This window comes from Chinchilla lanigera, unplaced genomic scaffold (genome assembly GCF_000276665.1).
Source record: "Chinchilla lanigera isolate Chin_1 unplaced genomic scaffold, ChiLan1.0 scaffold00003, whole genome shotgun sequence".
Classification (NCBI taxonomy): domain Eukaryota; kingdom Metazoa; phylum Chordata; class Mammalia; order Rodentia; family Chinchillidae; genus Chinchilla; species Chinchilla lanigera.
Genome location: NW_004955404.1, coordinates 41,197,082 through 41,269,170, shown reverse-complemented (window position 1 = coordinate 41,269,170; position 72,089 = coordinate 41,197,082).

The window sequence follows — 72,089 nt, the reverse complement described above, 5'->3', positions numbered from 1 at the left end:
TTTCATCAAAGTTTTGTAGAATTACTCAGTTTATGTATGTTTCAGCAGCATCATAATTTAAGTATTTTATTTAGCGATGTATTGATGTAAATTATATTGTATATTAATTTAAAATTCCAATTTTGCACTACTGGCATATAGGAAACTGGTTCACTTTTGCATGTTGATCATATATTCTCAACTTTGTTATAATATTTGTTGTAAGTGATTTTTGATGATTTGTACAGTTTGTCCAAATAATCATTTTGTGTTCTACCTTCTTATTCTTAATAGTTGTTTGTCCTTTGGTTGTACTGCATTACTTTGAATTCCCATTATAATGATGAAAGTGAGTGTTAAGAAGGGACGTACTTGTCCAGTATCTGACCTCAGTGAAAACCATTGATATATTTAATAAAAATTAATTATGATAAAATCTAAAGGGATTTTAGAGATATTCTTCAGAAAACTGAGAAAATTCTCCTCTACTCCTAATTTACTAGGAGTATTTAATTTGTCAAATGCTTTTTCTGCAAGTACAGTATTTATATGGGTGTGTGATTTTTCTTAGTCTGTTGATGTGTTGGATTACATTAGTTATTTTTTCATTGTAGAACCATGCTTGTATACATAGGACAGAATTCACTTCAGTGTGATATAAAATTCTTTTTATGCATTGCTGATTTTGACTTACTATTTTGAATCATACTAAGGGAGATATTCATATAATATTGGACTTTTCTTTTAATGTCTGAATTTGTTACTCGGAAATGCTAGCTTTATAAGAGTTAGTACTCCCTCAGATTCCAACTATTGAAAGAGATTGTAGAAAATTAGTACAATTTCTGCCCCAAAATGTTAAAAAAATTCATCAGTGATCGTATAGTGGTCACATGCTTTCTGTTTTGGTGATAATTCGTTATTGATTCAAGTTCTTTAATAGATAAATGACTACTGAGTTTGTTGATTTATCCATCTTTGTGTTTCAGCAGAAAATATCTGTCAGATTGGTCTATTCAATTTAAACTATCAAATTTATGGTTATGGGTGTTTCTGCAGTATTAGCCTATTATGCTTTTTAATGTCCAGGATATTTGCAGTGCTCCTCCCTCTATCTTTATTAATATTGTATAAATTTGTGCTGGCTTTCTTGTTTTCTTATTTAACCTGGTTAGGAACTATCAATATTACTGAACTGTTAAAGAACTAGCTAATGATTTTGTTAGTTTTCCTCACTTATTTTGTTTTTTTTTTTTGTTTTGTTTTGTTTTTCTCTGGTACCAGTAACCGAACTCACGACCTTGCACTTGCCAGGCAGGCGCTTTGCCGCTGAGCTAAATCCCCAGCCCCTCCTCACTTATATAATTCTTTTAATTCCATTGTTTTCTGACCTAAAATATATTATTTACTTTCTTTCACTTATCATATTATTGTTTATAAATGAATAATTTTTAGCTTCTTTTTATTGTAATATGGACTTAGACAGTATATAGCAACAATATTAGTAAATGTGTATATGAGAAATAATAAATATTTAACTACCATAAATTATATAAACAAATATTGTGCATTCATTCAATGACAATTTTTACTGCAAAGAAAAGAAACAAACTATAGTAAATAAACCAATCTTAATTAAAGTTAAAAGTTTAACGTTGAGTGAAAGCGGCAAGACAAAAGGATTATAGACAATGTAGTACCACTTATTTGAAAATAGATAGAAAACCAAGTTAGTCCTTGGTGAGAGCGGTCAGAGTAGGAGTTTTGCCTGGGAGTAGGGAGCATTTTCCCTGTAGAGGAGAATTCTAAGGCTAGCAGACAGAGTGGCAGGGACTGACCATTGGCCATCCTTTGCTCTGTTTGATTTATATAAATTGTAGCTTATTTATAAATTAAAGCATATAATAATTTAAATTATAAATACCACTCTATTTTTAATATAAAACAAAATAATTAATTCATACATATGAAAGGAAGTTGTAGCTAATCTATTTTTTTCAGACTCGAGGAGATAGCACATAGTACACATGGTCTACAAGAATGGAAATAAATCATATTAGAAAATTAAATCTTTCTAAATCAGTTTCAATGGTAGAAATTTGAATATTATCTAAAAAATAAGGTTTTGATTGTTAATGGAAAGAAGCTAGAAAATGTTATATTTTCTGTGTACAATTAAATAATGCTTGGGTGGAAGACAAATAAATATTGGTTGGTACAAAATAATTTTCTCACTAAACAGAATTATAAAACACAAATAGCAAACAAGTGACAATTTTTGTTCTATTTTCATCCTCTCACACATGTTACAATCTAATTTTTATCCTTAATTACTAAGTCTTTCTGATATTACACATCTTTAAAAAAATTAGCAAAACCATGTGCCCGTAGAGGATGCTATGTAGCTACAAGTTGTGGGCTTTTTTCTCAATATGTGGTTATGGTGTGAAATGTAACTGTGAAAATGACATTGCGGGCTGCTATATTTATCCTCTCAATGATTCGAGCAGCACATCAAGTTTACTTAGTTTATAATTACTTTTATCATTTGCTGCTGCTGCACATAAAGAAAAAAATTGTCTGTTGTTTCCTGAGCTTGTCATCATTATCACTGCCCCCAGTAAGGACTCAGCACCTGAACTGAACTGACAAATTTATTGACTGCTCAGAAAGACTATAGCCTATCACACTGGCATCTTTCATTAATACATTAGAACGAAACAGTCTCACTTACTTTTTTGTTTTTACTAGGGAGTTAGTTTAACATAACAATGATGTGGAGTAGAATAAAACATCTCGTTCAGTGTTCCTGGAGAAACTTATAGATAATCAAAAATTTTTGAATAATTATAAGAAAAAGTTATTTTGTACTGTATTTAGAAGAAAGTAATAGAATTTAAGAAAGCTTTTAAAAAAGCTTTTATCTGGCAGAATAATCAGCAATATGTGCAAAAGAAATTAGTACTTAAGTTGAAAAGATGAGTTTTCTAACTGCGGTTTCAAAAGTCCCTTTGACACAATGATGTCACCTCATTTAGCTGCAATGTCCACATATATAAAATCAGACTTATATCTAATTTGCTGAGCTATCAATGTGGAACATTAAGATGATGCACATAAAATCATTTTGTAAACTATAGAGTGTTGTGGAAATTTTAAATAATATTTGTGTATCCTTAAAGAATGTAAATATGTATAACAATAAGAAAGCCTAGATTTTTATAAGGCAACAAAAATGTGAAAAATATTAAGGACTTATAATAATAAACACTTTTTTGGTGTGTTTTTTAAGACAATTCACCAGCCTTGCCTCAACCTCACAGAAATTTTCTTCACTATGTTCTCCAGCCTTGCCTGAGCCTCACAGAAATTCTCCTGTCCCAGTCCTCCAAGTGCTAGGATTATAGGCATATCCCAATGTGTCTAATCTAAACACTTATTTTTCAGTCATACTTTTTGTAATAAAGGTCTGTTTATTATGGTTATACAGAATACCAAGCTGGTATAACAGATACCATATTAAATATTTCTGGTTGCTATACAAGATAAAAAAATTGAAAATTTTACTTTGTCAATTAAATAATCCAAATGAGAATTTAAACACATTTGCTTAAGCTATTAGCATTTATTAGCTAGTGCAAGAAAAACTTGTAACTCAAAGGAAGGCAGAAAATGCAGAATTATCATATGACTAGAAGGAAAAAAATGGAAAATATTAATCGATACTAAAAATGATTAAAAAGTAAAAATTGAAAATCTGAGTAAAATAAGTCCTGTAAACCCATATAATATCCATGATATTAACAGAATTTAAAACTTTGACACTTCTAAACATGCACATGAATGTGTCATAATAAATTCCATTCTTGTATGTCCGAGGTGAGGTACAAGTTAATGTATGTTATTTAGAAAAACCTTTGGAAAAGCTCAAGAAAGTTAAACATGTGTAGTTCTACTAATTCTACTTCTAAAGAAAATACAAAAAGAAGATTTTTCAAGAACATAACTACTTACTAAGACTTGATTTTAAGAATGTATTTTGGGAATAACTTACATATCTACCAGTTCAATGAACAGAGTGGAAAAATGGAAATTATGAAATACATACAAATGTATACATAAAAGAGATTAGAACTGCGTATATCCACATGAATAAATCCCTCAAGTGATAAAATGAATTTTACAAAGGAAATTACAGAATAATTAGCATAGTAAGATGTGATATTAAACTTTTAAAAAATAAATGATAATAACATGTCATTGATGATAAAAAATACCTAATATGTAACTAAATAATATGTTATATTCACATGTAATTTCTTGTTATTTATATTTATTAGTAATTATATTTATTTTAGAGGAACTTAGATGTATTATATTTATTTAAAATTTTACACTTATTCATATTTAAAATTAATGTGAAAGAGAGAGAATTGTATTTTTGGTAAAGATGATTCAAGTACAGTCAGAAACTAAAAGTAGACAAATGGTAGCCTTAACTGGATCACCATTAAGTTTAAAATATTTGAATCTGTGTCTCATATCTGGACACTAAAAACAAAACCTTTAACTTATTAAAGGTGTTTTCTATTTTCACCAAGATTTGAAGGAATTATCATAAGAAATTAGAGAAGTCTTATTCAGGATGAAAAATAACCAGTGAACTTCTGCCTGTATCATCCAAAATCAAGGTAATGAATGTCAGAGAAAAGGATACAAGTCTTTGATATTTTTGTGTTAAAATTTTAGTGTCTTTTTAAAAGATAACTATCAGAGATAATCCTAAAAATTCCTGCTTAGTCTTGAGTCACTGATGTACTTATTCTATTGGTTTCTAAAAAATAGATAAATAACCAGAAATTTTGTGAGCCAGTGGTTAAAGTACAGTTTTATTCGGTGATATAGGGAATTTTACATAAAGGAAGTACTACAAATCAGTGATTTTTATTTTAATTGTTGATTTTTACATACTTTACATTCTAAGAACCACAGTTTAATCTGTGCAGCATAAATTGTAAACTTTGTAAAATTTCTTACATAGTGTTTTAATTATAAATGAATAACTAACTTTCCAGATTTAAATGTACTTCATTTGCCTACAAGAAGCACTACAAATAAATTCTGATAAGTAAAACTAAAATTAAGGGCATGCAATAGAGCCCTGTGATAATTAAACTTAACTGAGTTTTCTGTATCATTCAGCTTTCCTTTTGATGGTACAAAATATCTGACTTCCACAAACTACAGAAGTGATTTATTTAGCTCACAAATTGAGAATCTATACTTCAGCTCTGTGGTCTCCAAAGTAGGATCATCCCGGAGGGCAATTACGCCCAGGCTCAAAAATATGGACTTTTACTCACCAAAAATGACCCCGCTGCAGTCAGAACCACAGATCAACCCAGGCCACTTCATTGTACAGCATCCTCCTGGGGTAGCCAACCTCTGACCTGGTGGCAAGTTGATTATACCAAATTATACTTATTAAGAAAGGTGCAGCAATTTCTTTGTATCAGAATTGACACTTCATTGTGAAATAGAATTGATTTCCATTCACATAATGCTTCTGCCCAAATCGTAATTTGTGTACTTACAGAATACCTCTCCACTGTCATGGTAGTTCATTCAGAATTGATTCTGAATTGTGGAGAATGTGCTAGTACATTTTTTAGCTGGATGCAGAATAGCTGCATCACATTTGGCAAATTTATGTATTTTCTACATTAAGAATGTTAGCTCTGTCAAGACAACAATGAGTGGAATGTGCTGGTTAAGCTTAATTGTCCATTTGGCTGGATTCAGAGACTCCTGCAGAGGGTATTTAACCATGAAAGCACTACCTTTACTGGCTAAGACATCCACCAATGCTCATAGCTGTATGTGTGGTTAGGAAGGGGGACTCACTTAGAGGTGAGTCCCTGGAAGCACACCTTTGCAGGGTAGAACTCTCTGCATTCTTCTTGTGCTCAACCTCATCCAAAATTATGGTAATGAACATCAGTAGCTTTGCTACACTGCGCACTTCTGCCATGATATTTCTGTATGTGTCAGCTAAACATGGTAGTCTTGAGACCTAATGGTGATTCACGCTCTCCATATTCACTTTCAATCTGCCTTTCAATTTGAGATGCAGTTGCATTAATTTCACACTTTTCCACATGACTACTACCTTGGAAAGTCTGAGCCATGTCAACCCTCTCCACAGGGGAGTTTTGGCTGTTGAATTGAAAAAAGAGATCCATCTAAGAGAAAATTACTCAGCTTTTTTTTTTTGAGGGGGGGGCATCTTTCCTAAGGAGTATACTATATCCACTTCTGTAATGGTGCTGGTTCTGGCCTATCCTCAGGGCCAAACCTCTATCTTTGACTCTTTTAGTTTGAGATAACTGTATTTTACTTCTAGAAATCACTAGCCATTGCATATATTTTGATGACTCAAGATGAATTCCACTTTTAATAAATTAAGAGATAGATACAAGTTTGAGTTTTGATAAAATAAATTTAGGAAAGGAAAAGAGAAATTTTTAAAGCAAGGATTTATCAATTAAAGCCAAGATAGAATGATTCCTAGCAAACTCTTTAGTCAGAAATTAAAGGCACGAGGATAAATGTGAAATTAATGCAACAGTATCTCAAATTGAAGGGCAGATTGAAAGTCAATATGGAAAGCAGGACTGACTGGTACGTCTCAAAACTGTCATTTCTGTAGAAACTGGAAGCAAATTTTTCAATGAAGATACACAGACAAGACACAGGGATCCCATGCAGAGCAAAACATCTAGAACAGGGACAGAGGAAATCGCAGAGTGTAAATAATCTAAGACAGGATTTTTGCACTAATAGTAGTATAAAGGCCCAAATGTGCAAAGCTTATAGAACTGAAAGTGACACTCTACAAAGTTAAAATTGCTACTAAAATCTCATATAAAAAGAACAATAGCATTAGAGTAAAGGTAGGTATCATAGACGCCAGCTAGAATAGCTAGAATAACAGAAAGAAGTTCTTTCTGTAAAGATCTTTTCAGGATGCTTTTTCAATCTCAGAGAAAGGAGCAAAAGCATGTGCATACACCTCAGAACAGAAATAGAATTTGGGTCAGAATTTGGCAGCTGTACTCTTAACTTGCAACTAGACCTGGTAGCATAGTTCCTTTCCAATAGCAGCAAGGCTAGTTGCAAATCATAATTGCTGCTATATCAACAAAATGTGTTAAGAAGCTGCTGTGAACTATCTAAAAAGATGCTATGGACCCATGATTTAAAAGAAACACTATTAATCAGTAATCAGTATGGTACATGCCTTGGCCAGAGTCACCCAAGTATATTTGTAGTTACAGTAACACATCGCAGGCCAGTTCCAAATCTGTCATATTTAATGCCCACAGCATGGCTTCCAACATTTTGTAACCTTTATCACACCCCAAAACTTCTGACAAACAGTTAATATATCCTTAACAAGAAACTCGGGACTCTACTAAAGTTACTGAACTTCCTGCCTGGATTTACACTTTATATACTCAAATAAAAAGATATTCACAAGCCAGCAGGTTAAATGCAGTGAAGTTCACAATGCCCACAGATACACTAACCAAAATATTAGTTCTTCACTTATAAATAAGCATGATAGTAATATCAATAAGTAAAGACTATAGAATACAGATAAACTCAGAATCTTAACAAGGTAGGGAAAGTTCATTGTACCTATGATACAGAATAAAAACAGAAATAGAAGCCAGAGCACCTAAAACTCAGATATTAAACATTATACATATAATTAATAGATGTAGACAACATGCAAGATAAAGTTATGGAAATTTCCCAAATATCAAAATATAAAGACAATGAGAAATATATAAGGGAATAACAGAATGAAGTTCTAAATCCTACTTACTCAAGTTCTTAGTGGCAAGTTTGGGGTAGCAAGTGAGTAGGAAGTAGCAATAAATTCTCAAGGAGACAGTAAAAGAAAATGTATTCATTAATGAAGGAAATGAGCATCTAGAGAGAAAGGACACTCCTATTTACCAATTCAGCTAATGAAATAGACTCATATCAGAGAATTTTAGTGTAAAATTTCAAACTGTCAAGAGAAGAGATGTGAAATTATTTTATAAGAAGGAATAAATCAAAATCAGGTCATATTGAGCAGAATGTCAAAAAAAATTATCCTGTCTCTAAACTCCAGTATTGTAAGATACATACACTTTAATAATTCAATTCCTCAGTGTTATGAAGCAAAGTAATATTTAATGTAGGGATATCATATCTTTCCTGGACAGCCCACTCTGTTTCCCAGATACAGCTTACTTTTATCTTTGCTCTTACCCACTTTTTCTCTTCACTCTGCCCAAGATCATTCTGTGAAGCCAGTTTCCTCTGACTCTTTACTTTTGCATTCTTGATTTTCTTTTGTACCAGGAATTGAACTTAGGACCTTGCATTTGCCAGGCAGGTGCTTAAGTAAATGAGCTATATCCCGGTCCAACTTTTGCATTCTTGAATAAACTTTGCCACTGCTTTAAAAAGATTATAATGTGGAATTTTCCAGCCAAATCATTCAAGTGTTAAGATTCATTCTCAGAAGAAGAATCTCAACCAAGTTATCCGACCTAGGTCACTTCTCAGCATATTATACAAGACACAGGAAAGACAATGGAACAAACACAAAAATTATGAATATATATATATAAATACTTATATAAATTATATACATATCTGTATATACATGGCATGGAGTGCGAAAACAGAAGAGATACTCATGAAATAATAAAAGAAAAATATCTCCAAAGTGGAGCAGTTTAACCAAGCTGGTACTCATTGCTGCTGCTGAGCCTCGTGACCAAGAGGTAGCCCAGGAAAAGACTGACATTCAACATGTAAGTATGGTTTCTACTGAATGGATGCCAAATTTTACTACTGTACTGTTAAAAATATAAGTGAAGCCACTGCAAATCAGGGACCATCTCTGTGTGTGCATCACATTTTGTTCAAGCACTTACGTGTCAATAAGCACTTGACTTGTTTTCATATCTCAGCTATTATAAACAATTCTGATATCTATATGGGAATGCAGATCTTTTTAAAATCTTGGTTTCATTTCCTTTGCAGAAGTGGAATTTCTATACAATAGAGTTATTGTAATATGTATAGCTAAGGAATGTTAATAACAGAAGAAGTAATTGAAAGATCTAGTATTTATTTTTAAATTGGAGTTTGAAGAAAATAAACTACTGTACTTAATTTTTTTTTACTTATAACCCTTATTTTTATTTTAAGAAGTATTCAGTAATTAATGAAATATATTTTAGGGATATATTGTTTCAAGAATACTGAAAGAATGTTTGTCTTTACAAAGTAAAGAGCAGACACTTGATTTTGTGGGATATTTTAAGTGATGACTTTTAACCAAATAAAACTTATAAAATTCTCTAAATTTATTTTATAACTGTTAGTATAATACTATATAATGTAATATAATACAATTAATACACTATGTATAAGTGTGTTAAACTAGTTTTCTAAGTACCTTTTAGAAGTCACAAAAGCATAACATTTTAATATTAGGTGGACGCATAGGGTCAATTTCTGTAAAAAATAAAACTAATAAAAAATGATAGGATTTGTTAAAATAATAACAGTATTATAATAGTATCGGAGTTCAACACCAGGGTAAAGGATAAATTAAGAATAACTGAAGAAGAGAATGGACATCCTTTACCACAAATGCTCACTCCAATTAGGAGAATAATGAGCAGGAAATAAATATCTACTTGAATATAAATGGATTTTAAATTGATAAACAAATCATTTTAAATGACTACAACTAGAAAAATGAAAATTAAAATATAAGTTGAACACATTTTCTTCTTCCTCTAGCAGATTGAAGAACTTTCTTATTTTTGGATCTCTGTCTTTTAAGTTATGCAACTAGTCACACACTGCTTGAAGTTTAACTGTCATCCAGTCTAATTTAGAAGCTCTTCTCAAATTACCATGGCCACATTTACATATTTGAGAATATATTATTCATGACCTTACCGAGAGACAAAAGAAAAGCTCTTGAATATATATATGTACTATACACAGCATATGTATAAATAAATACAAATATATTTTATGTTTATATTCAAATATGTTTTATTTTCACATATACACAGAGATACAGCTGTATATATCATGCTAGCTTTGGAGTGATTAGCAGTTTCTTCTAATCTCTGGACTATACAAAATTTCTTCTTTGGTTTGTTTTCTTTCATCAAATTTTTTATTTTATGAAAGTCCTATATTAAATATTCAGTATGTAAATGCTCAAAGAAATTTTTGGTTTTTCAACTTAAAAATCAAAATAAAACAAGTCATGAATAATATTTGAAATGCTGTCTTTTCCTCTGTGTTCTGGTTTGGAATTCATATCTGGTTTGGGGTACTTTATTTTTCTGAAACTTCTATAAAATTACAAGTGCATTGTTTAGGGTTTTCTGAAGGAACAAAATCAATAGAGCATGTATGGTGTATATGAGATATGCTCAAAGTTGTGATGCATGTTTATATTAAAAATTATCCCAGTATGAAGGACATTGCCATTATTCCCGGTCAAGAAACCCCTCTCTTTGGACACATTTATCCCATATTGGGCCACTTCCTGAAGCAGAGGTGGAACTCCTCTTTAGCAACTGTCCTTAGTTACACTGTTATGGCTGCCTCAGTGTCCTGATCGATTAAAAACATATACCTTTCATGATGATCTTCACTTTGGGGAAGAGCGAGGAATTATGCACTGCCTTAGTCAAAAAATAAGGCAGGTGGGGGTGCACCACAGTCTGTTTATGAGTCTGTCTTTCCACTGAATGACACTCAGCAGAGCACTCACTACATTTTGGAAATGCAATCACAAAAGAGCCCTTCCAGAACAGCACGAAAAAGGGGCAAGAATGATGAAATGAGGTTGCTGGAAAGGAAGGATAGGGTTTTCAAGGTGATTAATGGTAATACCTAGTCTACCACAAATTTTTTTAAAAATTGGAAAATTCACATTATATTTCAGTTAAACGCACTCGTGTGTGTGTGTGTTTGTGTGTGTGAGATTAGGAAGTGCTATATGCTATTTTGACTTATAAGCTCACAAGTGGGACTGTCCACAGTGGTCATCTGAGTACTGAGAGCCAATGGTTGAAATCGGTGCTCAGCCCACAAAGTCAGAAGGCTCAGAACTAGAGGAACCAAAGATTAAATGCCAGTGTGAGATAGAGACCTGGAAGCTCCCTGGACAATCACTGGTGGGAGTCTCCACTATAAGGCTGATGAAACTATGACCTGGTGTGCACAGGCAGTGGAGAGAGAAAGTCACACCCATTTAAGCAGAATGAAGCTTTCCAGGTACAGGCAGCACTTCTCCCTTTTCTCCCCTTTTGTTTCATGTATGTCACAAGCCTACTGGATGGTGCCACTGACTTCTAGGGCAAGCCTCCCCTTTCAGTTTGCTGGCCTGTGTGACACTCATCTCTGGATGCACTGCCACAGACACACCCAGAATTGTGGTATGCTAGCTTCCGAGGTCTCTCTTAATCTAGGTGACCTGACAGAAATAACTATTCCAGTAATCAAATAAATTTAACAGTATACCTTAATTTTTGACAGTGTTATGATTGTTTATTACTTTGCACTTTTGCTTCAGGGCTTGAAAACTTTCAGTGAAGAGCAAAATAAACTTATATTTTAAAAAACGCTATGGAGAACAAGCTTAAGTATAGACCTTCAAGTTAATGATAATTATTTGTCATTCTGTTCTGTTCTATTGACATGAAAAGGTATAGAAGCCCTATCCAGAATGGTCATTAAAGCAACTAATGAATGGTTGCAAACAGGAATGGCCTCACAGAATGGGAGAATGACAAACAACTACTGAATTCCACTAAAGGTGGCTTTTCCTTTTCCTTTTTTCCCTTATAATTTTATTTTTGCATCACATGATTTATTTGTCACATAAAATCAACAAATTTATTAAGTAAATGTTATAGAAGAAAATGGAAAACAATGTACACAAAAAGAGAGAGGAATAGAGCATTATGAAAGGAAGATTACACTCGTGTAGAACCACATTAAGAATAAAGGCCTTGATACACATATGTGCGGCTTCAGAGACACAGTGAGAAGGGGAAAGCCATTAATTCAAAGACTCCATGAAATCAACTTCTCTCTCTCTCTCTCTCTCTCTCTCTTTCTTCTTCCTCTTCTCTCTCTCTCTCTCTCTCTCTCTCTCTCTCTGGTGCTGAGATCAAACTAACATCTTTGTTCATGTAATTTAAGCGTTCTCTCACTGACCTACCCAGCAGGACTTTCAAGTACCTGCTCATGCTTTTAAAATGTATATGAAAACATGCAATTTAAAGTGGGTCAGTTTCTAAAACGAAGTCCATATCCATAACAGCTGAGTAATAGTTGCTTTGGAAACAAAGATGATAGAACGATTCACCTGCTTAAAGTAGAAACTGCAATAGCCTTCATACATTTGATGCTTAGTAGGTTCCAAACACTATTTTACCTAATTATAAATTCAGTTTTCACCAAAATTTTCTTACCTCTTTCTTATTGTCTGCATTAAAGCTGAGAAAAATGTTTCATGTTGAAATTAATCAAATTGATTAAGGCCAATTAGATAGAAAAACAAAACCTTAGCTTAAAACTAAGTTTTGCTCCAAAGTTTATGCTCTATTGTCTTGTTATATAAGACAAGAGGCCAAAAAGTCCACCCACATTTATAAAACTAACCTCTTTTCTGGGCTTAAAACAACTGCATGTCCACTATGTGTTGAAATTTCCAGACAGTAAGTCCAGATTGTTTACAGAATTCTACATAGGGCAGAGTAGTAAGGTGTCTTTCTAGGGAGACACAGAGTGATATTTTCAAATATAAGTTCTAGTGCAGGTGTCTGGGCTTAACCTCTGATGATTCTCATGTTAATTGTACAATCTTGAGCTATGTTCTTGTGCTCTTTATTAATTAGTATCAAATTTGACCAATTGTCCCTGGAAAATAATAATTAAGAGGATAGCCAGTCTTCAGTAACTGTTTGTATACACTATATCCTATTAACACAAATTGTAAGTTTTATATAACCCTTATGTCTTAGCTACTTTTCTCATTACTGAGCCAAAATACCCAACACTAACAAGTTAAGGGAGGAAAGTTTATTCAGCTCACGGTTTTTAGAGGGTTTAGTCCATAATCTTCTGGCTCCAGGGCAGGGAGTCATATGGCAGAGGGGCAACATTTCATGGCAGTGGAAGGAACCAATAGCAAAAAGAGAGAGAAAGAAGGGACAAGCCTCTTTCTGTCCCTTATATTGTATGTAGGCTACTGCCCTAGAGTGAGTATATCACTTACACTCTTAATCCCAGAATTGGACCATGAATCAGTCACAAACTATATCCAGCTGCCTCTGAAAAGCCTGCCCCCTATGACTACATGAGGCTTTAGAGGACATCTAGACACAAATCATAACACCTAACAATAATGCATGGATAACAAACTAATCATTTTTGTAAGTCACCTATAGAAAGGAATTAAAAATGACATAAAGACCAATAAAGTATGTCCTAATCTCAAATAATAGCAGAGGTCAATTAAGTTCTTCTAGTCTAGTAAATTACAAATGTTTATCTTTCAATTAGAGGATCCTTAAAATACATTACTAAGGAAAAGAGATAAACATTAATATCTGTGATTACTGTATTAGAGATGTCTGGTAAAAAATATAATTGTAGGTTATGTGTAAGAAATCCTATAGAATGTTCACTTATCTGAATTGTTACAGTGGGAAAGAATGAAGGGCCTCAATATCCAAATGTTTACTCTTTTAAACACTTGGAACACTAGTAGGTAAATCATTTATATTTAATCACAGATTTATATGAAAACAATAAAGTATAAAGTGTAATGAAAATGTTATATTAATGTTATTTGAAGGATAAGCTAAATTTTAATGAAATAGTTAATATTTTGAGCAAATGCTTAGTCTGTAAATCTCTAACACTTTATTAATTCAGTGAGGAACCAGTAAGAATGTTTATTTTTAATATTACTTCACCCAGCATGTTATCTTTAGTTTCCAAATAAATGAAGCATCTTATGTTTATTTTAAGAGGTGTTATAAATCAAATATCACATATCAACCCTGAATATTTCTTTCCATAAATATATTAAGGCATGTATTTTCACCACCTGCTATAAGAGTATAAAGAAATCATAATGTTCACACAATTGAGGCAGTCTAGATTGGAATTCTCAGGGTTTTGAAATGAAGACATGACCATACATTTATTCATCCATCAATTTAAGTATTCTTTAGTATGCAACTACAATGTACTGGTCCCTATTCTCGGCATTAGGAATGTAGCAATGAAAATAATTTGTTTCCTTGTGGAAATTATATTTTGAGGTAGGTAGTAGAAAGAAGAAGGGCAATAAATTTAGAACCAAAATTAATGAGATAATTTTAAAGACTAAAAGATAGTATGGACACAATCGAATCAATAAAGGGACAAAAGTAAGGATGAGATATTATTTTAAGCAATAGTTTAGAGTGACACTCCTGAAGAGGTAGTATTTGAGCCGAGATTTTATGAAAATCATGAACAATTAATAAATAACTTCAGAAAGAATACTCCAAACAATGAGTATCAGCTCAAAGAAGCTTTTTGTACTTTGAGGGAACAGAACAGTGCAGATGTAGATGGATCATAGCTAACGAGAATCAGTGTGGTGAGTGGTGACAGTGTAGAGGTGGTAGCAACATGTAAATGCTGTAAGCCATTTTATGATTTTTGCATGTTTTTTTAATTTCCATGGAGACATCAAAATGAACTAAATGTTTGCTCGCAAGACCTGAGAGAGACTTCAACTAAAATCATATCAAAAACTGTTTTAGGAATATCTCAGTAGGTAAGTACATATCAGTCTGCATCCAAACAAGAGAGAGAATTAATATTCAATTCATTCCATGTAAGTTTAACATAACAAATTATTAACAAAAGGTTACAATGATGAAAGCTAGGTAAGACAGTAGAACAGCCGTGTTAACTATCCTGCATATACATACATACAAACTTTCTCCTTCTTTCCCTTCTCTTTTCCCATATCCCAGTCTTGTATTTCCTTGCTGAAAGAAACTGTCAATGAGTCCTTGGTTGATCAGCTTTGTATGTCTATATCTGTTTTCATGAGAAACCACTTTGAAGATATCAATATGTAATACCACAAGCACTGTTAATTCCCTACCACTCTGTAACTCTGAACTGTCTGTACTGATCCTTTGCTATTTTGTAAAATGCTGTCTGTCTGTTAGTATTTTCCTTCTTTTATTTCTAAAATTAAAAAAAAAAGAATAAAGGTAAAATAAAAAAAAAGAAAGCTAGGTAAAAAACAGAGCAAATTCTAAATGTAGATGAATGATAAATATACATGAAGAAATGTCACTACCTTTTGACCAGAGCTGAAGGGAAATGTCCTCATCCCTGTCTCCAGGGCTGACTGAGTTCTAGACCTGGTTGCAAAGGCACCTGAATTCCTGACTATCAAGAAGTCACTGGGTTTCTTTACCAAGAGAAATTTCTAGAATTGTAGCCATTAGAACTTGCCAGAAATATCTCCAGAGTTTTTAGTGAAAGTTGTTTGTTGCAGAGGTGTCGTAGTGAGGACACTCCACTAGAGTAACAGTCTAACCTGTATCCAGCCACAAGTCCATCCAGATGGAGACATGCCAGAAGAAACTACAGACAATGAATGCTGCTGTCCCCTTTCATGGCAAGGTTCAGGTGCTGGAGAAACATGCTGAGCAAGCATAGGAAAAGAAAGCCAAAATAACACTGCCAATCCCACGTCTTTTCTTGCACTTTTTCCTTACAAATCTGATCTCTTTTTAAGCTAGAAAAGGAAACAAGATTGAAAGTCTTTTTTTTTTTTTCTCACAGAGCAGGACAAACGGCAAATTTGGAGCTGATTAATGATGGATTGATAAATTCACAAAGTATTCCCATAAAAATGTCTCCAACTTCCATAAAATAGCATTGTGCTGCTAATTAGTAGATACCTAACAGGATAATTTGTGTCAGAGTTCGGTAATTAGTACATACTTACACAGAATAATTTGTGTCAGAGCTCACTTTACAATTTAGACTGAGCACAATGTTATGGCTTGTGTATAAAACACTGGGCTATTGTGTGCAATTTCTCTAGAGAAAATGGAGGAAATACAAAGGAGAGAGATAAGAAAAGAAGGAAGGGAGGAAAGGCGGAAGGAATATGATGATGAATTGGCTCACACATTTCACAGAGTTAAGACTGTCAAGTCCAAACAGACAGCAACCTGAATATGCAGGGGAGGCTGAAGGAATAGAATATAAAGGAATAAATTACGAAGGAATAGAATATAAAGGAATGAAGGAATATAATATAAAGGATTGAATTAATAATAAATTGGTCATTGAAAAGGAAATTTTTGTGAAGTCTTATATCAGTAAAAACTATATAAAGTGAAACATTGTAATAAAATAAAAAAATCAATAAAATAATAAATTAACAAATAGACACAGAAACAGTGAATTAAGAGAACTCAAAATGGCTTAATGAGCTTTAATAAGAATTCATCAAAGATGCGAGCAAATACTAAAAAAAAATGGCCAAAAAATTGTAAATGTGGTGCAAATTATAAAAACACAAATCAGTGTAATTCAACAAACCAGTGCATGCATGATTAAACTTCACAAAATCAGAACCAAAGAGAAAATCTGAAAAACAGCTGAAAGCTAAACACACGCATGTTTAAAGAAATAAAACTAGGCACAATAAGCCAGGTGTGGTAGTACACATCTGTAATCCCAGCACTCAGAAGGCTGAAGCAGTAGGAATGACTTGCGTTCAAGGCCAGCCTGGACTACATAGTGAGCTCAAGGCCAGCCTAAACTACATAGAAAGACCTTGTCTCAAAAAATAAAACAAAGCAAAAAACACAACACCTAGGCATAACAGCAGAATAGCACAATAAAAGCAAATGTGAAGAGACGGTAGAGTGATATCTTAGGTATTAAAAGAAAACTTTGGAGGGTTGTGGATATAGCTTAGTGGCATAAGTGCCTGCCTGGCAAGCATAAGGTCCCAAGTTTGATTCCTGGTACTAAAAGAAAACTTTTGTTATGTCAGAATTTTATAAAATGTAAAATATATTTTAAAACTAAACACAAACCAGTCATTGTCAATCATGCAATGGACAAAACTTTAAACTGCATCAGGACTGCATTTCACTAACTGTTTATGTAAGTTTTACAGAATGAAAAACTTTATTCTAATTTGTACTATGTATTGTCAACCAAGAATGAATATGTTCTATGATCTGCAAAGGATAGTTTGAAATGGCTGCACATATTTTTGTTTGTCTAACAAGGGTGACAGCGCCACTGGCATTAGCAGAGGAGAGGGAGCTGATAAAGAACACCCTGTGAGGCACTAGGTAGCTCCACCTGACTAGGAATGGTACAGTCTGAAAGGTGAAAAGTACAAAAGTTGAGTAATTATCATTTACGTAGACATGGTCCAAGAAAAAGCATGGGAAATTTTTGCATGCTTAAATTTCTTTGAAAATAATTAACTATTAATAAAAAATGGCAGCAATAAAACTATATTTTTAACATATTCATTAATAAAAAGCCAAACAAAAGCACACATTGCAAGAGGGAAGAAATAGAAGTACACATTTTAAGGTTTCTATACTCTGCATGAAACAATGTAATATCATTTATACTATGCTACAATAAGCATTATATACACATATATATGTATGGAAATATATATATGGAATATATATATATGGAAAATTCTTGTTTCAGTTTTTCTCCCCCAGGTATTTTGCAGTTACTTCTTTCTTACACTCACACAGTTCACCTCTGCTCTCTATTTTACCTTTTCTTCTCTCCCTCCCTTTCAGGAGCAGAGTTATGACCTTATACTATCACGTATTAGTTACTTTGGTTAAGGCACACAACCAATTAGTCAAAAGGGATATATAGACTTTAGTTAATCATCAACCACCAACTTGTTCTAGAAATGCAGATACATATAAGTCAAGAAAAACAAGGCTTTTGAAGAGGACCCTAACCTCATGTTTTTGTCCTTTCTTTCCAAATATTGAAACTTTTGATTTAGGTCACCTAAATACATAAGTAGGTTGACGCTTGATGGCTTAGAGCAGAACACAGGGAACAAGGGCTAGTAACAGATACCCACCAAAGTTATGGCTCCAGTTATTATAGGTAACTTGCTAAGCAGAAACTAATAAGTAGTCAGGCAGGGACAGGCCCTGCAGGAAGTCAGCACATAAGATAAGAACAAATCAAAACTGGCTGAAGGCACATGTGAAGAAGGCAAAGTCACAATGCCCAGGCTTGCATACTTCCTTAAAGGATAAATGGAAACTTGAGATTATACTGTAAATGGTACCATCCAATCCAAGAAGTCCAGCTAAGCATCAGACCTTCAGGTGGGTGACCAGGTCCATCCTTCTCAAAAGCATTCCTGTTTTAGGGGACATAGATAAGTACATGTTCATAATGCTACTCATAAGCCCTTGCTACATGCCCTACTTCCTCATTGGATCAATATTAGTTAAGTGGCTATACTTGTACTCTTATTGGCTAATTATAGTTTGACTCATGTTGTACCTACATTTGTGAGTTTGTTGTGTAAATTACTCTGGCACAGGGCTTCAGTGGCAACTTACTCAGAATCCCTCCTGTCTCTCTGGAGCTATTCCTCTATACAATAAATACTTCTACCCTTGATTTCCTTTGTCATTTGTAATTCATTCTTGGATTTCAGGAAACACATATTAGCACCTTTGACATCTAGCAGATTGGGAGTTATAGTTCTCCTGTATCATTTTGGAGGCCTCAATGAGACCTTTGGGAGGAGGTCTGAGTTTGTTTTTGTTTCATGCAACCCTTAAACATTTTGACTGGGTTCTGGATTGTGATTCATTGAGGTAATCAAAAATTGTCATCCACTGTTTGCTGGCTGCTTACCCCCATTTTTGGTTTCTTGGGCTGTGGTATAAGTTGAAAGCAGGGAAGGTTGTGATGTCTTCATATTTAGGTTCCTTTGACTGAATATTTTTACTTTTGCAGGCAAGGCTTTATATTCTTGTTTTGTATATGTTGCATGTAGATTTAATCCTACCATGGTTATTAAATTTACTAGTATTCCTTTCTTGACTTGTTTGGCAGTTCTGAGATGACTTGTGTCTTATTTTAGACAGCTGTTTGGAATGTCTTTTTTGAATTTTAAGTCACTTTACAGTTCATGTTCTTGGGTATGTCTGAGGCTAGGGGATAGCCTTTGGCAGTTCACCCATGTAATGGATGGTTGTTCGCATTATCAGTCAGTGGCAATGTGCTGCTCTTTACAATTCTTAAAACTGCTTTTCTTTTCAGTTGGAACCTCCTGAGTTCTTAGAAAATGAGTGCTCATCTGTAGACTACATAACCCCCATCCCAGGGTTAGAAGGGATCAGAATTCATTGTAATCCAGAATGGTACACATAATGACTTTGGCTGACCCAGTTCCCAGGCTGCCCTTTCTCCTGTTTCCCACAGGACTGGCAGGAGAAAACACAGTCATTCAAGTCTCTTGATTGTTGGTTTAGTTCTTGGGGTGAAATGCTTCCCTTCTTAAACATGGCTATTAAAGCAGTAATCAATTGTAGCTTGTGTTTTGGAAACATTCTGGATTGGAAGTGTGGGATATTAGAGAAAGGAGGTAAGTATTTTGGCAAGGGGAGCTAGTCCAGCCCTATCCATCTACTGGTCACTCTCCAGATAATAGCCTCCTTGCCTGGGGCAGAGTAAGCTCAGGGGACACCTTAAGGGCACATAAAACCCAAGAAAGACTAAAAGGGATGCCTTCTTTTCCTGTATTGTTTTGCAGATAAGGAACTCAGTGTTGAATTTCCTTACTCCTTTGAAGTGTATTCTTAATCACTTGAAATAGTCTGACTATCACACTCTGAGGAAGAGCTGTTTTATATGTTTCTGCAACCACACATGGCCTGTCTATATCCTAGAGGTAAGGTAGAATGCAAAAATATTGATTATAATACTATTTTACAACTGGACTTGTACTATGAGAGAGAGAGAAAAAATAGCTGGAGGTGTCTTCTGTTCAGACTTCCTTTGCAATTCTCACTTGTGTTCAGTGAATAGATATAAGTTACTGGAAAACCAGATGTGTCTGGTCCTCAAGGTGTCATCTGGCAAAGCTACATTACTAAGCCTGAGGCTCCCCTCGCTTGTTCTCCATACCCTAAAGAGGAGAACCTAATCCCCTCAATTACTTTAAAATGTCAAGGATTAATGAGGCAAAAGATGAACATGACCCCCTGAAAATAAAAATAGTGAAAATTATTACTTAAAAAGCAGTTTTGGCTACCAGGTGTGGCTATCAAACAACTATAGCTATCAAAACAATGAGATGACTGAATACCTGGCTATTCCAATCAGGTAAACCATCTGAGGCCCACTTCTGAAATTACAGGGTTCTATTGAAAAAACACAAAATATTCAAAGAGAGATTATACCATAGAAAAGGTAGGTATTAGAAATAAGAGCATGGAAAAATATTCAAGCTAAGTATTTGTTTGGGAAAAAAATGAATGCAAACCACAAAAAGACATCATTCCAATATGATAAAATGAAATAGACTGCAAAAAAACAATTTGGTGATATGAAGATTAGATGAAAATCTTAGATATTCCTGTGAGCAGATTGAATGCAAAGCCATTTAGAAAATATGTTTTTTATGAAGTGAAACATACATCTATTATTGCATCTAGCCATTCTATTCTTAAAAGAATTTTTAAAAGGTGAGAAGTTGTATCTTGACCTAAAACAAATAAGTGTTCATAGAATGCTCCACAGCTTATAGTTCTTATTATATAAAACTCTCAATAATGAAAACAAATCTGTACCACTAGAATGTAAAATGATAGCTGTAAGGGACAGGGTCACATCAAGAAGTAGTTTGAAAGAAAGATAGTGATTTTAAAGAAGTACAAATAAATAAACTTTTGGGGCAATGAATAAAATTATCTTGATCCACTGAGGCAATGAATAAAACTGTCTTGATCTGCTGAGTATTTCAGGTGTGTGAGCATGTGGAATTTAAAAAGTATAGAGTTAATTTCATATCAATTTCACATCAGTAAAACTGTTCTTACAATCCTATACTGTAAACATTTAGGATAGGGAACTTTATTTTATGGTGCAGCATGTACAGTCCAGTATAGATTGATTATATTGCAAGACAGATAACAGGGATTGTATTTGATGAGGAAAATGAAAAGAAAATTGTTCTGAATTCTATATAATTTAAGAATTAAATAGGACTTCAACAATTCTTTTTTGATGGGAGAATCTTTTAAAGAATATTAAATTATTGAACTTTATTTGTTACAATTCCTAATTACCACTATTCCTATAACTTTCATATCAGAAGGATGCCTGAGGGACACTTGGATTCTTTGTAAAGTATGTAAAGCCTAGTGGGTTCTTGAGGAATTAAAATATAATGATGATTTAATCACTTTCTTAAGGAAAAAGAGTTAGAAGTTTACTCCTATTTTTCTAGAATTATGGAATGAAGATAAAATTTTAACATCATATGTACTTGCTGTTACTTAAGAGCATGGGGAAGAACATGGTAGAAATATCAAAATAATTATGTGAAAACCAATAAATAATCTTTGTTCTCATAACATTTGTGTTTGACACAAATTAGAGACATGACAGTCTTAAGAAAACTTTGGTCATTAATTTAGTTAGTTAGTTACTTATGTTTGGCACCAAGAATGGAACTCACAGCCTTGCACTTGACAGGCAGACTCTGTGTTGCTGATATATCCCTGGCCCAGTCATAAATTTAAACATGATACATATTTTAAGTATTGCTTTCACAGAAGGCAAATAGAAGTAAGAAAGTCTTTGTTACTGTTCAGAGATAGCTGACATGTTGGGGAGACATCTGAGATTCTGGAGGATGTTTAAAAAGGCTGTGAGGTGGTTGTATTACTTATTATTACCTTCAAAGTAGTTTTTCAGATTACCAGAACCATTGTTAATTTCCTATTATCTTGTTTTGAAAATTGTGTATCATTTTTATAGCTTTTGTGTTTTTTGTTTTTGTTCTTTTCTCTTTAAAATAAAAAATAAATAATGTTTTTTGTAAAAGGCTGTAAGAAGCCAATGTAATGCCATGATAGGCCCAACTTCAAATGGAGCCAGCTATTCTTCAGGAACTGAGACCAGTTTCAAACAAGAGTCTTTGTAGGTACAAACATTCAGAAGTCACTATGAAGTCCTTTTTTTCTCTTAGAGATGCAAGTTATTCTACTTCTGTGCTCAGAAACTATTTTGGTTAGGAATCTGAAAGCTGGAGAATTTACTCAAAGCACATTGTATCATCCGAAGAGAAAAGATAAATAGGTGATATTATAACACTATCAATTTTAAAAGCATATAATCATAAGAAGATACTTGGCAAGAGGTTTTCACAGTAATAGTATTCATTAAAATAAAAGAATATACTTTACATATATGAAGGTAGCATGTACAAATTTTAACTTTAATGCATTCTTTGAACAACTGGATTTGATCAAATGTATGACTTCAGCTGTAATGAAAAGAGCTGGAATTAAGCCAACCACTGAAAGCATACATCAAAACATCAAGATAGTAAAGTACTAAGACCATATTATTTTAAATATATACTGGATCTGCTTTATAATATAAAAAAATCACATAAAAACTAAGTTTTTAAAGACTGGTTTCCATTTCTTTCCAACAACGCTTATCTTTAATAACAATTGTAAGGCTACTATATGATATGAAAATTTAATACACTGGTTTTTGTCACTGCACAAAACCCTTTCATAAGTACTCCCTAAAAATCTTGCAATATTTAAGGTGATTTGCTTTAAGCATCAGAGCAAATGTCTGAAACCTGTTTCTTAAAATCAGCTTAGATTTTAGCAGGTTTGAGAAGAGAACAGATTTGTACTTGAATAGTTTCCAAGCAATCTGTTTAGTTCTGCCTGTCCTTTCAATTCTAATTCATAAACAACTTGTATTTCCATCCATTCAGATATCAAACTAATAGCTATCATTTTTTTTCTTTAAGTCATATAGCATGGATTTATAACACAAATGATGAGAGAACATTCTTAAACAATCTGTAGTTTGAGTAGTTCCTCAATCCTCCTTCAATTTTTCCATTCTGCTAGAATAACGATTTCAGGTTTCGGTTTTTTAGTGTGAAGTATTGCTATCTTTTAACATTTTTAATAATTGTAATTCATCCTGAATGTATTAGTTTAGCTGAATTAGTGTTAGAAAAGATGGGTAACGTGCTTGAACTATAAATCATCAAAAGTAATTATTATAAGCAGTGATTACATGAGATGAAATGAAAAAGAAAACAGAAATCTCTGCCTTCTTAGAGATTTTAGACATCTTTAAAAAAAAATCTTGTTTTATAAGGTGAGAAAAAATTTATTTTCTCATCTTATCCTTACTCTGTTCCAGCATAAAATTAAATAAAATTGGATTTAGTTTTACAAATGTTTTTATTTGACTGTGACAAATATTTTCAATATAACATATTAATGAAAATAGAATTCCACTAAGACTAAGGAATCAAACAGTTTTATTATTTAGTACATAACATAATGTTATCAAAATTATATACAATAAAACATGAGAAATAATGTTTTTGAATGATAGATTCCAAACTGAGGTGAAAGCAGCTTGTTATATCAAAAATAATTTATAAGCTTAAATGGCAATCTACTTATCTCATATTTTTCAAATTTATCAATTGTATATTTCACATTTTTCAGGAAAACAGCACATATTTTCCAAACTGATTACATTTGGATAATAACAATTATAATCAGATTATTCTAGTACCAAATATACAAATTAATACAAAAATCTATGCTACTTGTATAAAAAATAAATGTTAACAAAGTCTTAAGATTTTTATATTTATTTTTAAAATTATGAGTTCCTTTTTTAATTAAAATACAATTTGTAGAAAAATTATTTTATACTTCCTATGATTCAAAGTAAGGTGTAAAAATAATTAAACTTGATATGATAAAGGTAAACAACTTTATAAACCCAAATCTTTTGGAACAAGCTGGATCAGACTTTCTAGACTGTTATCATCTTGAGCATTTTAAGTTGTTTAACTACTTCCTTCTAACATGGTAAGAATACTATTTATGGATTCAGTAAAATGGAGAGGCCTTGTACACTCATAGTCCTCAGGGCTTTTAAAGTCACTTTAAGGTCATTTATAGAATAACCAAAGGAACAACTCAATCATGATACTGGTACACAGTTTACACTGACAAAACCTGACACCTAACATTTAAATACTAGTATGAAGTACATAATATTGGTACCAGACATGATTACCTTGGTAGCCTGCAGCATGTAGTAGTAAATACTCCAAAGTAGTTTTACTCTTGCATTTATAATTTTTATTTCCTCTCCTCAAAAGCAGCAGGTTTGCCATTTGTCATTAGAACATCTTACAGGTCTGCTCTAATCGTCTACAAATTATGCTAAAGAATTTTTTGGTTCTAATGCAGGATCTTTGTCAAAAATAGTGATGTAAATGGGTAATTGGGTACACAAATCAAATTTTGTAACAGAAGATAGGTGCCCTACCTTTGCTCATATTTGAAAACATGATTACACACCAACACAACCTAACCAAATATTCTTAAGTACTGCTTGAAAAAAATGACAAGTTCTTTCAGAGGAATACAGTGGTATACATTGAGTAATAATTCTGAGCATCACTTCTCTACCAAAAAAAAGTTTGGCCTCACAGATCCTTCTTACTTTGGTAGTTCTCAGAGACAGTTAAAGATTTTCTTTTACGTGGTACAGTTTTCCTCAGTGTTCTAATTAGTAAGCTGAACCTAATGAGTACTACTTACTGAAAAGCAATACTTTATTTTAATCATTGCAGTACAGTAAGAGATTTTACCTTAGGTAGTCATGTATATACAGTACATCACCTTCTTTGAGGAATCACACCATAGCAATAGCAATGACTTTGATATTCACTAGGAAACATGGATATCCAAGAGCTAGCACACAGTAGACTCAAGGTAATTTCCATTACCCTATGATAGTATTGAAAGTGGACTTGCCTGATCTTTGCAATCCTAGGAAAGCCAGACCGAAAAAAGCCTGCATAAATATGTTAATGACGCTTCATTTTTCACTTAAGACTGGTAAACTTAAGGTCATTTTACTATACACAAAGCATAATATGTAACAAAAATAAATTGCAGTCATTGTTATCAATGAAATGTACTTGCTGTATAATTTTAAGCTGAGATAAACTTTCACAAAACAAAAGAAAAAGTGATTACCATGCTTCCAATTTTACCTAGTAGAATGTTTTTAGCCCTGTAGCTGATTAATTCTGTCCGAGGTGCTGCCACTGAGGGTTCTCTTAGAAAACTGAGAAATTCTATAGAACCACAGAGATTTCTGGAAAGATGATATATGATAGAGCTCCTATGTATGGAATATTATTGTAAATAAATATTGTTGCCAATAAAGAGTCCTAAAGTAAGAATAAAATGGTTTTCAAAAATCTTTATTATGTAAATAGTTGACTACTCACTGTAATAAAAATTATTCAGTGAAAAATGAAAAAAATTAATTTTGTAACTTTTTGAGTTCTCATGAAAATCAACAATGATAAGGTAGTATCTTGGATAAAGTTGAAAATATGCCAATATTTCTCTTGTAATATGTTGAAAAATATGAGATCACTTTCTCTTCGAATATATCTATAAATGATACATAAACTCTCTTTGAAACAAACGAAACTTCAAAACAAAACGAAACTATTATATGATTACAAAGTATATTTCATTTAGATAAACATCTGTGGAATGTGCTTGATACAGTTTAGTCATCCTATTTTGAAAATGTGTGACAATAATTTCTGCTAAATAAGAAACTGACAATTACAAGAGAGTTTTAAATAAATAATCATAACACTGTATATAATAAAAAATATGTAAGGCACTTTTACCTGGCTCTTGTACAGAAACTCAGTTTAGATTTAGCTAATTTCTGTGATGTTTTTCCACTGCGCAAGATAGCTAGAATTAGAGTAGCTTGCAAAAATTTTCTAAGGAATTCTTTATTTTCTTTTTCAACCCTGGGGACTCAGCGCAGACTTCACTCAAGCTAGGCAAGCACTTTACCACTGAGGTACATGTCAAGCACTTATATTTTTATTTTAATCTGTTTGACATTATTCTTTCTATTCTTCTAAAATTGGTTGAATATTATGCTAACCATATCAATGGAATTCCTATAAAACTTTTATGGACAAATGTATGACTATAATTTATAATAATTTATTACCTCTCAGAAAAATAGCAAAATATCTTTGAAAAATGTTGAAATAAGAGAAACTATAGATAGTGTGAGAGAATCTAAAACAGTCAAAATTGATTCATGTTGACTGAAAGTTGACATTGATTTCTTTGTGCTTTTAACAAAATAAAAGTTATATTTACTATTGTTTTACATTGGCAAAGACTAAAATGTTAAAGTTAAGTCACTTGATTTGTGTACCTTCTGCCTGTTCTCATTTATTCTTGTCTAATAAAAAATATGTTCTCAGATAGAAGCATACATACCAAGTTCTCACAAGTATATTTTTGAAACATTCACATTGGTACTTAAGGCCCTAAAAATATTCTTTGTTTATTTTATTTGCTGCCAAGAGAGAATATCTTTTAAGTGAGAAATAATGCTGTTGCTACGGCATTAATATGTGTATAAATGCATATCTAGATATATACCATAAATGATACATAATTTTATGTATAGATGTGTGAAATGTTCTCATACTTTATTTAAAATAAAATATATTGCTGCGTTATTTCTCTAAGTAAAAATATCAATTATTGCTTATTTACCTTCTAAAAAAGTACACGATGTCATTGTATTGGAAAAGGCTGTCCATTGTTTCATGAATTTCATTTCCCCCCACCACCTCACATATTTTGTAGTGGTTCATTACTAGGATTACAAACACTGGCCATCTTTCTGTCCCTTAAAAATACTCTAACATAAGAATGTTAGAAATATTTTAGTTTGTCTTTAATGTTTCTTTACTTTCTGACTTTGATATCAATTTTCTTTTCACTGAAGAATATTCCTTAATTAGACACTTACTAATGTTAGGTCAAATTGCTCCACTATTTCAACGATGTACTTATTTTCTTAACTAGATGTTAAAATCATAGTTGTTGAAATTCTTCAATTACTTGTTTACAGTGTGTCTGAGTCACTAGCTTCATTAGAACAGAGACCATGACTGTGTTATACATTTCTATACTCCCATAGAGAGTAACAGTGGAACTCTCAGTGCCATGTATGAACTTAATAAGTCAATAAATATCCAATGAATTTCTGAATTTCTGCATTCTTTAGCATCTATTGAGTTTGCAGAGTTTTAAATATTTATTTTAATAGTTATTGGATAAATGGGAAATGCATTTTATTATAAAAGCTCAAATTAAAATTATGACTGAAATATTAAACCATGAAAACATGACCACTACAAATACTACAATGTAAAATCTTTAAAAAATAATGAAGTTGTGGATCTAATTTCCATAAAGATGTATCACAAAAATTCTCCTCTGTGACTGACCCAGGATTCTTCTACCAATAAAGTATAAATAAAGGAAGACGTCCCTACGGATTTTCACATGAGAAGTTAAATTGAAAACAAAACAAAAAAAAAAAGAATCAAATAAAAAATAGAATCTATATATACTAAATCAGCAGAAATAAACAGCAGCAATATTATAGGCTTGATAACTTCAGATGCTGGAATTATCACTTTGAGAGGCAAAATATAAGATAAACAATTGAAAATGAATAAATTGTGAAGCACTGTAAATAAAAATGAGGAACAAATGATTCTCAGAAAGAATCAAGCGTATTTGGATAGGGAAATACAATTTACAGCAATAAATCAGTAATGATTGAAACAACACTGAGTATGTAAGTAAAATAAAGTAGATGGCAAATGCACAAAGTAAATTACCTGAAAGTGTGAGGAAATTTTGCTCTTATTGACAGACAGTGCTTAAAAGAAATATAAAAGGAAATTTAACACTCCAGAAAGGTAATATGAAAAATATATATTATAAATTACATATTTCAAAAAAATGAAACTAGAAACACAAGATGAAAGGTAATATTTGACAATATAATGGCTTAATATTTCCTTTAATTTATGGAAACAGTTGAATATGAATGTTTAAAAACAAATTTTTAATCACAAACTCAAAAGTGTGATCAGTGAACTACAAAAATCAAAAATAAATGAATTATGTAATGTATCAGTCAACTTTCTCATTGCTGGACACACTACCAGCAACCACAACTTAAAGAAGAGAAGTTAATTTCTTTCACTGTTTCTGGTGGTTCAGTACATGGTCAGCTGCTTCTAAAACAGGAAACTCATGGCAGAAAGGCATTGCAAAGCAAAGATGCTTCTTTCATGGTGGCCTGGAAGCAGAGCAGTGGAACAGCCTCAGAGAGAAAGGCCTGAGGAATCAGATTTTCACTTCAAATTTGCACACAGGTAACTTACACACATGCAGATGTGTGCTGCTCAAGCTAATCAGGTTGACAATCAAAGTTCACTATCACCCTTGCATATAATTTAGTGAGATTATAGTGTATATGTAAACAGAAAATATCTCAATCAGTTAGAATTTATCTACGTTAATGTGTGTATGACACTTACTAAAGGCAAACTAAATCATAAAAACAATGAGATTCAATTATGAAATAATTTAACCTCTTAATTTTGTAAATTTAAATGCACAGAATACTTAAAACCTAATCTTGGGCCGGTTTAGAAGAATACAGAGCTCCATCACCATTTACCATAGAAGATATTCAGATAGTTAAAGTGCCACTTTAAAAATAGAAACATAATCAGTAATTTTACAATGTGAATTCTATCAAGACTTTAAGAAAGTAATGTAGTCAACATTTACAAAGGAAAAGATTTAATATAGGACACATAATTTATGGGATTATTTTATAATATTCACCCAAAGATTCAAGTGCAAAAGAATGCAGTAGATCTGTCCATACACTAGAGACCCAAAGAATCAGCTGAGGGTCTGGATGCCGAGGCAATGAGTCCAGTTGAAGATATGGAGCCCAAGGAAACCCCCCTACATGGCCCTCTAGAGGCCTACAGCCCATGACAATGTCTCAAGCAAGTCTGCATCAAGGATCTGCACCAGGAAGGCCCAAAGGTCAGTAGTGGAATCTAGAAAGTCTGCACCAGCAGGAGGAAGGATCTCTGCCAGGAGGCTGAGGGATCTGCACTGGAGCCAGGAATCGATGCTCAAGGTAAGGACCTGAGGTCCTCTGACTGTGAGAACAACAGAGTTCATATCAGGAGAGCAAGCCTAACAGGCTTCCCCAGGAGAATCAACAGCATACTATCATTTCCTGTAGTTTTCTTTCTATGCTGCTGGCAACAATCTTAAGGTGAGCCTTCCAGACCCAGCACCATGTTGACTCAGTTCAGCTGAGTGTTATAAGTCGACCATTTTTCAATTCACCACAAGTGATAATTTCAATTTTATGCAATGTATTCTGGATGCAAAGAAACAATAGAAAGATAAGCTATTTGTACGGTGTCTACTATAAATCTGTTAGCAAAAGAAGAGCCAAAAGAACATGAAATATTACATAGAATCAAATTAAACAATTAGTCTATCAAAATAAATTACAATGTTTTTAGGCATTCAAGTAAGGTATAACTTTCAAAAACTTACCAATAATTTTTTACTATACTATGAGACTGAAGGAGAAAATCTATGTCATATTAGTAGTAGACAAAGATTTTTGTTACAATTTAGTAAATACTAATGACTTCAGAACAAAAAATAATGAACCATAGAAATTTTCAAGCAATGAGAAACACCTGGGAACATTTTTTTAACTAGATAAAAGTATTAAACATAAACATAGTATATTATTTTTAGAATGAAAATAATGTTAAACTATGTCATTGATTCAGAAAAGCTCATATTTTTGAATGAGCATGAAATAATGTCAACAGAAATCCAAGACTCATCAAAACCTCAGAAATTTATCTCCAGTAGCTATTCACTGTAACAGTGTAAACATAATGTTGACTTGCAAAATAGTAAATTGATAGTGTTATTGTTGAAATTTTTAGTGAACATCATTGTAAAATATTGAGACTCTGCTTGTGGCTTTTTAAAAGTCAAATATAGGTTTATGAGAGTTTTCTATGATGGAATAAGCAATTATAGCTCACTAGGGTATGTTGTTTACTATACCATTTCATAAATATATCCTACTGTACCAGTCCAATGGAGGCAAAATACTTCACATCAAAAATTAAAGGAGGAAAGTTTTATTTAACTCACAGTTTGTAGAGTGTGGTTGAAAGATAAGAACTGCAGAGGAGAAACAGTTCATGGTGAGCAAAAGTAACAAAACAACTAACGTTTGAATACAGAGGTTTCTATCCCTTATATTTTAATCCAGGCTGCTTAGAACGGGGAGCACTCACAACCTAATCTTAGTGCCCTTGATGCTAGCTTTTATGCCATGAATTAATTACAGCATCACACACTCTAGATCCAATCACCTCTCAAAAAGCTCCATGTATGACTGTATGAAACTTTAGGGGACATTTGTCTTGGTTACTTTTCTCTTGTTGCTGAAACAAAATACCTGATACCCAATATTAAGAAAGGAAAGGTTTATTTAGCTCACAGTTTGTGGAGGTTTCAGTCCATGCTAGGCTGGCTCCCAGGCAGAGTGGCACATGGCAGAAGGCAACAGTTCATGGCGCCGAAGATAGCAAAAGCAACCAGAGAAAGGGGAGGAGTGGTAGCAGGCAGCCTCTTTTTCTCCTTACATATGCAAACTATCCACCCCAGGATGGGTGTAACACTCACATCCATAATTCCAGCATTGGATCATGAATCAATCAAACTTTAGAAGCCCACCCAATGACTGCATGAGACTTTGGTGGGACATCCAGACACAAAGCATAACAACATCTTAACACAAGCCATATGTTTACTTTCACTAATTATGCTATATAAATATATGCATATTTTTGGGCTATATTCCTAGAACTAGAAATCCTGGTTCACTGGGTATATGTATTTTCAACTTTAGTGCAAATTGCCAAGCAATTTCCAACAGATAGTGGTACAATCATAAATGTGAAAAATGTCTTTAATATCCTTATCAGTTCTTGACACTTTCTGTCTGTTTCATTTAGTCATTCTCCTGGCATGTATGGTAGTACACAGCAGTTAAAATTTGCTAAAGCATTCATTTGTTATCATATTAGTGTCCCCCTTGAATTATGCCACTTGATTTTTAACATAATACCATTTAGTACAATTTTATTTTAGGGGCTGGGGATTTAGCTCAGCGGCAAAATTGCCTGCCTGGCAAGCGCAAGGTCGTGAGTTCGGTTCCTGGTACCGGAGAAAAACCAAAAAAAAAAAAAAATTTATTTTAGTACACTTATCTGATTACAAGGTTAAAGTATGCTGACACAATTTCTCTGGTTGAATTATTTTTATCATGCTTTTTCCAGTTTTTTAAATACAGCTGAATACCCTTAGTACATTATTACTCTCGATTTAAAGAGTCAATATTCAAGCTGTGCTCATAATTTTATACATAGTTTTGGCTTTTCACTGCTTTGGCTTTCCTCCCACAACCTTGTTTTATTCTGAGAATATTCTTTTTAAGTGTTTACAGGAGGCTTTTTAGTGAGAAATTATTTCTTGCTCATCTGGATAAAATTATTTACTTCTTTTTTATTTTATTTTATTTTAGTAGTATTTGTTTGCAATATGTAATAGTTATGTTTATCTTGGGAAGTTGGTAAATGTCTGTACCATATTATTTCTTTTTATTCATCCCTTTCCCTTCACTACTGCCCATTTTTCTCCTACTTATTCCCCCACCCTTTTGTAACAGATCTATCTCCCAGCTTCCTATTCTCTTTTATTTTTTCTATTATTTATTTTTATTTTGGGTTTCTCATATAAACAGAAAGCATATGATATTTAAACATTATGTCTGCTTTATTTCACTTACCTCTACGGTCTCTACATACATCCATTTATGTGCAAATGACTATCCACTTGCAGAAGATTGAATCTAGACCTATATCTCCACGTACTTCATTTTTGAGGAATCATTTCTCCCAGATAGAGCTCTTAGTGGGCTTCTGTTTCAAAATTTAAACTATCCACCCCATTATCTTCCAAATTTGCTGAAAATTTGGATGTTACTCGTACTATTTCTCCTTTTGTGAATTATTAACTTTACTTGACTACTTTGAAGATTTTCTTTTTAATTTTATTTTTCACCCCTCTAACCATATTCTAATGAATTCCACAAGGCTTTTTGAATCTGAATGGATATATTTAATAGGTTTTATTAAAAATCATTTTTACCATGCACTAAATTAAAGTCAAAATAGATCAAAGATCTAAACATTAAAACGGAAACACTAAATTTATTGGAAGAGAAAGTAGGTGAAAATCTTGACGACTTTGGGTAGGCAGAGAGTTCATGAACCAAAACCAAACTGCACGGGAAATACTTCAAAGAATCAACAACTGGGATCTCCTGTTATTGAAAAGTTTTTGCACATCTAAAGAAATCACCAATAAAGTATAAAGAATATGCACGAATTGGGAAAACATTTTAGCCAATTGCCCCTCAAAGGACTTCCAATTAGGACATACAAAGAATTAAAAAAGTCACACCTCCAAAACTCAAAGACCCAATCCAAAAATGGGCATTTGAGATGAATACACACTTCTCTAATGGAGAAATACTAATGGTGAATAAATAAATGAAAAAATGTTCAACGTCATTAGTCATTCGAGAAATTCAAATTAAAACAACACTGAGATTCCATCTCACCCAAGAAAGAATGGCTATCATCAAGAAATCAAACAATAACAAATGCTGGAGAGGCTCTGGGGAGAACGGAACCCTACTCCAAGCTGGCGGGAGTATAGATTGGTGAAACCACTGTGGAAATCAGTTTGGAGATGCCTCACAAAACTAGATTTAGAAGTCCCATTTAACCCAACTATTCCTCTTCTGAGTATTTTCCCAGAAGAATTAAAGACATCATACCACAGCGATATATGTGCACCCATTTTACAGCAACACAGTTTGTTATACCTAAATCTTGGAAACAACCCAAATGTCCATCCACCGAGGAATGGATAAAAAGTTGTGGTATTTTTATGCAATGGCATATTACTCAGCTAATTAAAAAAGATAATCTTGAGGCTTTTGTGGGCAAATGGATGCAACTAGGTTCCATAGTCATAAGTGAAAAAATCGGACCTACATGTGTAAACATCATATTGTCTCCTTGGTGTAGGAACCAGAAAGACTAGATAAAACTCAAAATGTACAATAGATGATAGAAAAGGGAAAGAAACTGCTCAAAGAAAGGAATGACTGGGATGAGGGAAAGAAGAAAAAAGAAAGAAGGAAGGCAAAACATAAATATATATATGAATAGTTGCGATGACTGTATCGCTGTTGTCTGATCGTGTATTGAAATGAACAGTTAATGCTCACAATTTTTTATGTTCTGATCAACTTTGCATGCTTGTGTCTGGTGGTCTGAGCAACCGATTTGAAGGTAATAATATGCAGTGGAATTACAATGGTGAACTCTTACCATCTTGTCTAGTGAAACTCTGTATTATCTCTACTGCTTTATCGAAAAATTATTTTCTTATTCTCTTTAATGATTTAAGCAATCTTTCAGTTTTACTTCTGATAATCTGAGCAATGTAGTTGAGGGTAGCAATATGCAATGTAACATCCACTGTTGATTTGTATTAATTTGTCTTGAGACCCTGTACCACTTTGAATGTTCTTGCTTTGATTTGTTTATGATTGTGATACTGGCATGCTGCTACTGTTCTAATTTTGTTTGATTATTTCTTATGTTCTACTCTCTATCAAATAAAAAAATCTAAAGAATCATTTTTTTTCCAAAAAATGTATTATTTCCTCCCCTGTCTCTATGAAATAATATTACATGACTGTTAAACTTGCTAACACCTTTGTGTCTCTATTTCTCTTACAATATTACTCATTTTTTGTGCCCTGTACTGTACTACTTTTGAGTACATTGTAGCACATTGAAAATCTTTAGTCGATCACTTTCCACTTCTATGATTCTACTCTTATCTCCTTTTTATTTCATCTAATAAATTAATGACTTTAGATGTTATATTTGTATTCTATAGTCACAGTTGATTTATGGATTATAATTCCATTATTCAACAGTTCATTTATCATTTATTTTTGAAACACATTAACCATAGTTATTTTAAAGGTATTATCAGATGACATTAGTAGTGTAATTATTTCGAATCTTTTTCTATTATCCTTCTTGATCATTTTTTTGCTTAGGTAGTCCTTTTTTTGCATGTCTAGTATACTTTAATTGAGTAACAACATTATGTACTAAACTTTTAAGCATATAATAAAATTATATTGCCAGAAAGAAATTTAAAGTAACATAAATGCATTAACACATATTAAAATATTTAACTGATATATGAGAAAGAAACAAAGCACTTTGATTTGTTGTATAATCAAAGTTAACATTAGTTACATCTGAAACATTAATATTCTGTAAGTGAATATATTTTTTTTATAAGCATATTTATGGAACAATTTGTAAGCTTCAATGTACCCTTTTTAAACATAGGATGGCAAAAGAAAGGTTTTTTTGAAAATGCTAAAAATTTATACTGTTTTTCTCAAGAATATAATAAACTAATTTAATATTCTTTTACAATTTGTATGCAAAGATTATAAGATCTAACAAGAATTTCTGAGGACATAAAATTAAATATATGAACTGAATCATGGACTGATTTCTTAACTAATTTTTAAAATGAAAACACCTTTCTATTAACCTGTCTTGGTTACTTTTCTCTCGTTGCTGAGACAAAATACCCAAGGCCCAAAACGAAGGAAGGCAACGTTTATTTAGCTTACAGTTTGTGGAGGTTTCAGTCCATACTTGGCTGGCTCCGAGGCAGAAGATAGCAAAGCAACAAGAGTAAAGGGGGACATGGCAGCCGAACAGCAAACAGCCAGAGCAAAAAGGAGGAATGGCGGCAAGCAGCTTCTTTTTCCCTGCCTTACCTTGTAAACAGGCTTCCCCCACCTAAGGGGCCTGTAGCTCTCACATAATCTCCATGCCCTCCTCTTCCACAGGCTCAGGATGTATACAAAGTAAGCACCCTGGCTTCCTGCTGAGTCACTTAGCCAAACCTCTAGACTCCCCAAGTTGACACAATGTATCAACCATAACATAAACATAGATTTATTTTGTAAACTAATTTTAATTTCTCATTCATTATTGAGCAAACGGAAAAACACATCCTTTAAAAACATTCTTGTATTTAATAGGGAATGACATTCTTTTTTATTTCTCATGCATCTATTTTATTTTTCACAATAGCAGAGTTCAAAATTTTAGTTATCTATCTAATACATTTTTATGCCTCAGAAAATTACAAGTAAGTAAAAACACAGATACAAGAAACTACTTTTATAATTTGTTTAATATCTCAAATTCTATGGTTGATAGTGGGCTATGTTGGCACTTCTGCATAAAAAGAGTCTTTCACTCTGTAAGATAGACTAATTCCAAAGTTAAATAATTAGTTTTACTCTTATTTCTCAAGCAAAGTTCTCAAAATTTAGTGCATTTATTTTTTGGTCCTTTACAAAATGTGTACTTATATCGTAGATAGATAGAAAGAGAGATGATAGATAGAAATAGATAAAAATGGATATATAGATGATAGATAGATAGATAGATAGATAGATAGATAGATAGAATGAACATATGCTATCTTAATCACTGTCAGTTTGCATATTGTACCATGGCCTTCGAATAAATATTTTTACCAATCTATCACTTTTTTCCTCAAAACTTATATTGGAAGAATGAAGCAGTATTAAGATATTGTAGCTATAATGTGAATTTCTTGCCATGACACATTTATGTGTGCATTGTAGACAACATCCCAAATGGTTCACTTTTCATTGCTATTATTTCATTTGCCAACAAACTCTGCACAGACAACCAAATATTGAAATAATAAACACCACTTACAGATCCCAGCAATTTCTCCTACGCAATTGCCATTGCCACTCAGAGGAAGTCAGGAGTTCAAGACTTAATGCTCTAATAACATCGTACATCCCAAAGTGAGACATTTATTGTGATACCGCATCATCAGTAAAGTGAATCGGCATATCCTATACATGATGGTGGATGGTTTCCCGTCTCATCTCCCTACAGCACTCCCAGTGAAATGAAGCTGAATAAAACAAATCCTGATTTTTCACATTTACTGTTATTAAAGGAAGGAGAAAAGTACTGCCGAGGGGAATGAAAGAATAAAGCTCTGGCTATTCAGTTGTGAAGAAAGTAAATTAATAAAGCTAACCTCATTTCTTTTCTACATGTTTTCAGTAGATGCCCCTGGAGAACAATTCCCTTTATAGAATAGAATAAGGTTGGGGGACACACTATGAAGATTTGTAACTTGGTAAGTATTAGTAATATTTGAACCTGATGCATCATAAGAATCTAATATACTACTTTGTTTGCCATCAGATGTTTGATTTTTCCCTATGGGCTATTCCTTTTTCATAATATTTAGTAGAAACTTTGGTATGTTTTGTACTCTCACAAATCATGGTATATGAAAATATTTGTTCTGGAAAAGGACACAAATAATCTTGTGAGTATATTCAAGAGAATTCTTTAAATCCTTAAATATGTGTGATGCTCTGGGCTTATGTAAAATATTAAATCCATCTTTTGCCATTGCTGTGCAAAAATTAATAAAATATGCTAGTAAAGCCTTTTGCACAGTGACAAAGTGAACAACCTCCAGGCTGTTTATCTGCCAAAAGGAGGATTTTTCATTTCAGTGGCTAGTAAGTGATGTACAAGCAGATATTTTCCAACCTGCCTGGCTTTCTATCTCTTTTCTTTAGTAGATTTCATTTAAGAATTAAGCCAGAATCATTGATAAGCACACAATGTAGGAATACACATGCTAAAGACATAGATATGAATAAAGACATATTTCATCTTGAAAAGCAAGAAAATAAAGTCAAATATCTCAACAAATAGTATATTATGATGGAATTTTAATATGTCAATAATTTTAGGCTTTGTTTTGGATGACAGCTTTTTCAAAGAGTTTATGTTCCACATAAATCACCTTTCCTAGACTATAGGATTCAAAGTTATGAAAATTAAAAATATTATGTCTAGTATAAGTCACCTATAGAGAAATGCTAGATTACAGTATATTGCATCTTTATACTTTTTGTATATTTAGTTTGCTATGAAGATCCTGGGTATATGGTCTTGATAAATAAATCAATGTGCTATATTGTCAGTATATATCAAACGAGTTTATGATGTATTTAAATGTTCATTTTTATTCAAGAAAGGTGTAAAGATTAAGAATGTAAAATATTCCATTTTAAAAGGAACTTTAGAAAATTCGATGGCATAATCAAGTAAAGTACAGAGCTTCTACATTGAACAAAAGAATTTGATTATTTAGGTAGCAGGCTGTCATGGAAATTTTTCTGAAATTATTACAAAATATTTTATTTTATTTTTATTTAAGGACAAGTAACACTTGATTACATAATGAATGACAACCTTCAGTTGTCATCATTTGTATTATAGGGTGATTCTCAGCAAAGAAGTTAGAAAATATTCCCTGGCTTGGAACACTGCTGTGGTGTAGATCTGAAAGGTCCTCCAAAGTCGCAAGTATTTGTAATGTGGTTGGGACGTAGAAGCATTATACTCACTAGTGTGTTTATCCACTGATAAGTTTGGCATCTCCTTGCTGTAAATCCAAGGGGGCCTGCTTAATGGTGAGTCACTGAGAGCTGTAAATAGAAAAGGTGTATTGATGTCCCGGGCTGCTGGCTTTCTCTTTCTTTGCCTCCAGGCTGATGTAGGTGAGCATATTTCCTCCACCATGTTATTTTTCCAACCCATTTTACCTTCGAGCTTTCCAATAATGGACTAGATCCTCTAACAATCATGAGCCAAAACAAACTTCTCTTTTTGTAAATTGTGAGTATTGGAAATTTTGTCTCAGAAATGAGAGAGTGAATAAGACAGATGGTTAGAGGAGTGGGTTTACTGGCATGAATGTTTTTGACATGTGGTTCACCATTCTTCATAACTTTTTGTGGGAAAAGTTTAGAATGATTAAGAGGAACAGCCTAGAGAAAGCCTAGATTGCTGTAAGCAGAGCTTGGGGTTATTCTGGTTGGAACAAAGAAGAGAATGCTAGCAGGAATATAAGGAGTAAAGTCCAGGCTCAAGGAGTTTAAATTGAGACAAAGAAATCCATGGGCAATTGTAATACAATCTTGTTGTAACTTGAGGTTTTGCAAGGGGAACAGGACACATGTTCTGAGACATTATTTATAATAGTCATCCAAAGAATCATATACAGAGAGTGCAGAAAATCTGTCCATACACTAAAGACCAAACAATCCAGCTAAGTGCCTGGATCCCATGACAATGTCCTGCGTGAGTTCAGCTAGAAAACCTAGAGCGCATAACAATGCTTCCCACGAGTCTAACTGGAAGACTAGAGTCCATGACAATGTCTCATGCAAGCCTATTTCATGGATCTATGCTAGGAAGCCCCAAAGGTCAGTGGTGCAAGCTAGAAAGTCTGTGCCAGTGGGATGAAGGATCTGTGGTAGCAAAAACAAGTAAGCCTATTTATATATTAACCCCCTGCCAAAATTTTGTTACAGAACAAAGGACAGACTAACACAATGCAATTTATGATTATTTTTTCTTTTACTGTGTTTACTATCTAATTTTTCTCCTCACTTTCTTTTCATTTGATGTTTTTATAGCTCATCCTATGTGCCCAGTGTGGTGGTACATACCCATAATCGCAGCATTCGGGAGGCTGAAGTCAGAGGGTCATCATGAGTTCGAGGTCAGCCTGATGTACATAGTGAGATCCTGTCTCAAAAAAATGTTACTCTTGGGGCTGGGGATTTAGCTCAGAGGCAAAAGTGCCTGCCTGGCAAGCGCAAGGTCTTGAGTTTGGTTCCCGGTACTGGAGGGAAAAAAAAAAAAAAAGTTACTCTTAATGTGTTAAAATGAACCTATTTAAAACCTAATATTAGTAATTTCTAAATTCTCTCAAATTTAAAATATTTCATTGATAAACATTAATTGTAATTACCCTTTCGAATATATATACATATATATGTATATATAGTGGATTATTTGATTATCTGCATATATCACTTTTGATGATTTTGTAACCATAGCACTGTAAAGTGTCTGAAATGTAGTTAACTCTCAATAAATGCCAACTAAATGAGTGCCTTAATGTGTGCAATGCAACTTAAAAATGAATAACATTTAATGCCACAAATCTGAATCAGAATAAAGAAAATAGTTTACTATATAGTTACCTTGTGTAAGATTAATTATATAATAATTAATTTATGTCAGGAGTGAGTTTAGGACACTGGCCAAATAACTGAGATGTTGATCCTTCTTAAATTAGTAAGCAATATAATAGAAGCTAAGCATTTCAACATTAAAAGAAATTCATTCTTCTTGCAATCTCTTCGATAATTTATACTCCAACCTTAAGTACACCTCACTTCCCTTTACAAAGCTCATTCCTTCCCTGAGAAATAGATACTAATATTCACCAGCAAAACACATGGACTGAAAAATATGTTGCCATTTTATTAACTGTAGTAATAAAATGCTAATCTATGCTGTTTGGATAAAAGCCACTGCTGTTAATATATACAGGTTTTGTGCTAGTCCTTGTAATTATACTCTGAAGTCTTTCATTAGCTATAGATAAAGGTGAGTGACTATGTTCCAATTCTAAGGTTGTAATAATGAGTTGAAATTATTGTAATCAATCCATAATCATCAGGTGAAACAGTAGCAAAGTGATTACACAAAAAGTTCTAATCATATCTTGACAACCTTTTCTTCTTACCATAATAAATTCCTTAATATTATTTTTACATGTCATCTTTGTAACCATAGTTCATTTTACAAGAAATAATTATCTGTTAATTTTTAACAAGTGTTTAGATTACATACTTTAATAATGAATACTAATTCATTTCATCACAAAATGTGAATTTAACAACAAATTAAATACACAATGATTACAGAACTCTGATCCTAATTCTATAAATATGACAGATATTTTGATAATTTTGCATTAATATTACAAAGACAATATTAATGTAAATAGGTTTCATATTAATCTAAGTTTGTCAAATGCTCAGTAAATGAAGAAATTAAACTTGAAATCTTTTAATGAGAAATCACCAACATTGTCTAATGTTTTGCATGCATTGTGTTAGATATAATTTTAAAATATGCTTATTATTATTTAGTTATGCATACATTATAAGCAGAGGGATTTTAATCACATAATATTTTGGTGAAATTTTATATTAGGATTCTCAGTAAAAGAAGACCAGTTTTTATACTCATCATAGGTTACAAACTCATCATAGGGTTTTTACTCATCATAGATGGTATATACTCATTTCCAATTAATAGGTCATATGTCAATAGCAATGACTTAGCAACAGAGAGATTGAACACAAAATATATAACTCACATAGTAAGGTTCCTTGACAAAAGTAGAGCAGTCCCTAAGGTAATCCAGAATTCACTTACATGACATAAGAAAATAAATAGGCAAGTGTCTATGGCATTCATTGTGATTGGGGCCAGAGAGAATGCCTTGTGTTAGGCAAGAACAGTTGCTTGAACATTCTACAAGACCAAGAGGTGAAAAGTAAGCTTTCTTACTTACCACTGTACCCAGATCAAAATAGGAGGGGAAGAGATAGAAGTTGAAAGCTATCAAAACACAAACACACACACACACACACACACACACACCCCACACGCACATGTAGAGTCAGACATTTATATCAGTTTTAAAGGGACTGACATCTATTAGATGCATTTCTTTTGCATTATGTAATAATTGTTCATTCCTTTATGGGTTTCTTACATTCTTCCTTTTTTTTTTTTTGGTAAATTAGACTACATTTTTCTTTAAGAAATAAAAGAAGGAAAACATATTAACAAACAAACATCCATTTACAAAATAGCATAAGAACAATACAAACAAAACAGAGTTACAGACAAAGTTGTAGGAAATTAACAATGGCTGTTGTATTAGTTATTGATATCTTCAAAGTGGTTTCTCAAGAAAATAAATAGAGACATACAAGATTGATCAAACAATTAATCATTAACTATTCCTTTCTATAGAGCAATAGAAGACAGTAGTACAACTATGTTAGTTCTCCTGTATATACATACATGCACACTTTCCCCCTCTTTCACCACATTCCAGATCCCCTTTACTTTTGGGCATTTTCTTTTTGTTTTACAATGTCTATGATACCTCCTAGTTTTTATTCACTCTTTCAGATCTTACACTAATGAGACAATATGATGCTTACACATGCAGGTCTGATTTATTTTGCTTATGAGTATGGTCTCTAGTTGTGGCCATTTACTTTTAAAATCCTGAAGTTTATCTTTCTTTATAGCTGAGTAATACTCCATTATATAAAAGTACCACAATTTTTTTTTATCCATTACTCAGTGGATGGACACTTGGGTTGCTTGCACAGTTTAACGATTACAAATTATGCTGCTATGATCATGAGTGCATATATATCCCTGTGATATGACATTTTCAGATCTTCCACAGTGGCTTCACAAGTCTGCATTCCCATCAGCAGTGCAGTAGAGTTCCTATTTCTCCACAGCCTCACTAGCATTTGTTGTTAGTTGATTTCTTGATAGCCATTCTTACTGGGGTGAGGTGAAATCTCAATGTTGTTTTAATTTGCATTTCTCGAATGACTAATGATGTTGAACATTTTCTCATGCATTTATTTGCCATTTGTAGTTCTTTATCTGAGAAGTGTGTACTCATCTCAGCTGCCCATTTTTGGATTGGGTCTTTGAATTTGAGGGGGAGGGCTGATGTTTTTAAATTCTGTACCTGTTCTAGATAGAAGACCTTTGTCTGAGGGACAGTTGGCTAAACTTTTTCCCCAATTTGTGGGTTTTCTTTTTACTCTGGTGGTGATTTCATTAGACGTGCAGAAACTTTTCAGTAGGAAGAGATTACAGTTGTTGAATCTTTGAATTATTTCATGGGCAGTTTGGTTTTTGTTCATGAACTCTCTGCCTACCCCTATGTCTTCAAGGTTTTTACCTACTTTCTCTTCCAATAGATTTAGTGTTTCTGTTTTAATATTGAGATCTGTGAACCATTTTGATTTGAGGTTGGTGCATGGTAATAGACTTGTGTCCATTTTCAGCCTTTGGCAGGTGGCAAGCCAATTTTTCCAACACCATTTATTAAAGAGGCTATCGTTCTTCCAGTGAGGTTGTTTGGCCCCTTTATCAAAGATTAGGTGGCTGAGTGTGTTTGTGGTTGTTTCTGTTTCTTCCAGTCTGTTCCATTGATCCTCAGGTCTGTTTTTTAGCCAGTACCAGGTTGATTTTATGACAGTAGCTTTATAGTATAATTTCAGGGCAGGGATTGTGATTCCACCTGACCTGCCCTTGTTGCCCAGGATTGCTTTTCTATTCTGGGTCTCTTCTGGCTCCAGATGAATTTAAGGAATGTTTTCTCAAGATCTGTGAGGTATGCTAATGGTAGTTTAATGTGAATTGCATTGAATCTGTACAACAATTTTGGGAGTATGGCCATTTTCACAATGTTGATTCTTCCTATCCATGAGCAAGGAATATTTTTCCATTTGTTCTAATCTTCTTCTATCTCTTTTTTCAGAGTACTGTAGTTTTCATTAAATAGATATTTTACTTCTTTTGTTAGATTGATTCCTAAATATTTCAATTTCTTTGATGCTATTGTGAATGGTATAGTTTCCTTATTTTCTCTCTTTTAGTCTGTTTGTTGTTTGTGTATAGGAATGCTATTGATTTCTGGGTGTTGACTTTGTATCCAGCTACACTGCTGAATTTGTTGATTAATTCAAGGAGTCTTCTTGTGGATTATTTGGGGTCTTCCATGTAAAGTATCATGTCATCTGCAAACAGTGATAGTTTTACTTCTTCCTTTCCTATCCTTATTCCTTTCATTTCTCTCTCTTGTCTAATTGCTCTGGCTAATGATTCCAGAACTATGTTGAACAGGAGTGGTGAGAGTGGACATCCTTGTGTTCTGGATTTTAAAGTAAAAGCTTTCAGTTTTTGTCCATTTACTATGATGTTGGTTGTTGGTTTGTCACAGATGGCTTTGATCAGGTTGAGTTAAAGACCATCTATTCCTATTTTCTGTAGAGCTTTTATCATGAATGCATGTTGGACTTTGTCAAAAGCTTTTTCTCCATCTATTGAGATAGTCATGTGTTTTTTGTCTTTTTCTCTATTGATATGGTGTATAACATTTATTGATTTGTGAATATTGAACCATCCCTGCATTCCTACAATGAATCTGACTTGATTGTGGTGTATGATATTCTTGATGATTCGCTGCATTCTATTTGCTAGTATTTTATTGAGTATCTTTGCATCTGTATTCATTAGGGAGATTGGTCTGTAGTTCTCTTTCTTGGTTGGGTCTTTCTGTGGTTTTGGTATCAGTACGATGCTTGCCTCAAGAAATGAGTTAGGGAGAATTGCTTCCTTTTCAATTTCATTGAAGAGTTTTAGGAGTGTTGGTATTAAGTCTTCTCTGAATTTCTTGTAAAATTCTGCTGTGAATCCATCAGGGCCTGGGCTTTTCTTTTTCAGTCAGTTTTAAATCACATTTTCAATCTCATTAATTGATATTGGGTTGTTCAGGATTTTTGTATCTTCTTGACTTAATCTTGGTAATTCATATGTATCTTCAACATTTAAAATAAAATATATTATCTCTGTGGAGATCATATAGAGTGGACTGTTGGACAATAAAAAGACAAGTAGATGTAGAATTATCTCATAGATGCATGTTACAGACAAAATAAATTTGGGGATTCTGATAGAGTGTCTTGGAGCTATAACATACCACTCATGTTAAGAGAAGGTTTCTCAAGAATTATTTCTTGCCTGTGGTGCTAAAGCACATTTGTAATTCCAAAATTCTGGGAGAATAAAGCAGAAGAATCTCATGTTTTAGGTCAACATGGGCAACTTAGAAAGTTAGCAAAGTTCTCTCACAAAATATAGTCTTATAAAATAAAATAAAAATCAAATAAAATAAAATAATTCAAAGAGGTAAGGATATAGCTTAGTACAAAGGGCCAGGCTCAGGTCCCAGTAAGGCAAGGAGAAAGAAGAGGACTTCTCAGTGCCACAAACAAAGCTCACTTTCATAATCCAAGTTACTCAAAGGGCTGAGATAAGAGGAAGGATGAAAAGGTCAAAGCCAACCTGAGCAAGTTAGAGAGCTCCTGTCTAAAAATAAATAATGAAAAATGTTGAAGTGTAGCTCTGAGGGAAAGAATCCCTGAATTCAATCTCCCATATCCAAAGAAAAAAAAATCTTCAGTTAAATCCGAGATTTCAAGAATTTGCCAAACTTACATTTACGTCTACAGGGAAAGAGCAATCTACTAAAAGACAAAACTGGGGAAACTTGTGAAAAGATTCTGAAGTGGAAAGGTAGTGCATATTTAAATAATGAAAAGAAAACCACATCTTTATTCATTCATGTGGGATTTTTAAATGGAGTACTACTCAGCTATAAAGAAGGAGACACTTTCTCCTTCTTGAGACAATTCTAGGTAAATGGGTGCACCTTGAGACCATTCTTTTTATTTAGTTTTGTGTAACTGGCCATGTAGTTCACACAGGCCTTGAACTTACTGCGTAGCCCAGCCTGGTCTTGAACTCATGGCAATCTTCCTACTTCATGCTCCTGAATGCTGAGATTACACGTATGCACCACCATGAGCTGCCCTGAGACCACACTTTTAAGTGAAATAAATTGAACACACAGTTCAAATATCAGGTGGTTTCTCTGGTAGAAGAAACTGAAAGTTTTATTCAAAAACCAAAATGAACAATCGATATTGTGAAATAGGAAGAAAATGTTCAAATGGCAACAGGAACTAGGTAGCAGAAGGGGAAAGGGAGAATGGGAAAATGAGAAAAGAGAATAGAAAAAAATGGAAACAAAGTTTTTCTAAGTAAGGAGGGGAAGCGGGGTTGAAGGGATGGGAAGGAAAGGAGAAAAATGAAGAATCAAGCTGTACCATGCACAGGTTCAAGTTCTATATGATGAATGTGATCATTATGCATATCTAAAGTGCACCAAAAATTAATTAATTAAAAATAAACAATGAAAGGAATGTCCATGTGGCTGGAGGATAGACAGATATAAAAACAGCCACAGGAATGGAAGTTGGTCAGAGAAACAGCAGAAGCACCATTTAGGAAATGGTAAACTGAGGTCAGAGGAAGTTTTACTCTAGAACTCAGAGGAAGCTCCAGATTTTTTTTAACTGTCTTGTTTTATTCAGTGTTCAGTCATTGTTAGACTGTGTGATGTGGTCTACAGAATACAGCAGATAAGATTCCAACTGAGAGGTCAGTTGTGGAGTCTATGCAAAGGTTTCAGGGCAAAGTTCTTGGATTTTTCAAGAGTTGGATGATAGAAAGAGAGCTGAAGGAAGGTTTTGGAACATATTTTAGACAAAACAAAAAATTGAGTGAGAGAAATACAATAAAGCAAACATTAAACTCTAATGAAAAGACTGTGAGTGAAGGATTATATTGCTTTATTTTTAAATGTGAGTTTAGGAATTAGAAAATGATTGTGCCAATTATTTAAGTGGTGCTGAACCACCGAGAGTGGGGCAATCAGGAATTATTCTTTGGGATGTTAATTAAAAGATGACTATTAGATATCAAAATAGAAAAGTCAATTTTGAATCTGTCTGTGGAAGTTAGGGTGGAGTGTCAACTTGTTTTGCTTGGAAACTGCTCAGGGCATTGAGGAGCACCCTTCTTAGTGTGTATAGGTGCATCACGGAAGCGTGGCCCTGCATTCTCTATCCGGCCCCTCAGTTTTTCCTCTTCGGTGCTATTCCCCTGCTCAGTGTTGATGTGAATTAAGCAGTTCTGCTCCACTGTACGGTTCTCTGATATTTCTGCCTGGAAGCTGGCTGAACATGTTTAAATACCCTGGAACAGTGAGTTACGTTAAACTTTTCCTTCAAGTTGTGTCTCCTATTGCTTCTCCAGCAATGAGAAAGCTGGCTTGTAAAACTGACCTAATTTCATCATTTACCCAATAAACATTGATTGTCTACTCCCTGATAATATAAGTAACATACACCAATATTTATTTCAGGTTACTCATTGCTTTCCCTGATGAGCTTTGAGTTTCATTAATGATAACTGAAAACACATGAGCATAATAAAAATACAAACTATAATTACTAGGCTAATTTTTTTCAAGTGTGTTGTGAAGAATATAATCCATAATATCCAAGAGTCTGACTCTTTTAGAATGCTTATTCAAATCATATTAGGATACACTTTTCCCCAAAGTCATTTCAAAGTGTTTTACTGTAGCCCGGTTTTATTTTAAGACACACACTAATAATGCTATCTTTTAGTAACTGTTTCGGATCACAATGGATCCTCCAAGATTTATGTTGCACCTTCAGCTATAAAATTCATACAACATCTATTTTTCTGGAAAGTTTTTATATTATCATTTTTAGCCTGAATCCAGAGTTATTTCTTTTAATGTGAAAAAAGTTATAAACAGGCAATTTCCACTCACCCAGCTCTTATGGAGCATAGCAATATACTACATTGCTAGAAGATGTTTTTACTTTGTTTATTCACCTTCTTTATTTTTACTGTAAAAGTCTTTAACCATTGCCCACCTCACCCCACCCCAAGAAAAGAAAGACAGAGAAGGCAGGCATGGGAAGGCCTTACATCATCATTATAACTTTTTCTTGCTATCAGAACTGTTTTACCGTGAATTATATTAAAGGATGCATTTCCTCCAACACATATACTTGTCATCTTTTTACTTTCTGCTTCGATCAAATTTCCAAGTGGGTAATTCAGAATGAGTAGGCAAACATAAATGTTGTCCTATACTTATTTCAAATACATAAGATGATATAGTCAGAAAATTATCAACAGGACAGATTTTGTGAAATAAATGTTATTTTGAATATTTGTGGAGGAACCAATAAGTACTATTTCAAAGTAATAGAACATTTTAGAGGAGGAATATTTTCTACATGTCGGTGGTAGACAAAAGTGATGTGCATGAATAAAATAATATACTGAAAATTTCCATACATTTAGGTTTATAGAGCCTTATTCTCATAAGTACAAAGGAAAAGAAAAAATGTATATAATTCCAAGTGAAATTTTAACTCTGATTCTAAATTATATACCATAACATATTATCTGGGTAGGACTAATAAAATTAATAACAGTGCTTTATTCAGTAGGGTCACTAAGAGTTTTGAGTGGTTCTTTAAAAACCATACAAAATTTTCATAAATCTGATTTTTCTTTTCAATGAAAATGTTTCACATAATGGTTTTAAAAATCTTTTAACATTTGTTCTTAAATATTACAGTTAAGGCATTGATATGGTATGAAAGTGCATAGAGTGTATATGAGTGTACAGAAATTTGTATGGGGAGGGTTTGCCTATCTGATGCTTCTGCATATCCTATGTTCTGTAAACATGTCAAGAATATTTAATATGCAAAACAGAGCACAATCCTGTGACTTGACACTTAGAAATGACTATGGAAATTATAGAAAGCATAAGAATAATAGGAATAATTACAACATATTATTGTTCTTGAGAAAAGGGAAAGATTGTTTCTAATTGGTTGTTGCTTCAAGTTTTTATTGTATGTAGTTATAATAAACAAATATTATATTAGGTCTATGATTCTAATATCGCTATAAATTCTAATACATATAGATAACCAGGAGCATATGCAGTTAATAGTAGGATAGCTACTATTCCCATGCTCTAAAATACCCTTGGGTTCTCTATGGAATCTCAAGATTATCCCATTTCTAAGAATTAAATTCTACCATTTGTAAAAAGCATTCTGGGAACTAATTTTGTATTTTTACAATCATTAAAAATATTGTAGAGTGTCACAAATAGAATAGCAAATTAAAACACAGCATTGTTTACAATGGTTACATATGGCATGAAAGAACAAAGTGCAAAAATTGTGAATTCAACACAAGGAACAATTTGTATTCTTTATGAAAAATTTTTTAGCTCAATAATCTTCAGCGATTAACAGAATAACATAAACAGACCACAATAGTATTAAATGCATGCTTGGAAACATATTAGGTAATTATATAAATACTGTATATATGTTTGATAGTGAAGATTCACTCTTACTACATGAGGACAAGGTGACATAAAAAAAAAGTTATGCCAAGAATTTTTGTAAATTCAATGATTTTAAAACACAGAACATGGTGAAGTTCAGATACGAATTCAAGCAAACTAATTCCAGGTATGTCATATTTCCTCCATTTTGTAACTTTCCTAAAAAAGTTTAGAAATTGTGTAGAGATTCATGTTGGCTATCAAAAAACTCAGAATCTGGATAATTTTCATTTCATTTGGAGATAATTTTAAGGTACTTTTTAAGGCACTTGAACACTAGAAATGAAAACCTTTATTTTGACTATTAAAGGGAAAGAAACCAGTTGGGAAAATGATATATCACAGTGAGTTGGAGAATGTTTTGTGAGAGTGATCACTGTCAACAATGCAAAAGAATGTGTTCTTCATTAAATTGAACCTGAAAGGAAAAGTAAGGTCACCTACAAAGATGACAGGAATAAGATAAACAAGATTTGTTGCATCTAACTCAGAAATGTAAGGGTGAACCTGAAAATAAATGTAGGGATTTCAACAACTATGAATAAAGTGTGCTCCTGGGGAGAATAAGTAATGGCAATGTCAGAGATCAGTGAAGTTAACCTTTAAGTGAAGGATAAAAATCAAAGATATAAAAAAGGACATAGATTATTTTAAGTCTATGGATCAATCTTAAATACAAGAAGTCTAGGTTTCCTGAAAAAGATATATAAATAAATTAAATAAAGTCAATATTTAAAAATAATTAAAGAAACACAATGTTTGAAGGCATATTTCCTTACAAGATATATTTATAATGTAAAACACCCATCAAATGTTTGAGAATACAAGTACATTATGGATATAAAGAATAAGAAATATTTTTTAAAGTTTTTAGAGTTGACAGTCAAGAATAAAAATAAATTTAAAGAGAAAGGACATGGGGTAAAGGAAAGAAAGAGCAGGAAAGAAAAATGGAAATGAGGGAATAACATAGAAATGGATATTGGTAAATAAAACTTAATTTCCAAAATATAACAATAATAAAGTAGTCCTAATTTTAATAGATGAAAATACCTGAAAGGAAAAATGTACAAATGCTATGATGCTATTTTTAAAAGTGTAACGCAAGTAGGAACTAAAATATAAAACATACAGTGCAAATAAGTATACTTTCTGGTGTTATCTGTAAACAAAATAATGGAAAATGTGTGAGATAGTCATTAAAGAATCATAAAATAAATTTTTATGCCAAAAATAGCAGGCATAGTGTCTAAAGTGCATCACATTCTTGGGTTTTATATTTAGGAAATATTTGATAGAAAAAGGTTAATATTCTCAGTGTTTATATAATTATTTTTAGTGACAGGTGCATCTCATAAAAAACAATTAAGGAAAAAATTAGGCATCCCAAGTAATGAAATAAAAATTTTTAGAGATAATGAAAATCTAACAGCATAAATCATGAAGCACAAGCTACAAAGAGCAAAGAGTATATTATGTTAGAAAACATAGAAACTAGTAGCTAATTTAGCAGCAATGCACTAATAATTTCACCTTGTGTTGGTGGTTGTACAAATTGATTCAAAATTACTGGAAGGCAAATTGGCAATATTTACATCAAGCCTTTGAGTTTTTCAAAAATCTTCATGCAGAAAAAAAGTTGATTTATAGGTTAAATTCCTATATATATTCAGAAATGTGCACATATATAAAATGTGATCTCATTAAAATACTATGTATTATGTAAAAATTAAAACCACCTAAATTTATTGTATTATTATATGAATTATCCTAATAGTAAAAGTAGAAGTATTAACCAGATCATTACCGTGTGCTTCTAAAAGATTCTAAAATCATAAAAGTCTTATGTTTTATTTAATGAAACTAAATATATATGCACTAAAATGTTAGAAAAATACTGACTAAATTTCTCAGTGTTGGAAATATACATTTTCTACACATTCCAAATACAAATACATCACTGTTGTAAATAGAAGACAACGATAAATGTCATTTGAAAAATAAAGTCAAATGAGCTGAAGTCGCGTTAGGTAAACAAACCACTGGCACCATGATGCATTTCCTTCCCCAGCTGCTCTTCTGGCCCGTCAGCCCGTTCGTAGCAGCGAGAAGCCATTAGAGCAGGTGGCTGCTCATTTTATTCTGATATGGAAGATTAACCTCAGAGCTATTTCTGCATTTACTGGAAAACACTGAGTCATGACAATTGTAAAAACTATCTCCACAAATATGCAATCACATTCTTTTATACCAGGGCTTAGTCTCATACGGGATGAGTGTTAGTGAAGGATGTAAATTATTTAGAATGTCTAAATTACTTTTTTGCACTTCTCAGTTGTGGCGTGAGCTACTTGTGTGTTAAAGTAAAATGAAAAGGTGAATAACTGTGCCACAATATTATTGGCTTTATATTGGGAAAGTAGAATTTTAAATTCTGAAAGCAGAATCTTAACTAGTGCAATTGTATTGAGGTGAATTGGAATGTTTTATAAACCATAGAAGCGGACAGTCATCTGTTATTTTTATTTAAATTAATCTAAAATAAGTCTACCCATATGTGCACGCTCCTCTCTGCTTTCAATAGTAGCTCTGCTATTTCCCCCAAGATTCCTTTAGTTAATTAAGTATCAACACATTTTAGATTAATATTAGGACTGGGGCTATTTTGACCTTGGATCTGAAATAGCATTCTTTTCCAAGGATGAGACATGCACGATAAATTTAGAAGAAATAATAATTGACATTTAGTGTGCGCTGTTTGGTAGGTTCAAAGAATTAGCATTTGTAAAGTTGGCTGGACCATTAATATTATCAAACTGCAATCAGCATTTGTCAGTTTTAATCACAAATATCATCTACCTCTACAGGACTATCTTTTGTGTTTTCAGGCAGTGTAACCGCAGACTAACTGATAATGATGAACGGTAGACTGCAGTTCAAAAATTGCACACCATTTACAAAATAACTAACAATAGATATTTAACCTCAGAACAAAATAAATATATTTTAGAACACCTTCACACACATTTTCTAATGGCAAAAAATACATGCAGTTTATAAATTAGGCAATACTGATAGTTACTTTGTTTCCATTTCTTTTTAACTGTATATTTTATTCAGAATATGAAATAATAACCTAATTTAGCTTTGACTAGTAAGGGCATTATGTAAAGCTTTTCTTATATGATTTCTTAGTATGCCATTGGAATCTAAACCTGCAGTAATTTAGTGAGTACCACTATAATTAATTTTTTAATTTCCTTTTTTATTAGTATATATTTGCAACATGCAATGATTACATTTCTTATAAATAAAAGCAGCGCGGTGTCCTAACACTGAGGCATGGGTCAGTGGAGCAGGGTACAGGAAGCAGAAACTAGTCCCGGCATAGTCAGCTCTCTGATCTTTCAAACCGAGCCCAAAACATATGCTAGAGAAGAGATAGCTTCTTTAAAAAATGGTGCTGGGAAAATTGACTATCCACATGCAGAACACTGAATCTAGACCTGTATCACTCAGACTATTTACTAAACTAAAACTGAATTGGATCTAAGATCTACCTAAATATTAAAACAGAAACACTAAATCCACTGGCAAATAAAATAGTTAAAACTCTCAAAGACATAGTAGAGGAAAGAAATTTCTGAATAGAACCCCAGTTGCACAAGATACGTTAAGAATCAACTAGTGGAGTCATGTCAAATGAAAAAGCTGCCCACCCACTGAAATAACCAACAGATTGAGGAGATGGCCTATATAAAGGAAAAAAGTGTTTTATCATTTATTCTTTGGACCAAGGGCTAATACCTAGAATATATAAGGAACTCAAAAAAATTAGATCCTGCCCAAATAAAAGATGGTATGAAAAAGTGGATGACTAAAATGAATAGATACTTCTAAGAATTACAAATAGGTAATAAATGCATGAAAAACTTTTCGACATTTCTGGCCATTAGAGAAAGGCAAATTAAAACAACATTGATATTCTATCTTATTTCAGAAAGAATGGCTATCATTAATAAATCAGTAATAAATGCTGGAGAAGCTGAGAAAAAAATGAACAATTTTATTGGTAATAACTAGTTTTTTTTATGTTAGCATATTTAGGCTATGGTACTTGGTTGTTTAGTTTTATAAAACAATATAAATAATATTGTGAAGTATTTGAAATGTGACTAACAATGATAGTTAATTTTAAAACAAATTATTTTATATAATGAGCGTGAGCCTTGTTCAATCAGCTGAGAATTTTTTTTTTCTCGTACCGGGAATCAAACTCACGACCTCGCGCTTGCCAGGCAGGCTCTGTGCCGCTGAGCTAAATCCCCAGCCCCTAGCTGAGCATCTTAATACAACATAAAATAGCTCCCTGGATCTCCACCATGCAAGCCTACCCCTGCATGTATTGGAGTCAAGTCCACATTGACTTTTCCCGTATAATTTCAGATTTGTTCATTCCCACAAACACATAAACCAAGTTCTGAAAGCCACCATCTCATTATCCTCTCTTTCTCTCTCTCTCTCTCTCTCTCTCTCTCTCTCTCTCTCTATCTATCTATCTCTTTTGGGTTTGTTTCTCTGTATAATTTTGTCTAATATAATGCCTTTATATGACTGTGAATTTGTTTTAACTAGATTATAATCATTATGCTAATAAAGTCACTAGACACTGTCAGATTACTACACACTGTCAAACTGTCAAAAAGATTGTACACATTTCTCATCCATCTTATCTATAACTGTTACTGTTACCTTAAAAATGTTATCGGTTTGCTGAATGCAGAATGGACTTGCCTAGTGCTTTATACTCTCTGTTTCTTCTCAGTGTCATGTTAGGTAAAAATAAAATTAAACACAAAAAAGAGGGAAGAGAGAGAAGTTAAATCATCTGTGTACTGATTATTTTGTATAAGTCAACACACTGACATGGCATTTAACATATGACATGGAAATAACATCTTAGGAATTCATAGACTCATGCGATTCACTGGAACATCAGGGAGCTTGGTTGCAGATGAGATCACTCCAGAGCAGAGGTCTCTGCCAGTGGGTGTGGCTGGCTCTTCTAGACAGTGTATACTAAGAGTTTGTAGGTAGCACTTGTAGTAATATTTGGTAAAATTTATTTGTGAAGGAAGATGAAGTAATGCTTCAGATGCCTTGGCCCATAAAAGTAAACAGTTTGATACAGAATGTGCTGCTTTGAGGAAAATGATGTGTTCAGAGATTAAAGAAAAGGGTGCATTAATGGTTGTAGTTATCTAGGAAGCGGTTGTGAGGCACCATCTGCTGCTGATGGGAGAGGTCAAGAATAGAGACAGTTTGGGAAGCTCTTCTGACTGAAAATAATTGTAGAAGTCAAGAATTTGCAAAAGTATATTTATAAAAGAAAGAACAATACACAAAAGATAGAATGGTACATGAGAAGGCTTTAGATGGAAATTTCTTAAGGAAATATTTTCCTTCATTCTCCACCCTGATATTATACATCACTTGCCTTACTATGTTTGTTTTTATGAATTCATATTCTTCCCCAATTTTCAGAATCCTATTCTCAAGTAAAGTTACTCAGTGTCACAATCTAGCAAAAGCAGCAAGATATGATAAAATGTTTAGATTACTTTCATTTTATACAGAAGAAAATTTGAGTGAAAAATTAGAACAACTCAAGGGAGTAAAAATCATGAATTAACACGTTCTTTTAATGTTATATTTAATATCAAACTAATTGGGGAAGCTATTTTAAGAATAAACATCTCCTGTTCTCAGCACTTATGTGATCAACAATTTTGCATATATATATATATATATATATATATATATATATAGCCATTTTCAATAAGGAATACAAGAACTAGGGCTTCACATTTAGTGATTCTTTTAAAGGAAAATAAAGAGATATTATAAAGCTGAGGAATCTTAAGGAGGACATTCTGAGCAGAACTATCAGCTTTAAATATCTAAGTCAAATTATTTCTGGCTTGTAAAGTGTGGATCAATCTCTGGTTAGTTAACAAAAGAACATTTTTGCTCTCTTTTCAAAATTATTCTTAGGATTATATCTACAGTGAAAGGGCTGTCCCACCATTCATGTAGACTTGCTGTCCATTTCTCTTAAATTTAAAAAACAATACTTCCAGACTTTATTTTCTACAATAATCTTGAAAACAATGAATACAGCTTTGATCATTGCCCGGAGAAAGCCAGGCCTCTAAATCTGCTTTGTGTCTGCCCACACCAACTCCTCTGCACACCTGTGGCAAGTTTTTTCTGGCTGCCCATGGTGGAACAAGTTCTGTTCTTCAAAAATTAAGTATTTTTAAGCCATTTTTTTTAGATATCAGATGAATTTGTTTGCAAGTAGTTGGCCTCAGTGGCAGATGACGTTGACATGTGTGACCATTTAAACTAGGAATCTTATTTTGTTTTCTAAAAGTTGAAATATCTTTTGTGAGTTAAAAGTTAAATATGATTCTAAAATAAGCAAATCATTCTTCTTTTTTCCATCTTTCCCTACCTGTCTTCCTCCCTCCTTTCCTTCCTTCCTTCTGCTTATCTTGTCTTTCTTTTATCAAAAACAGATACTGAGCAAATATCCTGTCCAGTGAACAACCAATCAGACCTGAGTGAATTTAAGCATTCATGTCAACTGTGTTTTTAGATTATCATTTCTGTTCAATATTCTTTGGCAGAATATTTAGGAATTCTCTTTGTAAGGAATCATAACCTTAGGATCATATACTAAGGAGACTTCACAGCAATAATTGCAGATTAATTAAAATAGCACTTTTATGCAGATTTTAAAATGTGCATTACTTATAATATCAAAATATCTATTTTCTACATTAGAAATGATTTTACATTTTAGTGAATTACATTTTAGTGAGTACAGGTGAATAATACCAAAGGCTAATCCATATTACAGCTAGCATGCAAATACTCATAATAATGACCGTTATTTTTCTTTGCAGTAAAAAGACTCTATGTAAGTCAAAAGAAAATACTTGGAAGTTATCTGCACTATCTTATCAGTTATCTGCACTAATATCTATAATATATCTGAGCTTCAGAAATTATTGAGCTCAAATATGAAACCCATATGAAAATGTCTTCTAGTTTCTGCTCTATTCTACTCAACTTTTGTAGTGTATGTCATCCTTCCTCTGCAGAGAAAGTGATTTGGTAGTCAGTATTTGTCAGTTTTCACTGAATAATTTTGCTTTTTCATTTATGATTCCAATCTCAGCAGAGACACATAGACAAAATATGATTATCTTAGTTTGGTTTCATGTTCATTTTTGGAGCAATCAATGGTGTCTGGGAGAAAGTAGTATAATAATTGATTTGTTTTAGAAAGAATGTGAATCCAGTGATTTTGTAGGGACAACGGGAGAGGATTTGATCTTGTTTTTTCTTAATGTCATCACATAATTTAAACTAAAGACTTTTATGTGAGAGAAAAAGACTCTTTTTTTTTTTTTTTTTGTTTTTCTCCGGTACCAGGAACCGAACTCACGACCTCGCACTTGCCAGGCAGGTGCTTTTGCCGCTGAGCTAAATCCCCAGCCCCGAAAAACACTCTTATTGGAAAAAATACTAGGGGAGTAGGGTGTACAAGTGAAAGATAGTTATGGTAGTTGCCATTTTAGGATAACCAAAATTTGCTTTCATAATTCATTATATTTCAATAATATTTTTATGAGAAATAAATGTTTCCATACATTCTACTTCTAAATATAACATTAAAGAAGTGATTTATTCTGATGTACCTTAGTATGTTTAGGTATAAAAGGGATAAACTATTATCACCTGCTTAAAAATTTTTTAAATGATGTACTGCATGAAAATGATATATGTAATTAGATACAATAAAACACAATATGAAATTATAAGCCTTGCTAACATTATTAATCAGCTACTAAATAAATACTATGCTTACATTTCCTATAAATGAAATCTGAAATAGTGGTTCAATTGAGGAAGCATCTTCTGCATGCATATTGCTGAATTACTAAGTACTGTTCTGTAACTTAGAAAATGAAGCGCCAAGAATGTTCATCACTGAAGTTAATTTATTGTGTCTCAGTTTTCTCATTTGGATAATTAGAATAATATTACATACTTTAGATGGTCTTAATAATTAAATTAGTTATTTTGAAGCAGTAAAATTAAACTAGTATTTCATTTTCTTTCTTTTTTATTTTCCATTGGTTAATTTCTTATTTTCTTCATATTTCTGGTACAGCTTTCAATGTCTTAGTACCTTATTCACTGGAGAAGAAAAAATAAAATATACTGTTTTTATTTTGTGCAATCACATCTAATCTTTGAAATTTAAATTCAACTAGCTAAAAAGTATTCAACTAGCATATAGTAACCTAATGCTTTGTATGATAAAATTTCTTAAAAGTTCTAGAGTTGGAAAATCCATTTCAGAAATAATTTTTAAAGTACAATAATCTAAATCTTAAATTTTAATTTTTTACACATGTAAATTTCATCAAAATTAAACATTGAAACATCATATATAAGAAATGCTGATCACAAAACCACCATGCATCCTTTTCTGTATTCAATTCTTCACTGCAAGAATTTCATGGACTGGAGTGGCTTATGCATTTTACATAGACCAGGTTACAAGAAATGTCAAATAAAGAACAATGACTTGGATAGTGGTAATATCTGCAAAGTTGGAAGATAAATAGCTTTATAAAGGCGAACTAAATTCTAACAAGACAAGGAGTATTCATGAAAATTTGAAAAATAATTCAAACCTTCAAAGAATCTGAATATCTATTTATTCAGATATTCCTTGTCACAAGACAAGGTTTTATATTGTGTAATTTCAAATTGTGAAAACATTTATAAATGCCATATTTTCTGTTATACTTTTAATTTGAGGATAAAGTAAAGCAAAAACAAAAGAAACTAGACAATGAAATACATAACTAACAACTTTTGAAAAATAAGCTAATGTAATAATGCCAGTCAAATTCCATTACATAAGTTTCTGTGTAAAAATCAAAAGGGGGGCTGGGGATTTAGCTCAGCGGCAAAGCGCCTGCCTGGCAAGCAGAAGGTCGTGAGTTCAGTTCCCGGTACCGGAGAAAAACCAAAAAAAAAAAAAAAAAAAAAAAACCAAAAATCAAGAGGTTTTGTGAAGAATAAAGTCTAAAATTTTACTTGAAATATAAAATTAGACAGGGCAATTTCTGAAATGTATATGGACCTCAATAAGGGTTTTGATTACACTACCAGAAAATTCTCAATAATTACCAAGTTAAGAATATTAGGCAAATTGATATCTCATTAACCTTCAACTGATTGGGAAATAATGTTAACAGATAGTGATGCCTTATCTAGTATTTGGTAAAATTTTTTAAGTACTAAAATATAAAATGTGTATCCTGACACAATTAAGGTAGAATTGAATTGGTAGAAGGAATTCAAATTTTTTTAAAAGAGTTTATTTTCCTATTTGTGCAATGATTATATGAGAATAATAATTAAACAAGGATTACCACATTATTATATTCTTTTAACATGTAAAAACATACAAAGGAAAGCGAAGAATTTTATTCACAGCAATGAAAAGTAAACTACATTCAACCCTTGAGATTGCTGTTATGAAATAATTGTTTCAGGAAAGATAAAGGAAGAAAACAAGTAAGTAGTACCTTTTTAAAAAAGCATTTCAGACTGAAGTGAATTGTCTATTGGACACTCAATAAGTCTTTTATAAGTGTATGTCTTTTGATCTTTCATTTACTGTATATTATAATAAGATTCCTGTCATTACTGTGTGTTTTGCAACAGCATAATAAAGAATGCAATGTCTTATACTTATCTTCTGAGGATTAAAGATTATTGTGTCCTCTAGTCTCAGTATTGTACTGAAAGCTCTGTAATTTAGTAATACTTACCATCCTGAATGATGCTACTTTTTTTTACAAACCAGTAAATGTGTCTATTGTGGATCAGCTTTGGGAAATGTCAGCATCTCCACTATTTAATGTGAGTATACTTTAATGAAGTTGTGTGCAACAGAGATCCATCTCTTTCCTTTAGCCACTGCATGTTTAATCATTTAGTCCCTGTTGTCAACAAATACACTGGTAAAAAACACAAGATGAAAACTCACAAATTCAGCTTTGTAATATTTGAAAACTACTAAAGGCACTCAAGGCCTTAGTCTGCAACTGCTAACTAAATGAGCTACCTGGAAAAAGAGATTGGTTATTTAGGAATAAACCTAATAAAAGACATGATTTTAAAAAGTGCCCACTATGTTGAGTTTTTCTGTTTCCTGTTATACCTTTATGATAACATGTTATTAGCACTATTGCTAAATTACTAAAATCTGACATTTTTAACATTCGAATTCAAAACTGACCTGTACAATAATCCTTGCTAAAGAGAGTAGCAGCTATATGCTGGTATAGGCAATATTTTTAAAATTGTAACAAAATAATACTTCTATATGGACTTATATACCATTAGATCGATACCATCTTGAAGCCACAAAAGAGACTAAATCTGTGTCAAACAGGGAAATAAATTTTGAGCATAAAATCTTATGATTTATTTTGAAAGTATAGACACACCCAAAGACATTCTATTCAAGAAAAATTCAGACTTCCAGTGAGTCTTTCAAGTATGTTAGATTTTTAGTAAGTATCACAAATATCCATCTTTATCTATCTGTAGTGAAATATTGTGATAAATTATAAATGCACAGATTATAAATTGAGCATAATTGATGATTATTAAAATGTTCAATGTTTTCTGTATTTCTTATTATTAGTGGTGTCACATATCAATTTTGTGTGTGGAAATAACAGTCTTCTATTTTCTGGAGTTATTAAAATCTTCCTTTTCCTTTGCTATTTAACATGCTATTTTATTTTGCTCTGTGCATTCAGCTCCCCATAGTAAAGATGGAAGAGGGAGCTCAGGATGTAATCACTAGCTGTAATGCACTACCTAGAAGTCATTAGAATGAATAGAATGTAACCATATAACAAGTGGTTGTCCGTATCCATATCTAGGGAGCTAAGAATACATAACTGAAATCATTGATTACTATTGAAAACATTTTTTGAGAAATCACATTTTTTTAGCTACTAAACACTTCTGGAAAAAGAACCACAATTACTCATCTATTCACTTTTTATTTTATATACAAACATCATTACCTAATATATTGATGTATTATGGCATGAATAAACAATAATCATTACTTATAACTTTAAGTGTTACCACTTCTGTCCTAAACCAAAAAATGTGTTGATGGAAAGATATATTTAGATGAAGAGGAAAGAAAGAAGTTATACTGGAGGCCCCTGGATAAGGAGAACTCAGCAAGTTTAAATGAAAGCTATGTAATTGGGATGACAGCACAGAGGAACAAAGGGAGAAAGGTCAAGATGATGATCAATCTGACATGTATTAAAATCTCCATTAATTCATCTTTAAGTATTCTACAGTAGATATGATAAATTTTGATACTGAAAAACAGAATAAATTTCATAATGCAGAATTATATCTTTGTAGGTGATGCTATTATTTGGAAAAGTCCAATTTTTAATTAAAAGAGTCAGGACATAACTTATGATTATGCTTTGAATGTAGTTAACACTTTCCTCACTGTGCTGATTTCCTCTAACCATTTAATATATAGCTAAACAACATGATACAAATACTTGAAATATAAAATGTCTAAATATTGGCCTAAGTTTATCTTTATCAGAAATATCAAGCTAATAAACATATCTATCCCTCAAAACAATTTTTTATTCTTCACTGAAATCCCTCATCCTCACATTTCCTTGTTCCCACCTAACCATGAGTAACCTGTAATCCGTTGTCACTGTAAAATCACTTGCAATTTTCGCAGACTTTGTATGTAAATGCACTGCTACTTTACTAAGCATAATTATTTTTATGTTCAACAATATTATTTCAGGGATCAGTTGTTCCTCTTTTGTTGTTGATAGTGTGACATGGCATGGATATATTACTTTTTAAATTTTTCATAGCTTTTCATATGCATTTGCATTATTTATATTTTTGAACTATTAAAATGCTTTGAAAATCCACTTGCATGTCTCCAAAAATACATTTTGTATTGGACACTTCGGTAATATATAATAGTGGGTGACTGGATCTTTGCTTGGATTAGCATTTAAAGAAAGTGCTAAACTCTAAGGTGGTTTTTACCATTTTTATATGTTCTTAAAAATTACTTGAAATCTATTACATCTTCAAAAATCTCCCTAACATTAGGTACAGTTAGCTTTTTAATGTAGACATAATGTAGATACGTAATGTTTACAAACTACAGTTTAATTTGCATTGTTCAAATGAGTAATAATTTGAAGCATTTTTATGTGCTTACTTGCCACCTGTGTATCTTCTTTGTTTAGATGCTCATTTCAACTCTTGCACCCCTGTTTTTGCATATAGTGATCCCTCACTTATCGCAGAAGTTACGTTCCAGAGATCCTTGAGATAGGTGAAAATCCGCGAAGTAATGGCATTATATTTATTATTTATATATATTTTAAGGCTTTATAAAACCTTCATGCACTCCTATACACCTTTCTCACTTTCTTATTAACTTTTCCCACACTCTTATAAACACTTTATATCCTTCTCAACACTTTCTACTCTTAAACCTACGTAATTTTAACAACATGTAAAATTCTACATGGGTACTCCACGTGAAGTGGCCAAGAGAGATGCTGAATGTATGGGCACAGGGTGGGACAGCAAACAGACCGAAGCTATGGTCACTGAGCCAGTCAGCACCCTGGATACAGAACACAGTGCTGTTGTTGGTCGTTTTCCCTTCCACCAGCCAATAGTGTGCCATGTAAAATCTCACGTCGGTAAGCTGGTGCAAGTGGTAGTGTCATATTGCTTTTCCACTGTGTACCGTATGGTATTTATATGCTGATGAAATATATACCGTATTTTATTTCAACTTAATCTTTTAATATATTTGAATTAACATTTTTATATCTTAAATTTTTAGGCAAAAACTTTAAAATCATAAATATTATATAAATACCTATATACTGCAAACTCTTGCTATATAGCAAAAGCTCCACAATACAGAATTAAATATATATATATTTTTAAGAACCCACAAGACAACGAAGTGGCAATAAGTGAACTGCGATATAGCAAGGGACGAATGCAGTTTATTTTCTTACATTTTATTTTTAAATTTTGTTTAAATTTACTTTCAACTGAAACATAAAATAAAAATTATGTATACTTATGAGACACCATATGACATTTTGATTATCATGTACACAATTATAATGCTTCAATGCAGGTCATATTTAATTGTCTTTAAACAATTATGATTTATGTATGTTAATCATTTCTTGTACCTTTTAAGGATACAGAACAAGTTATTTTGCACAATAGGAGAAAATATTTGCAATCTGTACATCTGATAAGCTTAATATTCAGAATATTTAAAAAACACAAAAACGTTAAGAGCAAAAAACCAATGTCATTTTTTAAAAAAGAACTGCAATAGACTTAAATAGACCTTTCTCAAACTAAGGCATATATACTACCAGCAGCTATAGGAAAGAATAAACATGTTCAACGTCACTGATCATCAGAAAAATGCAGATGAAAACTAGAAGGAAACATAGCCCCAACCTGATAAGAATGACTATTTTAAAAAATTAAAGATGGTAAGTATAATATAGTATATAATAAAAATGATGTGACATTATGATCTCTTGGAAAGGAAATATAAAGCAAAATCATGAAAACAAAAAAAATCTTTACTTACAGAGGAAAATGGTGCTAATGACAGTGGATTTCTCATTAGAAATCATGGAGACAAGATAGAAGTCTGACAACATTCTTCACTGAGTATAAAAAATAAAAGTCCATATTCTCATGTCCAATAACAGTATCCTTCACAAATGAAAGGAAAATCAAGATAATTTCAGAGAAAGAACAATAATAAAATTATCAGTTTTATAAATGAAAATTAAAAAGAAAATTTTCTAAATCCAGGATATAATTGTGAGACTTGCACAGGAAAGTATTTTCTATAAAAAGATAGAAATGAAAGTAGGGGGCTGGGGATTTAGCTCAGCGGCAAAGCGCCTGCCTGGCAAGCGCAAGGTCGTGAGTTCAGTTCCCGGTACCGGAGAAAACCAAAAAACAAAAAACCAAAAACAAAAAAAAAAAAAAAGAAAGTTAAAAAGGAATTAGATAAAAGCAAAACTAAAACTCATCAAGGCAATCATTAAATCTTAAAATATGCATGTATCAGTCAACTTTCCTGTTGCTGGGACACAATACCTGACAACTATAATTTAATAGAGAAGATGTTTAACTTAGCTCACAATTTTAGAGTATTCACTACACAGTATGCAGAGTCTAAGGCAGGAACACCATGGCAAAAGAGAATGGCAGCGCAAAGCTGTGTAATTCATGATAGACAGGAACCCTAGCAGGAGAGCAGCACTGAAGAGGAAGAGGTGAGGGACACTTCTACAACCCACCCACATACACCCATCAGTCCTCCCAGGCAGATCCCAGCGCTGACACTGTCAAACTCAACTGTCACTTCCCAACCCCTGCCAACTTGACACCCGAGCACATGTCCTTAAACCGTATTTAATCAACAAATAAATATAAATTCATATTCTGCATAACATGATACAGTTTCCTTATCTATAATGAAAAACATAATAACCCCTTTCCCAAAGTCTCAGTTGTTCTGGAATTTTTCAAAAGTCCAAGTCAAAATTTCATCTGAGACTCACGACAAACTATTAGCTGGGAACCTCTCTAAAAACTAAAAATAGTTCACATAGTCCCAGAGTACAGTGGTGCATGGTGAAGTGTAAACATTCCTATTCCAGAAAGAAGAAAAGAGGGATAGAAAATAAGTGTACCAAAGCAAATTTTCAGTCCAGCAGAGCAAAATTAAATCTTGTGTGCCCTTATCCGGCATTTAGTTCACACAATAAAATGTGAGTTCCAAAGTGCTTGGTCATCTTTACCATATGGTTATCGGGGTCCCCAGTTATAGCCTGCACAGTCTATTAGCTGGCTCCACTCATGGCCTGCAGCTTTCCTCCGCAAATATTCCATGTTCCGGCATTTCTTATTTCCTGAAGTCTCCACTGCATCTTTTGATTGATTACCAAAATGTCAACTACAGTCTTCTTAAGAAGCTCTTACCTGCCCTTCCAAGACTTTCTTTGAAATCTTAGGGGAAGATTTATTGATGCAATAATTCTTGAATTTAAAGCGCTTGTAAAATCAGAATCACACTGTTGGCATGTTGGTTTGTCAACCAACATGCGGGCAGTAAATAGCCTCTTAACCAGGCAACACTAGCGTTTGAGTGTCTCAATGAATGAGCATGGTGAACCCTGGGAGCCAGCTCTTTCGACAGTCATTCTTGTGCAGCAGTCCCTGGGGTGCTCTTGTTAAACAAAATGTTCACCAGTTTGCACCCATGCAAGTGTGATATGCGGGTATTACTGATTCCTTTGATGCCTCCAAATTATCTTTCTTCTTGTCCTTCTACAAAGTACTTGTCTTCTTTTTAACGCTACTAATTCTTTGTGCTGCCACACCTTCTTTTGCGCCAAATTTACCAACAGTTTCCAAAATTTAGATTTCTCATTTTTTCTGCTTTGCATTTTTCCTCCTATTCTGATTATAAATTTAGCTTAAAGCAGCCTGCAGTACCCATTTCATAGCCTGTATGTCAGACTGTTCTAAATATTTTCAGTCAGATCAATTAGTCAACCTCCTTTCACCTGAATATTTTGCAAAGTCTCAGGAAAAAGGCAATTTGTAGACAAGTGTGTGCTGGAGCAAAACACATGTAGCATCAGGCGTGGTGGTGCATGCCTGTAATCCCAGCACTTGGGAGGCTGAGGTAGGAGGATCATTGCGAGTTCGAGACTGGCTTGGGCTATAAGGTGAGCTCAAGACCAGCCTGAAATACATTCTGAGACCCTGCTCAAAAAAACAAAAAACAAACAAAAAAAAAAACCAAAAAACTACAGATAGCCACTAGTCTAACTGCTTGAATTGTACTTGTTTCCAAGTGAAAAACCTGAACTGGCCTCTGTTAATTGCATTCCTATCTACATTCTGAACTTCTGAACTTCCACCAGAATCATCCAGCAGGCTCTTATGGTATTATATGTTTGTTTATCCTGTGTCTCCAGACTTGCAAATATCCTCCCCTGAACTATTCAGAAGATATCTAAACCATATCATCATGTATAGTTATAGCAATAATATAACTTGTCTGGTACCAGTTTTCTGTATTAGTTTTTCTGTTGCTGAGACAGAATACCTAATTCTCAAAATTCAAAGAAGGAGGATTATAATTTAACTTATGGTTCATGTGACTCAGTAAATAGTGGATAGGTTCCAAGGCAGAAATATTGTTAAAGGTTCTTAGTTCATTGTGGTCGGGTAGCAGGTAGCACAGCAAGAAAGTAGCACTAGACAGAAATTTGTGAGGGATTACCTCGACCCCCCAAGCCACACCTACATGACCCAACTGCGTACACAGAACTGTGCTCCACCAATGAACGGGCAGATTTCTAAGCTAATTAAGTTGACATTGTCAATTTTAACCTGCACACACTATGTGCAACATTTATAGTTTATTGTGGCGTATGTATACTCGCAAGAGTTTAGACAATGTCATCCCCATGGCCTTGTTGCTTGCAACCCATGTATCAATTTTCTCAGGCTAGTTCTGTACCCACAACACCTCGGGGTAGGCATTCCACATAGCTAGTGACTTTACCTTTTTGGATCCTCCACTGTAGCTTCAGTTTGACTTCTTCAGCTTCATAACACATTGTACCACAAGAAGCTTCTTGTGGGAACTCTGATCCTGTAACACACTGAGCTTTTCTTTGAAATTTTGATGGAAGTTACTATGAGCCTATAAGTCTTCAATGCTACATGCCTGTAAACCCAGTATCCATGGATGACGGTAAGGTCTGATGCTATCATGACCTATACGTCCACCTATAAGAACCATGGTTGTAGCACCCTAAGTGCTACCAATTGAATACAAGGAAATGGTCATTAAGTGGTCCTGTGAGACAAAGATACCTTAGATCATTTTGCTTAAAATAATTAGTCCTGGAAGTGTTTTGAAACAAAATTGTATTTCTGTACCTTTAAACATGTGATGATTCTTGAGTTGCTGTGAAGACATTATTCCCATTAACCCCATGTGAAGAAATCAACTTCTCTCATTTTCACTATTTAAGTTCTCCTCTCTGCCTACAATCTACAATTTCACACACACACACACACACACATACACATACACACACAGTAGTGGATTGACAACTGGTGGTTAACTCAGCTGAATGAATCAGCATGGCGCTGGATGTGAGAGGCCCACCTGAGGGTTGTTACCAGCAGCATAAGAGGCTGTTGGGAGCTGTTTGAAACTGTTGGTTTTCCTGGAGGAGCTTTTCATGTTTGCTTTTCTGATGAGAACTTAGCTGTTCTCATCATCAGAGGAGCTCAAGTCCTTACTGTTGCTAAGGATGGCTGTGGTACTTTTCAGGGGAGCTCTGGTTCTTACTTTGAGCACTGTTTCCTGGCTCCAGTGCAGATCCCTCAGCCTGCTAGCACAGATCCTTCCTCCCACTGGCACAGACTTTCTACCTTCCGCCATTGACCTTTCGGCCTTCCAGCACAGATCCATGAAACAGGCCAGCATGAGACATTGTCGTGGGCTGTTGGCCTTCAGTCGGACTCATGAAGAGCAATGTTATGGGCTCTAGGTCTACAACTGGACTCATGCAGGACATTTCCGTGGGATCCAGGCCCTCAGGTGGATTCTTTGCTTTAGTGTTTGGACAGGTCTGCACTCTCTTTGCATATGATGCATTGGTGACTATTATGAAATAATTCTGTAAACTATGTGTCCTGTATTGTTCCCCTTGCAAAACCCTAAACTACTACTACACACACACACACACACACACACACACATACACACACACACACACCCCTGTCTGCCCAAGCTGCAAAATTTTCAAATATTCCAGCTTTTCTCCTTTTTGCTTCTGACTCTGACTAAAAATTTGACAAATAGCTGCCAGTGATATCATGTTTCTCCTGGGATGTGGTGTTGCTTTGGTATTTTCTCTGTCAGATAAACTATTCCAACAACTTTAAGCTCAGCCTTTCACAAGTGTCAGGGCATAAACAAAATGCCCATGGATTATTTGCTATAGTGTTATAAAGGTGCCATTTAGTCTGATTGCCAATACAGGCCCTGATTCCATCTGAAATCTCACCAGTATAACCTTTACTATCTACATTTCTGTCTTTACTCTGGTCCTTTGAGCTGCAATCAGAATCTCCTGATAAGCTCCACATACAACATTCTAGGATTTTTCTAGCTTCCTCCTCTAAACTTCTATATTACTCCCATAAAACAATTCCAAAAGCTCCCCTTTGTCAGGTACATACTTTAGTAAAACAGAGTTCATTTCACCTCTCTGTATGAACTTCATGTATTGGTCAACTTCCTGTTATTAAAACAGATACCTAAAATAAATGACATAATAAGAGAATGCTTATTTTTACCCATGATTTTGGAGATTTTGACCCATTGTCAGCTGGGCACAGCCTGTGACTGATTTCTTCTGCTCTTTCTTTGGACCTGTGAAAGGTAACACATCATATGGGAGAGTGGTGAGGCTAATCCACTCCCCTTGTCATAAGCTGGTGAGTAAAGAGAAAGAGAAAGGGAAAGGAGTCCTCTATTCCTCTCCAAGTGTTTCACCACAATGACCTAAAAATCTCCCACTCAAGTTCATTTCTTAATGATTTCACTACCTAATACATAGCTGTGGAAAACAAGCCTTTAACCTGCAAGCCTTTGGTGGGGGCACTGTAGGTTTAAATGAAAGTAAATGGCAACATCAGAAGATTGCAGTAAGTATTGTATATATACATATGTGGTATTATCTATAACTATCACTAAGAAATTGTTCAAAAAGACACTAAAAACCACTATAGGCAAATAAAAGTGGATTATTAAAATGTTTTCATATAAAAAATTATGTGGTACGAAAATGATAAAGAATGCAAACAAAAAGGAATCAACAAACTCAAAATTATAGTTACAAACTTTAATGCCCCTCACGCAAAATATGATAAAGCAACTATACAGAAGACCAGCAAGGATTTACAATAACTTGAAAACATCAATAGGATTTAATTTACTGTACATTTTTAGAGCACTCTATCCAATAACTGCAAAATAAACATTCTTTTGTAGTAACAAATATGCTTGCGAAGTAGACCATATCCTGTACTTTAATATCAACCACAAAAATTCAAAAGAATTGAAACCATGTAGATTTTATTTTCCAATAATAGTAGCTCATACTAGAAACTATTCACTAAATAATCACAATTCTGAAAACACAACAAAATAAAATAACATGTTTTCATAGAATCCCTGGGTCACAGGGTGATTGGGGTCAAAGAACAGGGGAAAAACTAAAACACTTAAAAAACCAGTTCACATATGACATATAAAAATCTATGAGAGCGAATTACAGCATATATGATAGGAATATGTATAGTACTAAATGTATGTCTTAAAAAAATTAGAAGTTCTAAATAAGTACTCTAAACTACCACTACAAAGGTCTTTTAAAGGAAATATATGCTAAGCATAGTTGCAAAAACCTGCAATCCCAGAACTCTTGGAGGCTTAGCTGGGAGTGTAAGGGTATAACAATATATCAGTGTAAGGGTATAATAGTGTAAGGGTATAACAATATACTAGTGTAGGTGTATAACAATAAAGCTCAAGCAAATAAAGACAAGTTTATAGTATAACTAAGAAAACAGCAAAAATAAATGAAACTAAAGTCAGATTTCAGTAGAGAAAAATCAATGCTGTAAAGATGTTTCTTTCAAAGTTTAATAAAATTCTCAAAGATCTAGCAGACTAACAAAGTACAAAAAGAAAGAAATCATGAATTAGTAATATCATCTTTAAACTGGAGGTGCCACTGTAAATTTTGTAGAAATAAAAAATATAAATGGATATTATCTAAAAAAACCTGTGCACATAAACTTCACAACTTAAACAAATCCTCAAAAGACATAAACCACCACCCTTCTCAAAAAAACTCACCCAAATTACACAAAAATATTGTATAGCATATTTGCACATAATATTCTGCAAGACATAGCAACAATTATATAGCATGACGGGATGCAGATTTTGAAAGAAATTAATGTCTGGGTTAAGATTTGAAAATCTGTCACCATAACCCATTATATCATCAGGTCAAAAAATAAAAATCACCTGATCTTAGCCTCTATGCAGAAAATTCATTTTATGAAATTTAAGAGACATTCAAAATACTACAGATTGACTTTGGTCCCCCAAATCTGTATGTTGAAGCCACAATCCCCATTGCTATTGTACTTAGAGAGAGGGTTTTTAGGAGGTTATTGAGGTCAAATGAGATCATAAGAGACTCATCCAAGCAAAGTAGAATTGGTTTCCTTCTATAAAGAGAAAGAGAAGATGACTCTCCATGAAATGCATACCAAGTAAATACGTGAGAATGAAGATACACCGATAATGAGAACATAGATGTTTCCAAACCAGGAAGAACTGTTAGCAAAACCAAAATATGATAAGAAATATGAGAACATAAGTTGCTGTTATTGAAGCCACCCAGTCTATTATGTTGGTATGGAAGAATAAGCTGCTATAGATCTGCCCAGAAAACCCTGTGAAAAATAGGAATAAGACTTGCCAGTGCAGTGAAGATTCTCCACAAAAAAATCAGCAATTCAGCTTTGGGTGACATTCCTATTACAACTTCAGCAACTTTTCTGTAAATATAAACAATATTACTTTCATACATATATTAAAAGGCAAGGAACTACAACAGAAAACATAAATTAGAATATAGCGGGAGAAATACATTTATCCAATTTTAAGATTTATCATAAAGCTATCTCAATCAAATGGTCATGCTAGAGGTATGAGCACATAGGTCACTGGAATAAAATTAAGAACCCCAAAATAACTGCATACAAATACACAATGCTGATTTCTACCTAAAGTGAATGGAAATTCAATGGAACATGTATAAGTTTTGATACACCTAGTGATAGAGACAGTGAACATTCATATTTAGAAAACTAAACCTTGAGCTAAGCCTCATACCATATAAAAAGATTAAAAGAACCTTTTACTAAATATATATGGATCTAAGATATTTGAGGCCTTTGGCTAGATAAAGTTTATGCAACTAACAGTAAGAGTACTATCCCAAATATTAAGATAATGATTATTTGGACTGCATTGTGAAAATAAAAAGAAAACCCTGTTAAGAATTCTGGTGAATGTCTATATACTCTGAGTAGATAGATAGATAGATAATAGATAAATAGATAGATATAGATGCAAATACAAATATTCTTTGCTATCTATATATACTGTCTATATACATATATATGTATGTATTTATAAGCCATATATTTGATAAAGGATTATAAGAATTCTCTAAACTAGCTTTTTAAAATATAGAGTCAGTCTGTACATGCACACATACAAATGCATATATAGAAGCATATATTTAGAGAGATTCAAGTGATGGAACTGCATAGAAACTACCTCACCCATACATTTCTCAGTAATAATGGCTTAGACTTCCTGGCAAAATAAAGTTTTCTTTGGTTTGTCTGAAAGCAAACACACAATACTTTTTGGAGCTTTGTTTTTAAAAGCCAAAATCTAGAAAACAGATAAACTTGAAATGGAAAAATTGTTAAATGGAAGCTGGTTCAACATAGAAAGACTATCACTGAGCAATATAATAGAATGAACAATTGATACAGTCATCAAATGCAGTAAATCTTCATACGATTATGCTTAGGGAAAAATACGCAATCAGAAATACACAGACAATTCAAGATTTTGCTGTTTTTGAAATGATAAAACTGTAAAAATCTGAGAACAGACTTCTCAATACCTTTCCAGTATTAAAAAGGAAATGGTTTTGGCAATGAAAAAGAAATCACAGAGCTGTTTGTGTCCATAAATATTTTTTATAATAAAGGGACATACAGCCTAAGTGTTATACATTAGTATAGTTATTTTCAAACATTACTATTGAGACAAAATATCAAGATTATATGGTATTTTTTTGCATTATGTCTTTCATCTGGATGTAAGTTTCTAATTATCACTAAATAAACAGTTTAGTTAAAGGTTAAATAGCCACATGGATATTGGACAGTATAACTCTATACCATAGTGATTATATCCTTTGTTTATATCTTACTCTCTAATTATAGAAGGCTTTCGGCGTATACGCATTAGTGAGTTTATGTAGTATCTAACACATGGCTTATGATATAAGTATTCAATAGATGTTACATTAGCAGATTTTAACATATATTTTATAGACATTTTATTTTGTGTTTCTTTTTTGTAGCTAAATAGAGTACTCAAGCTTACTGGCTAAAATAGAAATTTTATCTTTTCAAGTCCATAGCCACAGCTAAGAACTGTTGTTAAATGAATTTAACTGTATAAATATTCAGTACACAGTCAAAGAAAATATGCATTAAACATACTGGCAGTATGGATGAGATTTTGTGCTATAAATTGACCCATTAGTATAAATCCTGAGCAAGCTGATCAACTTCTCCTGTGAATAAATATGTCCCAGGCCATCCGGGTACTTGAGAGGTAAAAGTGTGTGCTTTGTCATTGAGGCCAAATGCTAGGATTACCAAAAAACTACACCGAACAGAAGCGGGGAATCTGGAACCATCATTTCATAGGCTACACTAATTTGTTAGAGAAAAGGAAGTAGCAGCCACTGTGTAGCAGCCTTGGAGTTAAAACCAGAGTATGTGTAGAGAACAGCGTATAGAAAGTACGCACACTTCCCTGGAAAAAGATGTTAGGAATACATAAAATTCCAAGTTAGAAACTCTTAAAAAGGACAAATTTGGAAGTCAAATTTCAAAACTATATAAAAAGAGATTTAAATTAAATTAGCTGGATAAAATAAATCCCTAAATTCCCTCTTTCAACTCTTTTCCAGAACCTTTCATAAATATAAGTACCAACATTCTTAAGTATATTCTCTCTCAGTGGACTCCTAAGGGGATGTACAAGCACTCTTTATGCTATCTGAAGTGCTGATTTTAAAGTTTCCTAGGCCCATCATAAAATATCACGATAAAGTCTGTGTGCATCAGTCACCTTCATTTCAGTCGACAACCTGGATAGTTGTAATTCAGGTAATGAGACCCAACTCAGAAAGGAACACTGCCCTATCCCTGAGAAGGAGCTAATTCTCTTAAATGACAAAATAC